The sequence below is a fragment of the Zalophus californianus genome, chromosome 10 (assembly GCF_009762305.2).
Source record: "Zalophus californianus isolate mZalCal1 chromosome 10, mZalCal1.pri.v2, whole genome shotgun sequence".
NCBI classification, from domain to species: Eukaryota; Metazoa; Chordata; class Mammalia; order Carnivora; family Otariidae; genus Zalophus; species Zalophus californianus.
This window is the reverse complement of record NC_045604.1, coordinates 112,983,253-113,052,280: the sequence shown is the minus strand read 5'-3', so window position 1 is coordinate 113,052,280 and position 69,028 is coordinate 112,983,253. Positions and strand designations below refer to the sequence as shown.

Here is a 69,028-nt window from a genome sequence, read left to right as displayed (position 1 = left end):
CTCTGTCCCCAGTAAATGGCAGCCATGCACCCCGTCCCCTATATTACACCTGCTCTCGCTATGTGACAGGAAGAGGTCTGTGTTATTTATCATACATCTTTTGTATGTTCTGTGATGCCGTGGGACAAGGTCCCCAGCCTGCAGGCCTGAGACATCACCAGAGAGTCCCAAGACCCCGGCTTGCACAAGCCTCTGAGAGAAGCGGGGGCCAGTCAGCACCCAGGACCCCGACTCTGAGGGTACAGGACAGGAGACCCCAGCAGGTACCCCGAGGGCACAGACAAGGAGCACGGGTGCCCCGTGGGGAGTCAGGGACCGGACAGGGTGGGGTTGGCCAGAGCCAAGTCTGCACCTAATACCCCGTCCCCAAGAAGCACTGGGGGGAAGGGGGCAGAACCTTCTCCTGGGCATGACCGCGACCACACACCGCCCACAGGCTGGACCCCTGAGTGGGGCGGGACCGCACCGGTGCCGAGCAGCTGGTGTGCGTGCCACGGCGTGAACAGTGAAGGAGGCAGCCGTGGAGGCCGGCGGGGGGGAGGCCTGGCAGTGGGGACCGAGACGTGGGACTGGTCTGGGCTCCTTCCCCTGGTGGTGGGAAGGGGGCGGTCACAGGGTCATTGAAAAAGAACAGCGAGAGGGGACTCAGCGGTGAACGTCTTGCTGCTGCAGCTGACTTCTCTCCTTCCCCTGGAGAGTCAGGAACGCTGGGGTGAACCTCACGGGCGGGTCCCAAGGAAGAGGGAAAGGCTCCTGCCTGAGCTCCGAGGTTTACACTGGACTCCGGGGTCCCTGGAGGGAGTGACGATGGGGGCCTCAGTTTCTACATCTGTAAGGTGGCCCCCCAGGGAGGTGGCACCTCCCCCCCGGCCTGCCGTCAGGTCTCCCTACCAGCTCCACGGCCGCCACCTGGGGTCTCTGCGGCAGGGAGAGGGTTCTCACTTATTGCCTTGCTGGACGGGCCGTCCACAGGGGCCTGGGCAGCGCATACCAATAAGGGTGGCTGTGGGTAGGCGGGAGGCGTCGGCCTCCACCAGAACAAAATAATTAAAAGAGGATTCGGGGGGATCAGGCCTGCCTGTCGCCGGGGAGAGGCCAACATTTAACTCTTTCCCGGACTGGCCTGCTAGGGGCAAGCCTGTGGTCAGGGTGGGGTCAGGACAACAGAACCTGGGCCAAGGTGGCAGAACCCCAAGGAGGAGAGGTCTCGGGTGGGGCACCCACAGCTCTGGGGCTCAGGCTCCCCTGGGGGTGCCCCCACTCCCGTGTACTGCTCCCTTGGTCTTGTCTCTGTGTCTCCCCTGGGAGCCCCACTCTCCACTCTCTGCTTGCTGCCCCTCCCACCCAGGGCTCTCCCTTCCTAGAGTGTCCACCAGCCTGCCCAGGCTCCAGGCCTTCCCTGGAGCTCCCCATCCCCAGGGGAACCACCGGTGCCAGGGTTGGGCCCCTTCCCAGCCAGGCCACTGGCCACTGGCCACTGGTCCACTGGCCTTTACATCTTGAGCCAAAAGCAGGGGGAGGGAGACGGACCGGCCCCGATTCCGGAGCAGTGTTGTCCCGCCGCATGCCTCTGCCAGGCTCGGGCGGCCAGGCTCGGGCTACCCCGTCCCGCCGCTCCACACCAGGGTCTTCAACCTTCCATGGGCCCTCTGAACCCCCCACCCCACCCCATACCGTCTCAGAAATTACTCTCGGCTCTGATTAGCCAGAGCCGGCTTTTGTGACAGCAAACCAGGAAATGTAAAATACACAACTCATGGACCTTCTGCAGCTGGGCCGTGGGCTAGCTTCATGTCAAAAGAGAATGTATTGAGCACCCACACTGTATACCAGCACAGTGTAGGTACTGGGAAGACAGCAAAGCACAAGGCTGACACGGCGGCAGGGCCCTAGAGGCTCGCCAGAGGCCTGGCTGGGAGCTGGGGGGTAGACACTGAGGCCCAGAGAGATGACCCAAGCTGCCCGGGCCACGCAGTGAGATGTGGCTGGCTAGAAATCGGAACCCAGAGCCACGTCCCAAACCTTCATCTGCCACCCTGGAGCTCACCCCAGGGGTTTGGAATCCGTGGTTAAACAGGTCCCCTGGCAGGGGTTGTGGCAAAGTCCCAAATAACTGAGTGACCCCAAGCCTGGCCCCACAGAGGACACTGGCCAGGGACACGTGGGACACTGGTGTCTCTGGACTCCAGGCCCGGTCTGGCAGAGGAGGAGAGGACTCCAAGGTCCCCGCTTCACACCCAGAGACACGGAGGCACAGGGAGGGACAGCGGCGGTCCAGAAGCAGAGTGGAGTTTGAGCCCAGGACATCAGGCTGCCCGTCCTGCCTGGGGGAGGGGTGTGGGGGCAGAAGCCCTGGGCCTAGGTGCCCCCAGCCCGGACCCCACCCACTCAGCCAGGAAGCCCCTCCTACCGGCCTGGGCAGGCAGGTCCCTAACCCCAGCGCTGCCATCAGCCAGCTTAGAGAAGCCTGCGAGCTTAGGGGGAAGGGCATCCCCAGGGGCCAATGGAGCGAAAACAAGCAGGTCCCACAGGAGCGGAGCCATCCCAGGGCGTCCTGCCCGCCCTCCTGGCCCAGGTCCCCGTCCTCACTCGCCCACCCGGGTCCTCCTGGACTGCGGCCAGGACACATTGCCCCTTCTGTCCCCTGTGCCAGGGTTTCTGGGGGGCTGATGCAGCCCCGAGAAGCCTGGGACGCCATCCCTGCGGGCCAGGACCCTGCTCCCCGAGCCCCTCATTCCAGCCTCCTTCCACCTCTGCAGCAGGACCATCATCCCTTTGTCTTGGATCCCACCATGTGTGTTGTGTGGGAGCAAGACGGACACCCAGGAGGCCCAGCTTAGGACCCCAGCCATGCCAGCTGCAGATTCTGCCCTCAACCCCTGCCAAGGCCTGTGCAGACCCTCCCAAACACACATGGTGGGTTTTTATTAAACTTCCTTGTTAATTGCACAAGTAATGCATGAATACATCTGGAGTGAGTTTTAAAACAAATCCCAGACACCATATCATTTCACTCATAAATACTTCAGTATACAAATGGGGCTTTAAATAATTTGCTGTTGAAATGATGTTGGTTTCTTCTATGATCAACACGGTACACACTAATAGTGTGGGGAAACCCCACCCCAGCCAGACTCAGTGACTGCGATGTCATCCCGCGCTTCCGGTCCTCTGCCTGGGCCTCTCCTGGCCCCACTCTGCAGCTGCGGCGGTGGATTGTGCGTGGGCTTTTCCGTGGCGCTGAGCGCACTGTGCTGATTCGCTTGCACACCTTGCTCTTCTCCCTTAGAGATGAATTTGCATTTCCCTGGGGCCGTTCCCCGCTCTCGAAGCATCGATCCCAAAGGCCTCCTGTTGGGTGCAATTCTCTGCGGTTATAAACACCGCGCTGAACATCTTTGTGCCTGAGACGATGTATGGTTTTTGGATCATTCTCCAAGGAGAGGTTCCCAGACGCCGGATCCCACCATCAAAGCTCCCGTCCCCAAATTGCTTTCCAAGAAGACACAAACACTATTGAAACCCTCATAAATCACGGCAGGGGCAGGGGCGCCCTGGTTCGGCAGGGTCACTGGAGCAGCAGGGCCCTTCTTGTTCCTCGCTTGTGACGGTGTGTGGGAAGGCGGCCTGGAGGGCCAGGGTCTGGTCCTCAGCCGTCCACCGCCTTGCCCACGGTGGTAGCTGGGCATGCACCCGAGGCCTTGTCTGGTCCTTGCACGCCCCACGACCCCCATCCCGGCCTCATGGAGACTGAGCCCAGCACCCAGAGGGACAGAGGGCCCTGTCCATTTTCCAGCAGCTGCATCCGCTCTGTAGGCATTCAGGAGAAGGAAGAACCTGGGGAGGGGAGGAGCCACCTCTGGGTGTGGATTCGAGTATGTTTGTTTTCATCTTCTACTCTCCCCTGGGCCACAGTCTGGCCCCCCGGGGAAGGAAGGTAGCTTTGCCAACCCCGCAGGGAAGCTGGGGCCCCCAGACCCCATCTCTCCCCACCTGCTCCTTCCTGGGGCCCAGAGAGGGCGGGCAACTTGCTCAGACCTCTGCTGGTTTCCCCTAAGCTCCGACCCTGCAGCAGGAGGCCCATTTCTGGGTAGCCTCCAAGTGCCAACACCTAGCCAAGCCCGCACCCTTGTGAGCCTCCCCAAGGCAGGTGGCTCCCCTGCTTCACAGGCGAGGAAACTGAGGCTAGGCCTGGCAAGGCTCCAGCAAAAGTGCCCAGCCAGCAGAATCCGGCCTGGCAGAGGGCTGTGGCCACCGGTGCTCCCCCTGCCTGCTCCCCTGCCCCTTCCCCTCTGGCCCCGTTTGAGCGTGGATTTCTGTTAATTTGCTGATGCCCCGCCTGCCCTGTGGGTTCCATAGGGGAGCTCCAGAAGAAATCAGATCAAGCTAGGTGAGAAATCCAAGCAGAGGGGAGTTGGGAGCGAGGTGGCAGATGGAATTGTACCGCTCCTGGAGCGGGGGGGGGGGGGGGGGGGGGGGGGGGGGAGGCGGTACCCCAGGAGACAGGAGGCCGGGTGGGGTGGGGAAGGGCCAGTCCAGGGCGCACCCCGCGCACCCTCTGTCCCTGGGGCAAATCCCCACAGCGCTGCCCCCGCCAGGAAGCCCCCAAACCCCCTGCCTGCAGCCCCGCCAGGAGGGAGCCCCGCCCCACGCGTCCCCCCCCCCGCCCCCAGCCCCACCAGGAGCCTCTCCCCCCGCAGCCCCATTGCCCCTTCCCCACCAGGATGCCCCCCCTGCACCTCCGCCCGCAACCCCCTGCCCCTTGAGGAGCTTCCGCACCCCCGTAGGGCCCCCTGTAGGGCCCCTGCCCCACACAGGCCTCCCAGGCCCTCCCCCTGCCCCCACGGACCCCCTCCCCAGACTCCCCGCAGGCCCCTCCCCGCAGGTCCCCCTCCCCCGTCCCCCAGCGTAGGCCCAGCCCCAGGTGCGCGGCGGCCTGGCCGGAGGGGCGGCTCCAGCTGTCAGTCGGCGGTGCATTACACGCTGTAAGAAGGTGTTGACAGGAGCCTCTGGACGTGGGCGGGTGATGAAAAGAAGCAAATTCTCTGCAAGTCCTCGCGGGGCCTCCTGGCGGCGGGGGGCGCCCCCTGCCGGCGGCGCGCGGGACGGTCCCGACCCCGGGTGCGCGGCCCCATTGCACAGGCGGGACACTGAGGCCGCCCTCCAGACGCGGGGCCCGCCGAGTGCTTGGGCCCTGCCAGGGGGGTGACGGGCCAGGGGGGACCGAGCCCTCGCAGGCTTCCCCTCTCTGAGCTGCAGTCTGGTCATTCGTGCACCAGCGGGCCTGGTGCAGGGGTCACCCCAGGAGGAACGCGGAGGTGGAGACCCCAAGGGGGTTCATGAGCCCCCAGGTCAGGTGCAAACACTGCCTGGTTCCCTGGACCCGCCCTGTTGCACCTTCTCCCGGAGGGGGGAAGAGGGGTCCTGGGGGGCTCCTGACCACCCTCATGGCCCAGGCCCTTCCCACATAGACACGGATTCAGAGATGGGAAATAGGGGACACCCCAGCTGTTAGCTCACTGCCCCCCCACATGCCCTTCCCTCCGCCTCCTCCCCAGGGACAGAGACAGAGGGAGAGGTAAAGAGACACCACAGACCGGGTCTCAGAAACAGACCGAGAGGCACAGGGACAGAGGGGTGGACGGAGAAGCGATGGAAGGAATCAGCAGACAGAGGTGTTTCCGGGCAATGTCCAAAGAGTCTCCCCTGAGGAATCTGCAAAAAGGATTTCCACGGTCTTTGTGTGAGCCTGCCTATGCTGCCCACTGCAGCCAGGGGTGACCCCCATGGACCCAGACGGGTCAGCAGGCCCAACCCTGCCTCTCAGTCCCCGTATGGGTGTGGGAGCACAGGTATGGATATTTCTGTCCCATGCAGGGCTCACTCAGCTCAGGCCCATTCATGGGGGTCCAACCTCTGACACCTGATCTGGGCCAGAGCTCCCTGAACTCACCCTGCACAGCTGTGGAGATGCAGAGACATAGAGTTATAGAAAGGATCCTGGAGGGGAGATTGGCCTCTGCTTGAATGCTCCCACTGATGGGGAGCTCACTACCCCCAGAAGCAGCCCACCTTGTCTCTGGGCCTCTGAAAGAGTTAGAAAATTCTTATTCTGAGTGGATCCTTTCTTCCAATCAGCCCCTGCCCTGCAGTCTCCAGCACTAACCTCTGGAATTACACAAACCACAGACATTGATCTGACAACCATGTGCCGAGTACCTACTATGTGTAAGGGACTGTTGTTGGTGCTGGAGCCATTCTTTAGGACCTAGGAGGCATTGAGGGACAAAGTACACCCCAGGCCCGTGCCAGCCCCACAAGGCCAAACCAGGGAAGATAGGAAACAAGCATTGATTCCGTTATCTCCTGTGTGCCAGACCTCAGGCATCCCTACTTCACAGATAAGGAAACTGAGGTTCAGGGGAGTTTTAGGGCTCTATGCTGGGACCAGGCAGGTTGGGATGGGCCAGACGCTTCCTTGCCCATAATGGGTCTATGGATGCTCTGACCTGGTTCTGGCCTGGAACCATGGCAACCATCTTGCCATCAAGAGAGATGCCAACACAGAAAACATGAGAACCGAGAGATGGGCAGGGACTGGGTCTTAACGACTATGAACTTCTGGATCAAGCTGTGCCTGAAGCTAGAACCTTGAATTTTCACTTCAGTGAAATCACAGGTTCCTTCTTTGACTTAAGCCACTGTGAATTGAACTTTCTGTCACCAGCAACGTAAAGATCCCTAAGTTCAAAGAGTTTGTTGTCCATAAGAAGAGTGCCTAAGCATGCATGTGTGAGTGTTGGAGTGGGGTGGGGGGGTTGGGGAAAGAAGGAAAGGGCCACACACTGTTACAACAGCTAACATTTACCCAGCGCTGCGAATGTACTAAGTGAAGGGCTGTTTGTGGGTTAGCTCACTGAGCCTTTACAGCGACCCCATGAACTGGATTCCATCCCATCTTGGGTACTCGTTAGATAAATAACGCTGATTGCGACGACAGCCCCCGAGAAATGTCAATGACTTAAACTCAAAGTTTATAACTTGTTCACGTAAAGTCCCAGGACGTATTTGGCAGTTCGTGCACACGCGGCGACCCAGGGAGCTGGGTTCCTTCCATGTGGGGGCCCAGCCATCCCCCAAGGCCTCGGAATGCTCTGGATCTGACTGGTTGGCCCACGAGCAGAGACAGAGAGAAGAGGAGCACCCTCGGGAGAGTCCATGAGTCGGGCCCAGAGGCTCGCATCACTTCTGCCCACATCACGCCGGCCACAGCTCGGGCTTGTGGCCACATCTGGTCTCGCTGGGTGCCCAGGAGGGAAAGGGAAAGGTCCAGTTTTGCTTTGGGAGGTCAAGGAGCGATGTCCTAAGCCACACCAGACAGGATGAGACACACCCAGGACCCAAACCAGGTGTTCCTAATCAAAAAGGGGGCTATCCCGCCTCACACCCGTTAGGATGGCGGCTACCAAAGGCCCAGGAAGCGTCAGTGCTGGTGGGCGTGTGGAAGAAGCCACTGCTGTGGAGAACCGCCTGGCAGCTCCCCAGAAACTAAATGCACAGTCCCCATGTGATCCAGCAGCTCCACGCCTCAGAATGTACCTGCGCGAATTGAAAACAGGGTCTTGAAGAGATGTTTGCACACCCGTGTTCACTGCAGCACCATTCACGAGAGCTAAAACGTGGAAGCAGCCCAAGCCTCCACAAGCGGACAAAGAGTCAAGCAAAATGTGTTCCATCCACACCGCGGCATTCGAGGGAACCTGCCCCCATGGGGACGAGCCCCAAGGATGGGAGGTAGAGGGAAACGAGCCAGACACGGAAGGACACGCACGGGGACCCCACTCCCACGAGGTCCCGGAGTCGTCAGACTCACCGACACAGAGGGCAGACGGTGGGGCCGGGGCTGGGGGAACAGTGGGGGTCCGTGCATCATGGGGACAGGGTCTCCGTGTGCAGGATGGAACATTCCGGAGCCGGATGGGGGGGACGGCGGCACAGTAGCGTGGATGTGCTTGGTGCCCCTGAATTATACACTGAAGTTGGTTAAGATGGTCAATTTTTTGTTATGTATATTTTACCCCAAGAAAAGAAATTGGGGGTCGGGGGAAACAGGTGCTTTCGTGTAGCCTGCCCCGCCATCCTTGGGGTCTCCTAGTTGAACCCTGTTTGGGGTGGCAAGGCAGGCGCTGCCGACCTGTGCCGTCAGGAGAAGCCAGCCCCCTCCATCTCTGGGTGTGGCCATCACTGACCCTCTCTGGCTCTCCACCTGGTGCTCCTTTTCTGTAGGTGACTTTGTGGACCAGCACCATGTGCTGGTCCACATGCTTTTAATTTGGGCCAGAGGCGCTGGCATTAAGACGTGTAATGATAAGGTGGGATGTTGCCTTCTCTCTAGGAAAATCCGTTCTCCCATTGGGAGCGGCGGGGCTGATTTCCGAGTCGCCGCAGGGAGGGAGGGCGTTCGGCGGGTCTCCTGTGCACGCTGACCAGAGCAGCGGACCGGGTGCCGGAACCTGTTTACTTGGCTGTTGCATGCTCCCGACTGGACCTCGTGCTCTTCGAGGGCAGGAGTGGTGCCTGGCACCGGCCTGGCGCGCGGTGGGAACGCAGGTAATGCTTAGTAACTGCATGAAAAAGGACACGTTGTTGAAGAATGGGCCCCTGAATTCAGCGATGGTCTGTGCAGAGTCAGCCCCCGTGTTCACCTGGCACCGCTTGGGGCGGGGAGGGGGCAGCTCAGGCCCACCGCTCCTTGCCCCTCCCCTCAGGGGCCGCAGGGGTCTTCAGGAGACCCTGGCCCTCAGAGGAGGTGAGGCTGGTGTCTCTGGGCTGCTGCGTCAGAGACAGTGGGCTTCGGAACCCTGCAGCCCAGCCCCCCGTCCCCCTTCTCGGCCTGAAGTCGGCCAGGACACCTCCTGGATCCTGTCTCTCCAGTTTTCCTACACCCCCACCTCCTTATTCTTCAGGGCCCTGATTTTGGAGCAGGAAGCGTGCACAGAAGCACCAATTGCACACCAATGTTACCTGTCAGTTTAGCAATGGTTTAAAATGACAGATCACAGGGTGCCTGGGTGGCTCAGTCAGTTAAGCATGCGACTCTTGAATTCGGGTCAGGTGGTGGATGGAGCCCCACATCCGGCTCCGTGCTCAGTGGGGAGCCTGCTTGAGGATTCTCCCTCTGCCTTTCTACCCCCCTCTCTCTCAAATAAATAAAAATTTTTTAAACTAAAATAAAATGACAGATCGCATGTTGGGGAGATCACCCCACTGGCTGTTCTCGCGGCCCATGGGAGGCAAACGGGCATGGCCGTCCTGGAGGGCAGGCGTTCGGTGGACGTGTACCACGGGTTTGAAAGTGCCCAGGCCTTGGGCCCCCAAGACCGCCGTCGGGGGAGGCCTGGGGACGGGAGCTAATGTCGGATGGAGACAGAGTCTCCGTGTGGGGAGAAGGAAAGCCCAGAGACGGACGGTGGGGATGGTGGTTCAGCAGTGTGAGCGTGCTTAGTGCCCCTGAACTGTGCCCTTAAATCCGTACGTCTCTACAGGTGGTGGCCATAGGCAGGCGACCGGTTCCCCGCCAGTCCTGTGGCCATGGCAGAAATCGCGCCTGACCACGGCACCCTTCCCGGCCAAGCCTGTGTGGCGGCCCCCCCTGCTGCTGTAACAAATTACCCCAAAGTCAGTCAACTCCAAACCACTCAACCATTTGCTTACAGTTCTGGGGGTCAGAAGTCTAACAGGGAGCCTCAGGGCCGTGTTCCTTCTGGAGGCTGTCCTGGCCCCTTTTAGCCTCTGCAGGCCCCTGCCTTGTGTGGCTGGGGGCCGTCCCCCATCCCCAAGGCCAGCAGCCCAGGGTCCTCTTGCCTGTCTGCCTGCCTGTCCCCTTCTCATAGGGACCCTTCAGATGTGTCAGCACCCCCACCCCGGAGAAGCCAAACAGCCTTGATTCATGGCTGCTAAGTCCCCTTTGCCACATAAGGAACCCTAGTCACAGGTTCTGGGGCCTAAGACGTGGACATCTTTGGGGGCCATTATTCAGCCGCCACACCTGGATCTTGGAAACTTTCTTACCTCGGTGGTCTGGAAAACCACAGGCGGCCAGGGTTGGTGCTGAGACCACATCACTGCACAGCCATCCTCAATGTCCAGCCAGACACAACCAGGACCTAGCATCGGGGCACGGGTCTGCAGGTGAACCCTTGTTTTCTTCTGCGTACTTTAGTATTTTGGGTTTTTTTTTTTTTTTAAAGATTTATTTATTTGAGAGACAAAGCCTGAGTAGGGAGAACAGAGGGAGAGAGAGAATCTCAAGCAGACTCTGCGCTGAGCGCGGAGCCCGACACGGGGATTGACCCCACGACCCCGAGATCATGACCTGAGCCGAAACCAAGAGTCGGACACTGAACGGACGGAGCCGCCCAGGCGCCTGCGTACTTTGGTGTTTTGTAATTGTTGCAATGAGCACGTGCTTCGTCCCTCAGCAAGAGGGACGATCGAGTGACAGCTGATCGAGGGCAGACGACACATCGGTCAACGCTCGGCAGGTCGGTCGGGAGAGCCGGTGGGTTTCCTCCCGGCCACGCTGAGGCACCATGCTGAGGACCAGGCTATGGCTCCTGGTCCACACGTTCGGATGACCAGTGCTGGACGGTGAGCGTGGAATCCGTGCTGTGCTCCCAGTGGACCCCCGGACAGCAGTGGACAGAGAGCAGCCAGGTCCGAGCCGCGGAAGCACGGACCGGGCCAGGGCGGGGCCTGAGCGGAGCGGGGGGCTCCAACCGCAGACCCGGGTGGGGTCTTCATCATCCCTGCTGTCTTAATTCCTGCACCATCTGCAGGAGCCCTTGGTGTGGCCTTCCCTAGAGGCCCGGAGCGGTGCTGAGAGCTGCTCACGTCCGCACAGCCCGAAGGGGGCCCAGCAGACAGCACGAGCTCGCACAAGTCAGGGGCCCCGGGGGCCAGGGGTGACAGGTCACTCCCGAGCTGCGGCACGGGGTGGAGGCAGACACGTTTCAAACAGGGCCAGACGTATTTCAGGGGCAGCCCGATGGGGTGAGCGCCCCCTCCCTGTGGGGGGAGCACACGGGGTCCAGGACCAGCCCCAGAATCCCAGAATCCCAGAATGCCCTGAGCCGGCGGCAGCAGGATTCCCCATTTGTCAGGAATTCAATTAGGTGGGAGAGTCCTTATTAATTTTATAGGCTTTGCTGGTCTGGAGGCTGCGCCGGGGGCGAAATCGGGGGGCTGCCTCTTCCCTCGGAGCTTGGGGTCAGCCCACAGAGGCGGCGCGAAGGCACTAGTCGAGGTATTAATGAGATGCCTCTAGGTGCAAATAATAGTTTAATAGGTGTGACTTACCGGGAGGCGCCCTCCCCTCGCCGCCACGCACCTCCCGCACACCCAGACAGCCCGCCGCGCCGGCCTCCCCGCCTCGTTAGAATAAGTAATTAGAGTGTACGAACACTCACTTTGACACTTTAATAAAGTGTCAGCCATCACCAATTTGGTATTTAATAAAATAAAATTAAATATTTATTACATTTTTGTATGCATTGTATTTAAAACACATTCGACCCCCCACTCACCACCCCTTCCCAGCCCCCCAAGATTTTTAATCCCAAGGACACCCCCTTCCCACCTCTCAGGAACCAGAACGTGGCAGGGGACTAGGCTGGTAACGGGATGTGTGAGGCCGTGGGGGGACCGGGAGACCCCGGGGAGAGGCGCAGAGGGAAGACAGGAGCACCCCCAGGTGACGGGAGGCCACAGACAGTCCCCAGAGATGCCCCCAAAGGTTTGAAGACTTTTGTCTTTCCTGCTTTGCTGTCATTCTGGGCCAGGACTTGCTTCAAAGCACATCGGTCCTGCCCCACCTTACCCCCAAAACGGCCATCGAGGCCCCTGCCGAGCCAGCGGGGCCGGTGGGGCCCAGGACGGCAGTCCCCAGGGGCTCCTTCTGGAGGAACGGGCAGGTGCGCTGGGGGTGGGGCGAGGGCCGTGGAGGGGTCGGCGGCATAGGCCCCAGGCTGGGAGCATCCCAAAGACCCCAAAACCACTACGACAGCCCCAAAGTAGGTGCATCCTGAGGATTTGGCAGGGTCTGAGAAGTCGGGGTCACACTGCATGTGCCGTGAGTGATGGAAAGGTCAACCCAGCACCCCAGCTTCTGTCCTGAGCTGAAGCCTGGTTCCCCCCTCTTCCCGCCCCTGCACCCCACATCCCCTCCACAACTGCTGTAAAAATATTCTTTCTGATCAAAGCAGTAACAGGGGGGTTGAAATGAGGGGGAGGGAAATGTGTACCAGGTGGACAGCCGCATCGGGAAAGCCTCTGTTGCCCAGGCCCGGGGGTCGCGGGAGACCTGGGCTGGTCCCCAGGACCTGCTGCGGGGAGTCCCGGATCTGTGCCCGCAGCTAGGATGCTTCGGACCCCAGGGCCCCAGCACCTCCCCCGGCGCTATCCTGGGAGCCTGGCCTGGGGCTCTCCATGGAACACGGGTTCGCGGGACAATGAACGTTCTCGGAAGGTGCGCACCAAGATGTGCTCAGGAGGGTGCTCAGCGGCGTGTCCGTGGGGGCCAGAAGCTGGAAAGGCCCAGATGCCCAGCGTCTGGAGTGGGGTACAACACAGCAAGGAAAATCTCCCTCCACAGACCTACTTAGCGGGGGCTGAAAGGAGCCCAACGCCACTGTAGGACCCGCTCTTAAGACGTTCTAGGTCAGGCACACTCGCTGCCGGTGGGAAGGCAGGTGTGAGTCCTTCCAGGCTCTTCTGATGAGCTGACAGCAAGGGCTTGGCTTGAAGCCCCTCCTCAGAAAGGCACGCAGGAGGCGTCCCCCAGCTCCCTCTGCAGGTGCCGGACACACCTGCCTCCCCCTGCAGGGCTGGCCTGGAGAGCAGGGGGCCCCAACTCGGGACGCCCCTGCAGAGAAGCGTCCTCAGCTCTGCTCATCTCCCCACTCCTGCCCCACCCCCACCCCCAGCAGGACACTCGTCCCATCACCCACCACCCCGATGCCCCATTACCGCCCCCTTCCCGGCTGGCTGGAGCCTGCTGCTGACCGGGTGCCCCACCTGGGGCCTCGGCCGCACCCCGGCCTGCTGAGCTGGGGAGCCTCTTGCTGCCTCCAGTGCTGGACCCCAAACGCCCACAGGCTAGAGGCTAACCCAGTGCTTGCTGGGCCACGCTGCCGCCTTCGGCCCAAAGAACTGGTAACACGCCCCCCTGACTTGATGTAGCATCTTGACATTTTGTTCATCCTGGAGTTCATGTGTTCATTTGGAGTATCTCGAATACTGGACGTGGCATCACACCCCGGAGCCCCCAAGCCCCGTGGAGGGCGTCTGTCAGTGGCTCTGCCCCCAGGGTCCAAGCGGACCTCAGCCCAGCGAGGCCGGGCGTGTCAGGACTGGTTATGTGACAAATACGCAAGGTTCTGAGGGGCACCTGACGCCCAGCGGGACAGTGGGAAACTGCCAGTTCCTTTTCCGTCTCTTTGTCTCCCCCTCCCCCACCCATGTTTATAGCTGAGCCCCCATGGATTAAATGCGCAGCAGATGGGGTTCCCCTGGATTCACGGACTCCCCCGCTCTGTCTGTAACCAGGGCCCCAGCTTGCAGGACCTAGCAGTACCTCCGTCCCCTTTGCAGACAGGGAAACTGAAGCTCCCCCAGGAGACTCCACGTGTCAGACCACCCAGGAGCGGGTGGGAGGCGGGTGATTCCTACCCAGACCCACCTTTAGGGCCACGGCACCCCTGGTCTTGTTGCCCCTGCTCCGTGAGCTCACTCGTGGACACTCGCTCACAGGGAGGTTAAGGTGCGGGTGGCTTGAGCGCAGGGAGGTCACACCCAGGCAGGCGAGGCAGAGGGAGTCAGGGCACTGATGACGTGGAGGACGAGGGAGGGCCAGTCCCAGGCCCCGCATTGCAGACCTGATTCCATGGCCACGGGGCCTGGCCGCCAGCTGCAGGCCCCACAGACAGGAGAGCCGGCCAGGCAGGGTGACCCCGGCTGTCCCTCTGCCCACCGCCCCGGGAGCCAGGCCAGGCCAGGGGGCTCCTTCCTCTCCCTCTGCCCCCTCACAGCTGAATTTGCAACACCAACCAGGCAGCGCTGGAGCTGCCTGGTTGGTGTTGCAAATTCAGCTGTGAGGCCTTGTTTGTGGGGTGCGTGGGCTTGTTCCTGGCCTGACGTGCGAGGGGTCTGGCTGGGACCTGCAGCACCAGGACCTGCACAGACCCCTCCTCACAGGGGATGAGAACCCAGGATGCAAACCCAGCTGGAGAGTTCCCCACGAGGCCTCCCCGCAGCCCCGCCTGCCGCCGGTCACCGTAGAGCCCCGGGTTCTGCCCAGCTCTCCCCTCCTCCTGACCCTGCTGCTCGGGGTGCGGCCAAGGCAGAAGTGAGTGTGTGACACCACCAGAGACACAGGACCCTTGGAGACCCCACCCATGCCAGAGAGGGACTGCCCAGCGGTCCAGCCAAGGCCCAGCAGCCTTGCCTCAATGACCTGAAGGCCCCAGAATTGCATTCCCACCTCCAACCTCCTACTCGAGGCCCCGTCCCCGCAGCCTGTGCTCAGACCCTCCAGGGCCCCCTCACACCCGCTCCCTGCACGCCACGCGGGGCGGGGGCACAGTGACAGCCCCTCCTCCAGGTTGATGGTGCCGTGCTGGCTCATGTGCTGAGACCTCGGGCACCGGCCAGGAGCTGGGCGGCCCCGGGGGCCTGTGGCCACCCCGGGCATGACCCCACCCCGCCGGCCCTGCGGAGGCTTCTCTCCTCCTCCAGCCTTCGCGGATGGCACTTGGGTACCCGGGGAGCCGGTCCCCAGAGCAGCCCTCTCACTGCAGGGACGGCCCTGGGCCCCGTTGCTGGGCAACCGCCTGGCGCAACCCTGGGCAACCGCCTCCGCTGGGTATCGGAAAAGACCCGTGTTTCCACTGCATCAGCCCCCCTCGGTCCCGGGAGCCAGGACGGAGCGGTCCAGGGCAGCGCCAGCCTCCTGCCCCGTCACACGCTCCCCCCAGGCTGTGGCGCGAATGTCCGGCCCCGGTGCCTGAGCCACCCCAGCCAGTGGGCCCGTGGCACCCGTGGCACCCACATCGTTGGTGTGGGACGGGGGATGGGACTTTGCAAACTGTCAGTTGTCCCCGTCTGGTGCCCCCTGGGTCCCAGTCATGGCCAGCCACGGTGGAAGTCCGTGGTAAATCCCAATCTGCAAAACTGTACAAACAGCCCCAGCTGCATTTGCATCAAAATTGGTTGCAAAGAGCAATTAGCACTTCATTAATAATCAATGAGGTGCCAATTTACACATCGTCCAAGAACAAATTGCAGATTCGGCTTGGCCTGTGACAGGCAGGGCTGTAGTGCCAACCCTGGCAGAGAGTTCCAGAAGTGACGGGGAGGGGCAGCTGGGGCCCCTTCCCCACTCGCCTCTGCCCCCACAGAGGCAGGAAGGTGCCGAAGCAGGCGACCACCACCAGCATGGGTGGAAAGCGAGTGGTGTGGCTGCCCGTGGGCCACAGCGGGGTGTGTGGAGCTGCCGCCCTCACAGTCCAGCTCGGGTGACTTCACTGAGTACCTGCTGTGTACATGCCATGCCTCACTTTTCAGTCCATTTTGTAGGCAAGGACACCAGACAAGGAGAGGGCAGCAGGGCCTGAGCTTGGCCCCCAGGCTCCGCGCAGAGTTCCAGAGGTCCCGCGTGCACCATGATAGCCCTCACTTTTTGTCCCCACAGCCCTGTGAGCATCTCTGCTTAAGAACCCCTTTCCTGTGGTCTAGGTCAGTCAAGGAGGGCTCCCTGGAGAAGGAGGGAGCCAATTCAAAGGACTGATTTTACCTTCTTCCTCCCCCCAGACCAGGCTTTTCACACTGCTGTCCCTGCCAGCCGGGGTGCCCCCATCTCGCTGCCTCCTCACCCATCGTCATGTATCTGGTGTGCAAAGTGCTTGCTCTCCCTGGCTGGGGAGCACCCCAGAGGCGGCCTCCGAGCTGACATGCTGTGGGTGCTCTGGAAATGGGGACAGAGTCCAAGAACAGACCTGCAGGTGAACACTGGCAGAGGGGATAGCCCGTGCAAAGGCCCTGGGGTGGGACCGGAGCCGACATAAGGGCCCATTGGCTCCGGGATCAAAGTGGAGGGTTCCTCGTGGGGAGGGGAGGTTGAGGAGGCCGGCTGAGACGCAGGTCTGGATTTTATTCTGGGGTCTCCAGCAAGGGACAGAGGATGTGGCGTCCACCGGCTGCCATGTGATGCTGCTTTGGGAGGGGACACAGGCAGGGACGGGGAGTGGGTCTGAGGGCCACGGCGGGAGTCTGAGAGCAGCTCCAGCACAGGTGAGCCCCGGGCCGTGGGCGGGACAGGGAGCGGCCCCTGCTTGTCGCTAGCAGGCGTAAGGAGATTCCCAGCGGGGGCCACGCAGAACTTCTCTGATTCCGCCCAGGGCCCGGCCTCCTCACTGCCTCCCGCCTGCACCCGCCACCCTCACGACGAGATTGAATTTACAACGGACTCCAACACATTTAAATCCATTTATTGCAAAATTACTTTTCAATAATTACATCACCGTGCCGACTGTGTTGCATAATGAAATTAGCATGAGGGATATTAGAGAGAATATAAAATTATAAGAAATATTGAAATACCTCTTCCCCGTCTGTCTTCATGAGGCCCCATAGCTTAACTGGGGAGCGGGCATACCTCATGGACAGGATTGGAATGCACAGAGTGTAATTTTATAATGTCTTTTGTATAAATTAATTATAACAGTTATTGCAGGTTTCTATTATTGGATTGAAATTTCCCTCTACTCAAGGCTATATTAGGGGAGAGTAGGACCCTGGCTAGTGGCCCTGAGTCCCCTGGGGCCACAGAGTGGAGCGGGTGAGGGCCTGGGCTGTCGGGCCAGACAGATCAGAGTTTAAATCTTGGCCCTGCTGTGTGTCTTCAGTAAAGCGACGTAGCTTCTCTGGGCCCAGGTTTCCCTCGACTCTTAACAGTCCTGCCAGAAACCCAGCAGTGTGGCTGGAAGCCAAAGAGAGCCCGTGTCAGCCTCTCGGTGAGGGTTGGCATGGCGGGGACCTGTCACCACACAGCAGACAGCTCCCAAACTCATACCTGTCGGTTAGCCCTCGCAGTTTCTGTGGGTCAGAGCTTGGGAGAGGCTCCGTTAGAGGTTCTGGCTCGGGGTCTCTTGGGGGCCTGCCTCTCTGAAGGCTCGTCTGGGGTGGAGGAACCCCCCCCACCCCGGTGCCCTGTGGGTCAGGACTCACAGGCCAGCCCTAATCCATGCCGGGAGGGGCTTCACCAAGGGGTAAAGACCCAGAGGCAGGGGTCACTGGAAGCTGTCCTCTCTCTTCTTTGGATTCCACCGGGCGGGTCCCCGAAGGGCCAGGGTGTGTAATCCCGAGAGTGAGCTTGGGTGGTGAGCTCCCACACCTTGTCTGCAGAGCCCAGGATCAGGGAGCCCCGGGGCGGGGGAGGGCATGGACAAAACCCGCGCCTTCTTTCTGTTCCCGTGTTGTCAGAGCGATCAGCTGTGTGCGTCTCTCCCGAGCACGGCCATTATAACCGCGCCCCTTGCACACTCCGTAGGGTCAGCATCCCCGGAAAGACCAAGTGTGCCTTCCTTGTGGGGAGGGCGCCAGGCTGCCCCGTGCAAGCCAGGACCTGGGGGGCAGAGCAGTGGGTGCCAAGGGGCAGGCCGCTGGGCTGGCTGGGGTCTGGGTCCCACGCAGGGGCCACCCAGCCAGTCCCATGGCCACAGGCCACTCCAGAACCGGTGGAGATGCCCAGCAGGCCCAGGGACCAGGGGCCTCTCTGGAGGTCTCTGTGATTTCCCAAGATCATGAGGAATGGAGGGGGGCCCAAGAAGTGGTAAAAGGAACCTGAAGACCAAATGTGCCGTCAGCCCCTCCTGAGCATCAGTCCCTGGCCTTGGTGATATTCTTGCTGGTGGGGGCTCGGGGGCGTCCAGCGAGAGCGGATCACGTGAGCGAGCCTCGAAGTCTGGGGCCAGGTGGGTGTGCCCCGCTTTGGTCATCGGGGGCAGGTGCAGGAACCCACGAGGGTGGAGCTGGGACCAACGGGGTGGGGGCAGGTGCAGGAAACCACGAGGGTGGAGCCAGGACCAACGGGGAGGGTCCTGCTGGTTTCGTAGCCATGCTAACACACGCCACCAGCCATGCTCTCCACCGTCCAGATGTCACATGCCCCCGTGCAGACGTGCGCCGCTCTGCAGCGTGGAGGGGAACTCAGCCGTCTCCACAGGACTTGGTCGTGCAAAGGAAAGCCAGGGGCACCTGGCGGCGAGGAAGGACAGCCCCCATCCGATGGCATCGAAGAGAGAGCTCCTCCGAGCTATTGTCAGCGTCTGGACCACGGCGGGGGGAGCTGGTAGCCTTCTCACAGAGGCCGTAAAGGGTCAGGGCCCAAATTCTGGGTAGGGGTCTGGTCCCTGCAACAAGGTGGCGGTGGGGGGTGCTGAGGAGAAGCTGCCTGAGTGGGCAGGGCGACAGGCTGGCCTTGCCCCGTGTGGGAGCAGGCCCCCGGAGCCCAGAGCGAGTTCTCAGCATGACCGTTCCCTCCTGGACCTCCTGGGCCAGGCGCCTGGGCCGGCCAGGTTTTGGGGTCTTCCAGGAGGGCCCGACCTCTGTCTCTGAGCCAAGCGTTCTTCTGGTGGGACACCGTCAGAGGAGGGCGGAGTGGAGGGAGGAGCAGCTGAGGAGCCCCCCAACACAGGAGGGTCGGAGGCAGCAGCAGATGGGCTGGGGCCCCCACCCCCTTCCCTGTGGCCCCCAGGACCACCTGAGGCTCGAGGCCCATGCCGGGTTTGGACTCCCTGCAGCTGGTCGCAGGGAAGGGTCTCCCAGGCTGCCGGCAGGTGGGGCCTGCAGGGAGCCCCACCTGCCCGTGCCCTGCGCTCCCTACTGCCGGTTTGCCGGCCAGGAGCCGGGGCTCCAGGGAAGGCCCTTCAGACCCAAGGCCCCCCAACATTTGCTCCCCAAACCCACTGTGTGCCAAGCACTGGGGTGGGCCAGGCCTGGCCCCGCCCTCAAGGAACCCGACTGTCCCGAAGACTGGGGCAGCCCAGGAAGCCTTCCTCCAGGAGGTGCCGTGCGAACCGGCTCTGGGGAGAGAGGACTGGTGACAGGTGCGCACATTCTCAGAGTCCATTTGCCTACTGCTGCCGCCGAGCTTGACAGGCGCACACGCATGGCCTCACAGTTCTGGTGGACCCGGGGTCGGCCACGGCTCACCTGGGTGTCCTGCTCAGGGTCACAGGGCTGCAGCTCCATCAGCAGACTCGACCAGCGCAGACTGCTTCCGGCCTGCTCGGGTGATGGGAAGCACACACGGTCTCGCAGGTGCAGGGGTGAGGGCCCCGCGGTTTTGCCGACGCTGTGCTCAAGCCCCAAGGGCCGCCCGCGGTTCCCAGTGACACAGCAGCGCCACAGCCTGCTTCTTCGAAGCCAGCAAGAGAGGGAGTCTGTACGGCCTGTCCATTAGCATGGCTGGCTTTTAGGGGACAGAAACTAACCTGGGGATGCTGCCTTCACGTCGCCAAATTCTGCCGTTTAGGGTCAAGTCACAGGCCCTACCCATGCTCAATGGGAGGGGATCATGGGGGTCCTTGCCACACGGGGTTGGCCCCAGGTCACACGGCAAGCGAGAGAAGGAGCCCTCCAGCCCCCTCTGTCCACCCCGGGCTCTCCACTTTCCTCCCCCGGTGGGGCGTCTGGTCGGGCAAGCAGGGAAGGCACCTCAGGCCTGAAAGCAGAGATGCTCGAAGGGTAGGAATGGGTGGAGGGAGAGGCCAGGGAGGGCCTGGGAGAACAGGGGGCCCTCAGAAGCCCCCGTCACAGGGACAGAGGCAGAGTGGGAGGGACCAGGACCCCAGCCCCGGCGTCCAGCAGAGCGCCATCGTTCACACGTCCTCGAGACCAGCTGTAAGCATAGCCTAATTTATTAATGAGGACGGGAAGGCTGTTTGTGGTGGGCAGCGCCGGCCAGTCCCGATCGATGGGGGCTCCAATAAGCAGGTGATCAACCTTGCTGTGTTTGGAGTCTAATTGCAGGATGCACACTCGCGCACTCGTGAGGGGCTCTGCCTCCCAAGTGCACCCCAGAGAACCAGGGTTAATTGATGCAGCTGTTTGCTCCCCGCCCACACGGCTTTGTGGGAATCCCCTGAGGTTGTTATTAAACTAAAGTGTTTAATGAAGTGCTAAGGAGCCCGTTTCCAACCAGCGCTCCCAGAATCTGATTAACGGAAGGAGAGCCCTCCTCCCCAAGCTGTGGGACACCCCCAAATCCCGGGAAGAAGGTGAAGGAGCCCAGGGCTCTGACCGGTCACCCCTGCTGACCAGCACCAACCTGCTGAGGGCCCGGCCCCCAGAGCGGTCCCCACCCCCGGCCTCCACTCCCCAGGTCTGGGTCCCAGGCGTGGTCCTGCTCAGGGGCACGGGGGGGCCACCAGAGGATGCCAAGGACCCCGCCCTAGGTGGGTGGGAGGGGAGGGGAACGTGCCCTTTTGCACTTGGCTGCCTCTGGCCCGCGTCCTCACAGGGATGGGCCTCCAGCACCCGCTTCCCAGACTGATCACCGTGGAAGCCTATCCCGGGGTCCATCCTCCAGACCTGAGCAATCTGAGCCTCCAGGCCCAGGGGCCTGGCCTCCACAGTCACATCTCTCCGTCCATCTATTTGTTGCACAGCTAATGTGTTCGCAAAGTCTAAGATTTGGGAACTGGAAACAACCAAGCGTCCCTCGGCAGGAGAATGGGTAAATAAATCATGGCATATTCACGCCGTGGAATACTACACGGTGGTGGAAAAGAGAGAGCAGCCCGGGGCTGCTGGCGCCCGACAGACAGAGCTGGTGGACATGCTGTTGAGTCACGCGGGAGAGGACGGGGCGCGTGGGTCTGTGCAGGAAGTCCAGGGACTGGCCATGCTACTGTGGGTCCCCTGACCTCACACCAGGGACACGGGCACTTTCTGGAAAGTATGCTCTGCTCCCATGGATACATTCTCTTGACATTTCCAAGTAGACAAGGGTTTACAGCCACAAGCAGCCATGTCAACCTCGGAATCTGAATCCTTCCAGAAACATCCGGTCCCTATCAAAGTGTGTGTAACCATGCAGGCGTAACAAGCACCCCAAGTGATTCTGATGAGGAACTCAGGCAACGTAGCATTGGAGGGCAACTGAGGCCCCTCAGTGACTCGGGCTGTCTTCGTTACGGGCCTTTGCACAGCAAGGAGGACTTGCGAAAATATGGGCAAATGCGTATGTGCACGATTTGCTTCTGGAACAAAAGCATCAAGTTGAGCAGACATTTGCATGTTGTCAGATTCAGCCAACACCAGTTTGGCATGGCCCCACACGGAGACAGCCACCAACAGTTAGAGGACCTGAAGCCGCAACTGAAAACCACACCGAGATACCACTTCCCCCAACACGAAGATGGCGAAAATAGAAAAGGTCCTACCAGGCGTTGACAAGGACGCCGAGGCACTGGAGCCCTCCCCCGCTGCTGGTGGGCATGTGAAATGGCACAGCCACGGGGGACACAGCCTGGCCACTCCTCAAAACGGCAAACGTACTGTACTGTTACTCCGCGACCCGGCGCTTCCAAGGCTAGACATGGAAGGCAGACGTCGTATGGCTCCGTTGATAGGAGACGCAAACCCACAGAAAGGGAGCAGATGGGGTGGGGGGGTTGCCCGGGGCTGGGGTGGTGGTTGGGGGTGGTTGGGATGGTTGCACAACTCTGTGAACCTACTTAAAAGCGCTGAGTTGCACACTTTCAAGGGCGAGTGGCACGGTATGTGAATTACCTCTCAACAAGTGTGGAAAGAAGAGGAGGAAGGATTGGCAGGTCGGCGATCGGCGGTGCAGGGACAGCCGCAGGAGCCGCTCAGTGCTCGAGTCCCTGCAATGAACACGCCAGGGCGGCAGGTCCTCATGGGGGACGGGGAGGGGGACAGATGCCGCCACAGAGGGGTCTGAGGCCACACGAGCCGGGCCAGCCCGGAACAGCCGCCAATGCCCCGAGCTCCCCGCTCCTCTGCCCAACTCAAGACGGCCAAACCCTGAGCGTACGGAAGGAAAACTCATGAGAGGGAGTCAGACGGTAAACTGAGTCAAGTGAGATTTATAAGCGAGGCAGGACAGAAGGGAGTTGGCCAACGAAACATGATGTTTCACGACTCGTGGACTTTCCAGAAAGCCTTGAAAGTTCCACTGTGGCTCACACCTGACAGGCCGTGTCCAGAAACGCCTGCCGGGACCCAGGGCTGACCGTGTCACCTGCGAAATGAAACCGCGGGGCCCTCGTCCGGAAGGCAGTAAAAGCTGCGACTGCAGACGCTAAAATAGAAACTTCTCCGTTCCTTCCATGGCCTCCCTCTTAGCTGGTTGGAAACTCTCACTACATCAGGAAGAGATTTTAAATGTTTTATTGTGGGAAAATATACATAACATAAAAGCTATAATTTTAACCATTTTTAATCGTCCAGTTCAGGGGCACCGAGCACATCCACGCTGCCGTGCAGCCGTCCCCCCGTCCGGCTCCAGAACATTCCATCCCGCACAGTGAGACCTTGTTCCCGCGACGCACGGACCCCCACCCGCTCCCCCAGCCCCGGCCCCGCCGTCTGCACTCTGTGACCGTGAGTCTCACGACTCCGGGACCTCGTGGGAGTGGGGTCCCCGTGCGTGTCCTTCTGTGTCTGGCTGGTGTCCTCGGGGCTCGTCCCCGTGGGGGCAGGGGGTGGGGCTCCTTTCTCAGGCCGAGTGATGCCCGTCGCGTGGATGGACCACATAGTGTCCATCCATTCACTCATCACCAGACCTGTTGGTTGTTGTGAATTGTGCAAACGTGGGTACAAGCATCTCTTCAAGTCCTTGCTTCCAGTTCTTTTGGGGGATACGCCAGCAGTAGGACTGCTGACCACATGCTGATTGCACGTTTGACTTTTTGAGGAGCCACCATGCTGTTTTCCACACGGCTGCCCCAGCTTGCAGCTTCACCAACAAGGGTCCCCGGTCCTCCGTTCTTTTCGGTTTTGTTCGTTATATGAGCTGTTGTAATGGACGAGAGGAGGTAGGAACCCCCCTGTGGTTGTGGTCTGCTTTTCCCTGATGATTGGTGATGTTGAGCATCTTTCCAAGCGCTCGCTGGACCTTCGGTTTTCCCCTAGAGAAACGTCCAGTCGGGTCCTTGCTCACGTTTGAATTAGGCTGGTGTTTGCTGTTGCATGGTGGCCCTTGACGTCTCCTGGATGTTAGCCTCTTACCGGATACATGACTTCCACATGCTCCTGGGCCGCCTTCCACTCTGGTGATCGTGTCCTTTTGATGCACAGAAGCTTTTCATTTTGATCAGGACCAGTGTATCTATTTTTTCCTTTATTGCCTGTGCTTTTGGGGGTCATAGCCAAGAAATCACTGCCAAATCCAATGTCACGAAATTTTGCCCCTATATTTTCTTCTAGGAGCTTTATAGCTTCCCCGTTACATATATGTCTTTGATCCATTTCGAGTTAGTTTTTGTGTATGGTGTGAGGTGAGGGTCCAGCTTTATTCATTTGCATGAGGATTCCCCGTTGTCCCAGCATCACGGTTGAAAAGGCTGTCCTTTCCCTGTTGAATGGTCTTGGCACCCTAGTGGTTTTTAGTTGCTATTTAACGCCATTCTCAGTGAAAAAACGATTTTTAAATTCAAAATACAAGCACGAATTTCTCTGTTCCCCTTGATATTGTGCAATGTCAGTATTCAATACCAGTATACGGACATTTAGCTCAAACCAGAACCACCAAATGACACAATTCATATTTCCTTGCTGGCACCTCAGGTGTGTTTCCTTCTTGCTGGAGTAGTGGGTTGCATTTCCCGTGGATGGCTGCCATCCCACATGATCTTCCAGAACCTTCCTCATCAAGAAGTAGCTCGCATGTCCCTCCCCTTGAACCTGGGCGGACATCAGTGCCTGCCTTGACCAGGAGCAGAAGCAACTTCCAAGGCTAGGTGATAAATATGCCAGCCACACCCACCTTGTTCTCTTGGGACACTTGCTCTTGGAACCCAGTCGCCATGCTGTGAGGAGGCCCCAACATGGAGAGGAAGCCCAACCCAGCTCATGTCCAGCTGCCTCCCAACCACAGCCATGTGGCCGAGCTGACCTGAAAGTGGGCCCTCCTGCCGAGCTCCACCCACATTGCACGTTCCAGGGCAGGGTAAGTGTCCGGTGTTGTTGTTGGAAGCCGTACGTTCGGGGGAGACGTTGTTACCCAGCAGTTGATAACTGGTGCGTGGAAGGCTGGACCCTGGTGTCCTCCAGCATTGCAGCCATAGCTGTGGCCACCGTCCACACGGGGTCAGTGGGGCCAGGAAGAAGTGGGCAGACTCGGGACGTGCTCCGGGGAGGGGGGTTTTGCCAGAACGGATGGGATTGGACACGAGGGGGCAGGCAGCAGACCGTGTCGTGGGGACGGCAGGGCTGCTGGCTGAGCTGTCGCGTTCTGGGAAAGGACCAGGCAGGGGAAGGGGTGTCTGGGATTCACTTTGGGGCACCCTGGGGGAGCAGCGAGTTGGGTTCTGGGTCTAGAGTTTGTGGCCAGGTGGTCAAGTTGCAAGTAGGGAAACAAGCCATGTGTGTGGGCAAGATCTGTGCCTCCCAGTCAGTTATAGGCTGAATTGTGTCCCCCCCCCCGCCCAGAACTTCAGACCCTGTTTGTAAAGAGCATCATTGCAGATGTCATTAGTTATGATGAGCCCGTCCTAGAGTAGGGTGGGCTCCCAGTGCAATATGACCTTATAAAAGGGAGACCTCTGGACATGGACACACAGGAGGACGCCACGGGAGGATGATGGCAGAGATTGGGGGATGCTTCTACCAGCCGAGGAGCCCCAAGACTGCTGGCGACCCCAGTCGCGGCTCACGCGCTGCCTGTGGCGGGGTCTCCCCAGAGCCTCCAGGAGGAGCCAGCCCCACCACACCTCTGTCTCGGACGTCCGGCCTCCAGAGCAGGGACACTGTTGGAGTCACCCAGTTTATGGCTCTTTGTTAACACAGCCCCCAGGAAACTGACCTGGGCCTCAGTCTCCAGCTGCCAGTCGGGGTCACGGGGAGGAAGCGGCCGGGTGGCCGAGTTCTGCCCCCAGTGCAGGCAGGTGGGGTGGGGAGGCCTGCCTCAATGCTTTAGACGTGGGGCACAGCTGTCTGTCCAAGCAGGATCCTCACCCCCCACCCAGGGGGTGGCATATGGGCCAGGGTTCATGTCTGCGCCACAGAGAGCCAACAGTTTCCGGGGACAGACAAACATTGATTGAGCACCTGCTGTGTGCTTCACCCACGTTTCAAACATGACAACAGACAAACTTCTGTTTGTCCTTCAAAGCCCAGTTCAGGAGTCACCTCCTCCTTGAAGGCTTCCCTTTAGCAACATCCAAAGAGAAGGGGAAGATCCAGATCAACACCCTGTGTGACCTGGGTTCCTTAGCAGCCTCTTAATTTCCACCGTGGGGCCCTAAACAGAAGGGACAGAACTGTGAGCACCTGAGAATCTGTGCCCTAGCACTCAACACCGGCTCTAACACACAGTAGGTTCTTTTTTTCCCTTTAAATTTTTTATTGTTATGTTAATCACCATACATTACATCATTAGTTTTTGATGTAGTGTTCCATGATTCACTGTTTGTGCATAACACCCAGTGCTCCATGCAGAACGTGCCCTCCTCAATACCCATCACCAGGCTAACGCATCCCCCTACCCCCCTCCCCTCTAGAACCCTCAGTTTGTTTCTCAGAGTCCATCATCTCTCATGGTTCGTCTCCCCCTCTGACTTACTCCCCTTCATTCTTCCCCTCCTGCTGTCTTCTTCTTCTTTTTTTTTTCTTAAAATATATATTGCATTATTTGTTTCAGAAGTACAGATCTGTGATTCAACAGTCTTGCACAATTCACAGCGCTCACCATAGCACATCCCCTCCCCAATGTCTATCACCCAGCCACCCCATCCCTCCCACCCCCGACCACTCCAGCAACCCTCAGTTTGTTTCTCAGATTAAGAATTCCTCATATCAGTGAGGTCATATGATACATGTCTTTCTCTGATTGACTTATTTCACTCAGCATAACACCCTCCAGTTCCATCCACGTCGTTGCAAATGGCAAGATCTCATTCCTTTTGATGGCTGCATAATATTCCATTGTGTATATACCACATCTTCTTTATCCATTCATCACACAGTAGGTTCTTAATAAATGTTTGTTAAGTGAATCAACAAACCAAAGTTTGGTCTAGTGGACTTGGTCTAGTGGAACTGAGTCTCTGGGTTTGCTCTTAAGGAGACAAACAAGACCTCATTTTGCTAAATACAAGGAGAACGTGGGCTGTTGGTGCCCTGCCATGGGTGCCAGTTGGACACCAGAGTTGAAGGGGAAATCTAGGAGGTCCTCATGGAGGAGGGGACATCCGAGAACACTCTTTGAAGCACAAATTGGTTCATCCTGGGGATGAGGAAAAGAAGGACTCTGGAAGCAAGTGAGGTGGTGGCGTACAAGACTGGTTGGGAGACGAGAGGGGCTGCCCAGTGCCCCCAGGAGGCCCCACCCCACATTGCAGTCCCTGCCTCCCACAGGCCCCCATCCTCACTGCCCTGGACGGTTAATGGGCCACTGCTCTCATGTGCACCTAAAGGGGGACCTCTGGGAAACAGAAGGTATGAGTGTGGGTGGTGGAGACCCTCTAGGCCCCCACCGGCACCCTGGATATGGCTGCTCCCCAGCGTGCACTGGGCTGCCCCTGCTTTCCAATGGATGTCCCCAAACTCCCCCGTGACCTTGGGTGACCCTGTGCCCTGCTCTGGGCTTCAGCTCCCCATCTGTTCAGTAAGGGGTCACACCTATCTATGCCCTGGGGACTCCCCTCCAGTTCAAGCCCACCGTGGCTGGTTTGCCCTTCACCGTGCTCCGCGGCCCTCCGTCACACTGACCCTGACACTGGCCTGGCCACTGCCTTCGTCCAGGGTCCCCGCCAGGGAACAAGGGACCCTGCGGGGCGGGGCAGGCGGGGGGGGGGGGGCAGCCTTGCTCAGCGCGCATTCGTGCCCCACCGCAGGTTGTTTGTTTTCATAACCAATTCAATATTTAAGACGCGGCCAGCCGCCGAGGAGCTCTCGGGCTCCCCCTTCCTTTGTCTCTACCGCTCCCCTCCGCCCCCCCCCCCTCCTCCGACAAACCCTGCGATTCTGATGGAAAATTCATTAGTCTCTCCCTCCCCTTCCCGCGTTCCCAGGCAGCTCTGCGCCTGATGTGTCTGCCTCTCCATCCTGATTATCTGGAGACGCCAATTTCAAAGAGACATCTTAATAGTGATGTCAACGAATTAATTAGATGTGTTAATGAGCTAAAAGCAACCCAAATTAAATTAATGCGGCAATAAGCACAGACAGCAAAATTAGCTCCGATTTCTCTGAATGACTCTGAACTGTACACAACACCTCATCTCGCTAGAACATCACCATCCCCCAAAGCTAATCAAGAACCCGGCGCAATTAACTGCTTAATTACAAACAGGCACGCGCACACACGTGTGCGCGCACACATGTGAACACGCCTTCAAGAAATTCAGCCAACGGGGACGGTCCAGCCTGGGCCAGCGTGGGGGGGTTGGGGTCATGAATGCCCCCCAAGATAGCACCCAGCACCCGCACATGGCCATCCACCACCGGGCCCTGATCTGAACCCCACAGAGAGCAGGCAGAGGGGCCTGGCTCCGAGGCTCCGGCGTTCCGTTGCGGGATATGCGTGCTGCGGGCCTCGTCAGGAGGCTGGACCGGGCCGGGGGTTGGAGGGGCAGCTGGAGTGCTCCTCCAGGGCCCCTGGGCCTCTACCTGGGGGCGCAGGATGGCCAATGGGGAGGGCCACGGGAAGAGGGAGCAGGGAGGAAGGGGAGCAGGGGGAGGGAGGAGCCCAGTGCTGACTTGTTTATTGCTTGCATCAGAATCTGAGTTGCAACTAAAAAGCTAATTGTCCATCCGGCTGATTTCCCACCGGGCAGGGAGAGCTGCTAATAGCTTCGCAAGCGGCTCAGGTATCTGATTAGCTGTAATTGCAGCTAGAGACAGGAGAGGGGTAAGGACAGAAGTGGAGAGGCAGGGGGGGACCTGGGGCCAGATGGATGGCGGGGTCCCAGGCGTGGACAGCACCAGGCAGGTGCAGGGGAGGAGGGACCAGTGACCAGAGGAGGTGAGGAAGGAAACAGAGGTGATATGGTGGGGGGGGGGGCTCCCCCAGCAGCCTCTCCGAGGACCAGACCCCCATGTGTGGATCTGGGATCCATGATCCAGGAGTGGCAGGATCCCCAGCCTGGATCCCAAGGACATCTCGTCCCAAGGGAGGCCTGCAGAGGTGCCTGCATCTATAACAGGGGGCACAGGGGTCCGAGCCGGGCCCTGCGTGATGGCTGGGCCCATGACTCAGAGTCCCAGGGCAAGGAGAAGGCCCAGAGCTGTACACAGTCAGGGCCAGCAGGCAGAGGGCCTGGACCCCCGCCCGGCTCCTACCCTCCCACCTTTGAGAGCGATGAGTTTAGTCTCCTAAGTCAAAGATGCTTTTTGTTCATTTCAGATCAGGGTGATTGATTCGGGGAGAGAAGGAAGGAGCTGATCGATCTGGCCCCTCCAGGCCAGCCCCCCGGGGTGCCCAGCCCCCATGGAGAATGGCTCTTCCCAGAGCAGGGCATGGGGTGGGAGTCCCTGGGAGAACCACAGATGGGGATTGGGGTCAGGGGGCACAGGCCTCCTCTCCCTCTGTCTTTCCCTCTTCATTCACCCACTGGTCTATTTTTCAACAGATTAATTCATTTAAAATATATCCATTTCCATCCTTGCTCCACACTGGAAACAAGGCGGCACGGCCTCATTAACCCATGGCTCTAAGCTGCGCCCCTCGTGGTGGGCACCAAGCCCCCAGGACCCCCAGATGGCCATCCCTGGCCTTGCAGAGCTCCTGGGCACTGGGTCGGGAAGGAGAAGTCACAACCCCATGACAAGTGTGCTAATGGTGTAAGCACAGGGCGCTGGGGCCCCACAGCACCCCACTGGGGCACAGGAGAGTCCCAGGGCCGTGGCTTTTGGGGGGAGTGGGGTATAGATTAACAGGCGGGGTGGGGGAGGGCAGTTGGGGGCATGTTCTCTGGCCAGAAACCTAGGGGCTGCTGCTTAAGGAGACATCAGGGGCTGGGGGAACCTAAAGAGCTTGGCTTCCACATGCCTGTGAGCACGTGCAACCACATAATCCTGCAGGGAGGTGGTGGGCTGTTGATCAGAACCTCAGCCTGAAGTTATAGGGAACCCGCCCCCAAATCTACTCCTGAATGCCAGTCAGTCCTCAACCCCCTGGGCCTGTAATTTCAAACACACAGAACGAGAATCACAAGCATGCTTTTAAGGAAGGAAAAGGCTCAGGGTCTTTAGGGCCACCCAAGCCACAGCCCCACAGATGTGGCACCATGAAGTTCTCAGGAGGGCGGGCAGGGTCGTGCCCACCCCAGGTCCCAATCCCAGGCTGGGCGCCTGCTCCAACGTTATAGGTGGGGAGAGTGAGGCTGAGGGTCATTGGTCAGGGTCACGGAGGCACTCTGCTTGCTCTCCTCAATGCCCGGCCATCACCTTTGGATGTTGTTACAGGAGTTTTACCTCCCAGCAGGAGAAAAGGATTGTTTTGCTCAGGCAAGTGCTCCAATGAGTTTTCCAGTCCCTGAGCAGGGATGAGTCCCAGAGGCCCGCTGGGGGCAGGGACAACAGGGTGGGAAGGGCGTGCTTGACCCGCTCTCCCCTCGGTCTCCATCCTCTGACTCAGGGTGGGGCCGGCATGTGGGCTGGGGGCTTCTGTGCGCGCCTGCGTGCTCACACACAGGTGCGTGTGCGCGGCACGGCCGGGGGAGCAGGCTGGTGCCATGTCAGGCACACACCTGGAGGCTGCCCAGGCCCCACAGCCCACACCAATTAGGAACTCACTTTACATTATTTTAATTTGTCTCTGGGGCCCTGGAAGCAAAGTCATGCGATTATTATTATTTTTTTGGCTGGAGTTTCCAGCAGCCATTATATAAATTACATATAATTGAATCCATCAGAGGCAGTTTCTCTTAAACAATCATGTTTTCCCTTTCCCAACAACTGGGCCACCCAGTCCTCAGAACTCGCCTCAGGGCCCCTGGGAGGAGGAGGGTCCCCTCCACCCCGTACCACCCAGAGCACCTCCCCTGTGGGGGATGGGGGCCTTGGAATCCATCCCTCATGGGGTCCACCTGCGGCTGCACCACTGGCTTGCTGTGTGACCCGGTACAAGTGGCCTAACGTCTCTGAGCCTCCATTTTCTCACTGTCAGCCTGCTGGTGTGAGGTTTAAAGAACAAGGCCTGGAAGGTTCTCAGCGTGCTGCCCATGCAGAGTTTTGTGCTCAGAGAACTCGGGTGTCCAGACACCCTGGAGTGTCCTCTGGGCCCAAAGCATGGGCACCTAGTATGTGGAGGGTTGGCTTTCATCAGGTACAGAAAGACACACGGACACAGAAAGGAGTGTCATGAAGGAAGAGTCTGTGTTATCCTCACGGTCCCTGGAAACGGCAGGCCACACACACACACACACAGGGCAGGAGGTAGGGGTGGGTAACATGGGGCAGGGTGGGCAGGCCTCGGACTGGCTAGTGTGAATGACCTCAGTGGGCTCTGGGGCACGGGGCCCATCCCTGGTGTCTGGGGTGATTAGAGCAGGCACATAGGGCCTGAGAGGTGAGGGCTCCACAGAGGAGTGCTCCATGGGCTGGTTTGCATTTGGAAAGTGTGCTCTCGTCTCTGGGACTCTGCTAATCAGGGGGGCAGTCCCTCCAGGGTCAGCAAAGCCCAGGTGTCAGAACATCAAACATGCAGGCGATAAGAAAGCACAGTTAATACAAAGGGAATCAAACGGATGCCAGCAACCCATGGGACGGACGCATCCTGCTGGAGGGTGCTCAGCCCTCTCCCCCCAGCTTCGTGGATAGCATAGTCGGAGCCTGGATGGGAGAGCTGACCCCAGCATATAGCTGAGGACATTGAGGCCCAGCGATGGAAGCCACTTGCTTGAGGTTACCCAGGGAATATGTTGGGCCAGCGTGACCTCAGCATCCTTGGGGTTGGCAGAGAGAGGAAGGAGCTCACTGGTTGGTTGCATATGGAGGTGGATGCCAGGCTCCTGGTCTGTGTCAGGGTCCAGGGAGGCCCTATCTGTGGTGCATTGGCACCTAGCAGGTACCCGGTAAGCACTCACTCTCTGGGTGAGCTTGGACAAGACCCAGCCCCTCCCCAGGCCTCCGTTCCCCCGTCTGTCCCTTGAGGGATGCAGTGGTCAGGCCAGGGGCTCAGGCTGGAGGACAGCACACACCATCCGCCCGGGCACCCTTGCTCTGGGAACATACCCCATCCATACTCTCATGCATGCGAGCTGGTGGGTGCGGGCCCAAGCTGTTCCCCGCACCCCACGTAAGGCACCAAACACCTGACAACAAACCACACGAGGGCAGGTGGACAACACCATGGTCACGCCCTCTGTCAGCACACCTGGTGGCCAGCGAAAGGGACCATGCAGCTCTGCAGGGAAGGGGACATGGCTTAGACCAAAAGGACGCAGGATGCCTCACGACACGCTGTCACTGTGGGGAAGGTGGGAGGCTTCCTCGAGTCCTTGTACCACCGTAGAGGACTTCTGCACATGCAGGACATCAAGAACAACAGCCGAGGCACTTGCGGTCTGGGGTCTGAAGTGGAAAGGAAGCATTTGCAATTTATCCCTTTGTACTGCCTATGATCATTTTTACACCAGCTACTTGTATTACTTTATCTTCAGAGAAGCTTTAAGCACTTCTGGGTATATATTGAAGAAAATTGAAAATGCACATCCATGCAAAAATTCGTACACGGGTGTTCATGGCAGCATGACTCACCATAGCCGAAAACGTGGAACCCACCCAGATGTTCACCGACTGACGGTTGGATACACGTGGTGCAGTCTGTCCACACGAGGGGAACCACTCAGCCATAAAAGGAATGAAGCCCTGACCCCCACCCCAACACGGGTGACCCTTGAAGACCTTCTGCCCAGAGACGGAAGCCAGTCACAGAGGACACACCTCATACCACGAGTCCTTTACGTGAGCTGTACCGCACGGAGAAACGGCGGGCACAGGGTGGTGGCCTGGGAGCAAACAGGGGGTGGCTGCTAATAGGTTCGAGGTTTCTTCTGGGGTGATGAAAGTGCTCTCAAATCAGACAGCGGGGGGGGGTTGGGCAGCTCTGTGACCACACCAAAAACATGCAGGTGTGCTTTAGACGCGAGAACGGGATGCTGTGGTGCCTGGATGTCCGGGGGCTGCAGTGACAAAGCACCACAAACCAGGGGATGTGGAACAGCAGGAATGTACGGTCTCACAGCCCGGGGCGCCCCAAGTCTCAGATCCAGGTGGCGGCAGGGGGTGCTCCCCCCAAACACTGTAGGGAGGAGCCTTCTGGAATCACTCCCAGGGCCGTGACAACACTGGGTGATCCTCGGCTTGTGGCCACATCCCTCCTCCCTGCGCCGCCTGCACGTGCCCTTCCCCTCTTCTTAAAGGACACCGGTCATCCCGATGACCTCGTCTTAGTCTGATTACCTTCGCGCAGACCCTTTTCCCAAGGAGGCCACATTCACAGAGGTTAGCACCTCGGCGTCTCTCTTTGGAGGCACAGTTCAACCCATAGCTTATGTGACTTTTATCTCAATAAAGCCGTTATTTTTCTCAAAAGTTTTAAGCTATAAAATACAAAGAGAGAGAGAAGGAACAGAGGCAGGCCATGGTAGGGAGCGGGAGCCTGACCGGCTCTGGGCGGCACTCACCGGGTGCTCCTGAGAACGGCAGTGGTAACAATGACACCCCTGGCCTGTGCCCCCCCCCCCGCCCCTGCCCTGCCCTCCCTAGGGGTTCCCGCTCCTGGCCTGGCCCCCAGCCCCTTCTCCCTCCCCCCCACAGGCCTCTCACATGCCCACACCCCCAACTTGTGAAGTAACAACCTGTCACACGCACAACCTCTTTGCACCCAAAACGTTCTCTGATCTGTGTAAGCGGCTGGATGCTGTGCGGCTTGATATTAATATCTTTTGTTTGTGTGTCAGGGTTCTGCAGAATCTAATTAAGGCGTGTTCTCGGCGTATCCGGGGTGTTCAAACAACTCCGCGGAGCAGACCATGCAAGCTGTTGACCTGCACAGATAAACTGTGCTTATGGAGGATCCGGGGGCTGTGGGCGGGGGCTGCTCGGCTGTTCTTTTCTGCCGGGGCGCCAGGCCTTGCCGCCTGCCGCTCGTCGCTGTGTGCAGGCGCCCTGGCATCTTCTTTGGGGGTGCTGACCACAGCTGTTTTCTCTATGTATTTCTGTGTACACACATGTGCACACGCAAGCTAGGCCCCCCCAGGGCGAGCGACCTGTCTCAGGACTGTTGTGTCTCCTGTGAGTGCTCCGTGCACAGATGAGGGAGCTGAGGCCTTGGTGCTCCCTGAGGGCGCGTACCTTAAGGTGGGACCTCAGGGCTGCCTTCAAGTAGCCGTCAGGTACCAGAGAAACCCACTTTGGGAGGGCGGGACCTGGGCTCGGGCGGTCAGATGACACACAGGCCTGCCCTGCAGTCTCCGGGGCCGGCCCAGGTGAAACTCTCATCCTCCCTGGACAGATGGGAAAACTGGAGTCCAGAGAGGTCAGGGCCTTGTCCAAGACACACAGTGGGCTGGTGGCAGTGCTGGGCCTTCCTGACCCTGCAGGCCACAGCTGGGCTCCCTTTTAAGGAATTCACTTAAGCTCGGACATGACCAGGAGGCCAAGGCCGGGAATAAGTGTCCTTCAGTCCGAGGGTGGCTTTGGGACCCCCCGGACCTGGGGTCCTGGCCCCATCTGCCAGTGACCTTGGCAAGGTCTGCCCTTCTGCACCCTCAGTTACCCCCCTGGTAGATAACAGGGCCTAGCAGGCAGGCTGGTGAGAACCTTAGGGTAGTGAGATCTGTCCATCAGCTCCTGCCCTGTGCTCTGAGCTGCCACCATCAGTGCCCTATGGGTGGCTGGGCTCTGTGGGGTGCACACGGGACAATGCCCACTCCAGCCTCCATCCCAGCTCAGGGCCTGCCTGCCCCCCAGTGTGGCCAATTAGAGCTGCTCGCTCAGGTTGGAGGGATGTGCTCTGGGCTTTGCTCTGCCCATCTGCAAGTTAGGGAGAGGACTTTCCCCTGGCCTTGATGTCCCCCAGACTCTGACTGCCCTGAATAAAGAAAACTGGAGGCCGATGGAGCAGGCTTGCGGAGGGGCCGGAGGCTTGCAGACAGCCTGCACCAGTGATTCCGGGTGGAGCACGGGTTTGGGTAAGGGAAGCAGCGTGACCGGTGGGCAGCGAAGGTCTACCCCCGTGTGTGCATGTGTGTAATGGATGCGCAGGCACGTGGCTTACGTGTGCATGCAACCCGGTGCACCTGCAAATCTGTGCACAGGGGCACATCGCGTTCAGTACCTGCCCCGCGCCGCTTAGGAAACGCCGCAGCGCCACCTGCCGACCGCGCTCCGGGCCACAAGGAGGGCGTGAGGCTGGACGCGAGGCCCCGCCCCTCTGCCGGGCCCCGCCCCGAGGCTCCTCCAGGGCAGCCCATCTGCCCCAGGCCCCGCCCCTCCACCAGGTCTACCCGTTTGTCCCAGGCCCCGCCCCATAGACCCCAACCACGTCCTCGAGGCCCTGCCCCGCCCCTCCGCCAGGCCCGCCCCTCTGCCCCAGGCCGCGCCCCTCCACCAGGTCTACCCGTTTGTCCCAGGCCCCGCCCCATAGACCCCAACCACGTCCTCGAGGCCCTGCCCCGCCCCTCCGCCAGGCCCGCCCCTCTGCCCCCAGGCCCCGCCCCTCCACCAGGTCTACCCGTTTGTCCCAGGCCCCGCCCCATAGACCCCAACCACGTCCTCGAGGCCCTGCCCCGCCCCTCCGCCAGGCCCGCCCCTCTGACCCAGGCCCCGCCCCTCCCGTCCGAGGCCCGCCCACTGCCCGCGGCCCCGCCCCGTCCCCTTAGGGCGCGCCCCGGGAGCCCTGACCCTATGGTTCTCCCGAGAGGCAGGCAGCCTACTCTCCGCTTTAGGGTCCAGCCCGAAGTGTGCACAGACGCACCCCAGGAGTACAATCAGCGTGCTCACCGCGCCCCATCATCTTACAGATGAGACAAGGAGGAATGGGCTTTGAGCCCCCAGGCCTGGGAGCGCAGCGTGCACTCCACAAGGACCCGTAAACCGAGATGCGTTTGTTACCCGGTAATTAAGTTGTTTACAGCTGTGAACCGGTGCGACCCTCACACCGCTTGGCAATAGGCGCGTTGACACCCGTTTCACAAGTGAGGTGCACGATTGCACCTATACCTAGAGGTGTCCGGGCAGGATGCACCTCGGCCGCGGGAGCTGTCGCCAGCACCCCACACGAGCAGGAATTGGGGGCAGAGGCCGGGAATGGTCAGGACGTCCGAGAGTGGGGAGTGAGGAGCAGGGCAGGCTCAGGGTCACGTCCTGGGCCGGACTGGGAAGCAGGGCCCCTGGTTGCAGCTGCCCTTCCCTGAGTGGCCTCAGTCTCCCCGTCCGTGCAGTGGGGGGGGGGGGGCTGGTGTCCTTTTTCAGGGTCTGTCCCCGCCCCCTGCAAACAGTGCTATTCCAGGAATCCAGCAGGGACTGAGCTGGTGCAGAGATTCGGGGTTCACCTGCTTTCTCCCCCTCCAGCCCCCCACGGCCCCTCCCCACACCTGTGGCCGTCCCTGATGGGGAATTTGAGGGCCTCTGTCCACCACAGCTCCAGCCCCCGCCCCCACCCCCCTCTCTAGTGTCCCACCCCGAGAGGAGGCATTTCCGGGGATGAGGGGCTGCCGGGGGGCAGACGGTCCCAGCCTGGGTGCCACAGAGCCTGCTGCCGGGGAGAGCCTCTGCCAAGCACATGGCAGGCCCTGCGCTCAGCGGCACCTGGGGGTGGGGAAGGCTGTGCAGAGGGAGACCCTGAGGTGGGCAGGGAAGGACAGTAGCCGGCCTGGGGGCTCAGCAGTGCCCCTGAGAAGCATGAGCTTGGGCAAGTCCCTCTGCCCAGCCTCCTCCCACAGCCCCCAATCCTCCGCTGTCCCAACTCTCCCATCCACCCCCATGTCACTAGGGGCCCAGTCACACACAGCTCCATGAACACCCCAGCTGGGACGCTGGCTGGCTGTGCGGCCTTAGGGAAGTCACTTCGCTTCTCTGAGCCTTAATATCCTCATGGGGAAAATGGGCTGACGGGAGCCTGGAGCAGAAGAGGGCAGGTCTGCAGCCCCCGGCCAGACCACAGAAGATCTCAGGAGGCCGTCCTGTGTGCCGGTACGGCATCAGGCTCAATGTTGCCACTGGCCGCTGCGTCCAGCTAGCCTGCCAGCCAGGCTCGAGTGCCTTCATCAGCCCCATTTTACAGGTGGGAACATGGAGGCTCAGAGAGGCCATGTGATTTTCCCAAGGAGGTGAGGGGAACAGGTTTCCAACCCATGAGTCAGCTGTAAGCAGAGCCTACCATGGGCCACTGTACCCCAGCCTCAGGCCAGGGGTCCCCCAGCCTCCATCTGGCCTGGCCTGGATTCTGGGACCCTGGGAGGAAGGAAGTCCAGATACTTCACAAATCCTGGGAATTGGCTTCTCCTCCCAGAGACGCACAGCCGGGCCTTGAAGATCTGTTTTACAGACAGGCAGCCCAAGGCTGGGGCACAGGGGCCGGAAGCCAAGAGTGCGTTTGTCTCCAAAGACCAGCGGGCCGGTCACGCCGTGGCCCCTTTGCCCACAGCCACGCCCCCACAGGGATGCACACGCGTGCCCTCCGGGGTCCCGGCAAATAGCAAGAGCGGGGGTCAGGGACCTGCTTTCCGCCAGTTGGGTGGGGAGGAGAGTCAGAGCCTCCACAGTCCGAACCCGGCCCTGCTCGGGGCAAGAGGCCTGAGACCAAGATGGTTCAGACCCGACCATGTCTCTCCAGGCTGTAAGCACTTGTCGGTTCCCTCCCAACCCACGCGCACGCACACGCACACAGGTGTGCCTAGGCTCACACCCGCCCACCCACACACGACAGGTGTGTCTGCTACACTGCGCCAAATTGTGTGCCCGCTTTTGTACGTCCAGATGCTGGGCAGGCAGTACAACCTACCAATGTCCATTGCAGTTGTTGGATGTGTGGGGGCTGGATGGAGAGGGAGGGACAGATGGATGGCGGGTCTTGGGGGGCTGGTTAGAGGAATGAAGAGAAGAAATGCATGGTTAACGCCCCCACGGCTGGGTAGTGGAGGTGGGCTCCTCTAAGTCCTGCCACGAGCCCCATTTCACGGGGAAGAAACCGAGCAGGAGGCGGGAGGCACGGGCGGCCCGCAGGGCTCTCAGCAGCGCTCGGGACCTGTCCTCACAGGAGCACCTGCCCGATGTAGGTGGTACAGGTGGTGTCAGCCCAGCCTCACAGACCCTCCGAGACCCCCAGATGGGCACCTGCCCCTGCACGTCCTGCAGTCTGGTCCAGGGCCACACACCTTCTCCCCCGGGCCTTCATGCAGGCCTCCGTGGCCTGGGGACACCCCCCACCCCGTTCCACCAGCTCTCCTGAGACCCCTCACCACCTGGGCCGGACACGAGGTGCTCAGAAGCAAGGCGTGCCGGGATGAGCCCAGCAATTCCCCCCACCAGGGCTCTTCAAGCGCACTGTTACACGGAAGTTCGTAATTAAACACTTGAGCACCATCGGACTTCCCAGCACGGTGCCTGATGAATTAATCAGGAGGACGCCAGACCCCCAGGTTTGCGTCCTCACTGCTGAGTGTGCAGTGGTGGCCCTGAGCCTCCCTGTGGGGGGAGATGTTGTGGGGGGCAGGGTGTGACAGGAGCAGACCCAGCTCTCACCCCGTGGCCCTCTGCAGGCCCCCCTCCAGCGCTGTCAACAGCCCCCCAGCCACCCAAACACGCGGAACAGAAATGGGGGTCCTCCTGGCCCATGCCTCACCACCCCCACCTCCACGCGTTCCACACGTGAACCCCCGACTGTGCACTCATTGTTCTTGGCACCCCAGCCCCTCTCCCGCTGCCCTCCTGCCCCCGAGGCCTGCCCGTCCCACCCTAAAGTGCCCAGATTCGGCCACCGCCTCCCACCCCTGGTCTCCTGCTGCACCTCCCCAGGCAGCCAGGCTCACCCTCTCAAAACCCAGATCTGATGATGGGGCTCGTCCTCCCAAAACCCAGAGCCATGAGGAAAACCCCAGACAAACCCAGATCGAGGGGCATTCTGCAAAACACCCAACTGGTACGCCTCAAAACTGCCGACGTCATCAAAGCGAGGAAAGTCAGGAAACCAGAGCCCAAGGAGCCATGATGCCATGTCACGGGGGATCCTGCCTGGGGTCCTTGAACAGAAAAGGGGGCGAGGAAAACAGGAAATCTGAGTAATGCACGGGCTGCTTCGGGCATGCACCTGCCTTGCTGTCCCAGTGGTGACCCGCAGACCAGAGGGAAGGGGGACGCCGCGGGTTGCGCGGGTAACCTCCACGCTGTCTCTGCAACTTTTCCGTAAACCTACACTATCCTAAAATAAAAAGTTTATTTTAAAAAGAGAGCACGTACAAGAGATCTGCTTGAAATACGGAGAGACGTTGACATCTGTTTCATCGTGGTGGTGGGTTAATGGGGATCTGCCATATTGTTTTCTGCACTCCTCTGTGCGTAGGTAACATTTCATAACTAAACACATAAGAAAAAACAAACCCAGATCTAGCGCATCACCCTGGCATCACCCTGACGCCCTCCAAGTTCTCCATGGAGCCCTTAGCGTCAAGTCCCAAATCCTTAACGCAGCCCACGAGGTGGACGGGGACCCTCCCGCCCGCACGCTCCCCCCGGCACCACTCAGGGCTGGCGCCTTCCGGTCACCCTGCTCTGGACCCTGGACCAGATCCCAGCCTGCAGCTCTAGCTGGTCCAGCGCTGGGAGGAAGGGTGCCGGGTCCTGCCCCCACGGGGTCACCTCACCAGAGGTCACTGCGCCATTTCCGCTCGGCTGACTACTCCTGGGTGGGACCCACGGTCAGGGCTCGCTCCCACACCAGCAGGGAAACCAAGGCCGAGAATGGAAGGAGCCTCTCCCAGGGGTTCAGGGACAGCTCAACGGTCATTTGCTCTGTTTGTCTTGTAAAACTAACATTTCACAGAAACACCCACATGTGTGAACATGCGTGTGTTCACGTGCACATGGGTGTAATCACGAATGTGCACACACCAGGGCTGGAGGTCTGTGGTGGGCTGCTGACCAGGTCTGCATTATTTACAGCACACACGTGTGGTGTGCGGGGAGCCATAGCCTAACGCACGGTGGCGCACGTATGGGACATACTCCCCGCCAGGCAGCATGAGGATGGGCAAAGTGTTTTATTCCCATGTGGACGCACACGTGTGTGCGAAGGCAGGCTGGCTGCAGTGGGCGTGCCGCACTCAGGGTGTCGGGTGCAGCCGGCACTGGAGACAGCACGCGGACTGCAGGCGTGGCTGGTGCGCACAGTGTGTGACATGCGCCAGGTCTATGTTTCCAATGCGATCAATACATAGCATTAAGGACACCATAGTAATCAATAGATCGAGGGATCAGTCGGTTGATTCATTCAGCAAAATTATGTTGAGCCCTGTTATGTGCCGGGCCTTGGGGATACAGCAGTGAAGGGATCCAGTCCCGCCATCATGAGACTTTTATTCTGTGTGTTTGGGTGGGGGGGCTCTCACAATAAACAAGCAAACATATGACGTCCTGACTGGAGGTGGCCCTGTACGCATAGGAATGCAGGAGGGAGAGGGGTTGGGAAGTCCCGTGGGGAGTACGGGAGTCCTCTAGGAGCTGAGGGAGCCGAGCAAGTCCTCCAGGAAAGCAACATTCCAGGCAAGGAATAGCAGGTGCAAAGGCCCTGAGGCACGGGCATGTCTGCCCTGTTTGAAAACAGCAGAGAGGCTGGCATTGCTGGAGCAGAGTGAGGGGCACCAGGAGACTGGTGAGGGGGGCTACTAACCCCATGGCCTCCTGGATGACAAGCCCTCCAACGAGACAGCCGCAGTCCTAGGCCACAAAAGGCCAGGCTGCTGGAGTCTGATGGCTGACCGGGTGGGCAGGTCCTAGGTATCCTGAGCACCAGCTTCAGAGGTCCTTCTGGCTTGGTGAATGTCCTCCGCCTCCCTGTCACCACAGGACCGGCAGGGAAATGGTGGGCAGGCAAGGGGTAGGGCAGGAGGGGCAGCCAATTGTCTTCAGAGTCTATGCAGCTCAACTCCCATTGTACCAAAGGGAAACTGAGGCCCAGAGAGCACAAGTATCCCCCAGATCTTTCAGAACCTCGGGACAAACTGTTGGGACTACCTGTTGGGTCCCCTGCCTCCCTGGCCAGGTGTGCACAGGCGGGTAGGCGGGTGCAGGGCTCACCTGGTGGGCAGGTGCCCCGGGGCACAGAAGTGTATTTTGATGGGAAAACTTGGCCAAAGCGCCAGTTGGAGCTGAAGGCCCTGTGAGGCCCGCTGGGCTTCCAGAAAGGGAAACTGAGGCCCAAAGAGGGCCTCCCCCCCCAAGATGCTGTAGTGCGCCTGGGCCAGACTGGGTCCCCCACCTTCCCACACTGTCCCCCCAGTCTCGTGACAAAAAGAAATCTGGGCCGGGGGCTGCATCCCACCCTGGACTCACCCCGCGCCAACCCCCGAGGAACAATTTACCTTTCAGAGCCGGTCCAAGATATTAATTAAGATAAATCTATCTCAATTTTGAGATTCTCTTATCATGTAATTTATCAAAATTATGTTAATTATTTCTGTAGGGCAGCAAAATTATTACCTCTTTTGTGTCTGATTTGTATTAATATTCATAATTTAATAATTCAGCATCCTGGCCATCTGGTCCGGGAGCAGGCTCCCTTCTCTCCCTCGGTCCCACAGCCAGAGCGTCCCCACCACGCCGTCCGGGGTCCCCAGGGCCCGCCCCCCCCCCCCCCCCCCCCGCCTGCCCGCCGTCCAACCCGGCGGACGCGGCCCCTGCCCCGGGCCTGCCCGCCCTGGTGGCCCCACGCCGCCCGCGGCGCCCAGAGGTTCGAACACAGGTTCGCGCACACCATCACCACCCCCGCTTGGCAGGTGAGCCAAGCTGAATTGACATTTTCCACACTTTGTGAGTTTTACACTGTAATTTGACATAATTAATGCCTACATTACTGCTGATAATTTAGCTAGTTAATTAAACTCGGAGGAGATAATTAAGGAAAGGCTACTGCTTGGATTGCTAATTGTTTTTGTCATTATTTCAGGGGGCCGACAGCTGCCGGCTGAGTCATCCTGTTTTGTCAGCTGACGGGTCATGTGACACGGGGGTCCCCTGGGGTCCCCCACTTCCAGGGAGGGAGGTGTGCAGCCGGCTACCTGGCTGCCGTCTGGAGCCCCGCCAAGAGCCAGCCGCTACTGGCTGGCCCAGCCCCACAGGCTCTCCTCCCCCTCCTCTGCCCCCTCCTCCCCCTCCCCTCCCCCTCCCCTCCCCTCCCCCTCCCCTCCCCTCCTCCTCCCCTCCCCCTCCTCCCCTCCCCTCCTCCCTCTCTCCTCCTCCCCCTCCTCCCCTCCCCTCCCCCGCTCCTCCCTTCTCCTCCCCTCCCCCCTCCTACCCCTCCCCTCCTCCCCCTCCTCCTCCTTCCTCCCTCCCCCTCCTCCCCTCCCCTCCCCCTCCTCCCCTCCCCCTCCTCTCCTCCCCTCCCCCTCCTCCCCTCCCCTCCCCCTCCTCCCCTCCCCTCCTCCTCCTTCCTCTTCTCTCCTCCCCCTCCCTCCTCCCCCCTCCTCCCTTCTCCCTCTCCCTCCCCTACCCCTCCCTCCCCTCCCCCTCCCCCTCCTCCCCTCCCCCTCCTCCCCTCCCCTCCTCCTCCTTCCTCTTCTCTCCTCCCCCTCCCTCCTCCCTCTCCCTCCCCTCCCCTCTTCCTCCCCCTCCTCCCCTCCGCTCCCCCTCCTCCCTCCCTCCTCCTCCCCTCTCCTCCTCCCTCCTCCCCTCTCCCTCCTCCCCTCCCCTCCTCCTCCCTCTTCTCTCCTCCCCCTCCTCCTCCTCCTTCCTCCCTCCCCCTCCTCCCCCTCCCCTCCCCCTCCTCCCTCCCTCCTCCTCCCTCCCCTCCCCCTCCTCCCCTCTCCCTCCTCCCCTCCCCTCCTCCTCCTTCCTCTTCTCTCCTCCCCTCCCTCCCCTCCCCCCTCTCCTCCCCTCCCCCTCCTCTCCCTCCTCCGTCTCCTGTCTCCCCCCCTTTCCTCCTCCCCCCTCCCCCTCCTTCATCCCCTCTTCCCCCTCCAGCCCCTCAGCAGAGCCCCTGCCGGACAGTTCTGGCCCAGGGTCACATGAAGGTCAGCCTCCGTGAGCCACAGCAGGAGAGATTTCCCCAGGCTCCACATCCAGGGGTGAAGCGTCTCTGGCAAACCGCAGCCTTCTGCGATGGTCAGATGGGAGGGGGGACTTCCTGGGCCGGCTAGATTATCCCCCGTCACAGACAAGGCCCGGGAGGGCAGGGAGAGGGCGGAGTGGGGCGCAGACCCTGCTGCTGCAGACCTCTGGTCCGAGGAGCAGAAGCTGTGCTTGGACAGGCTCTCCGCGGTGTGCCCCCCGGCCAGCCCTCCCCAGGCCGCGTGCTGCAACCCCCCCCGCCGCCGCCTGGTGGCAGGCAGACCGGAGCCTGGAGGACGGGAAGCTGCTGAGCCCCCCACGCCAGCCCCTGTGACCAGCCATCTGCTGCCAACAGTGGCCCCTCCCGCATACCGCACAGCACCGTGTCCCCAGCTTCCTCCCAGGGCCCTGCTCACGGCCACATGACAGAGCCAATGGCTGGCCCCGTGGGAGGGCAGGGGAACGTCAGGACGGATGCCAAGCCCAGGGGCCACACCATCCTGGACAGGCCGGGAGGCGGGATGACATGGTCAGCGTCAGGTTCCTGCCTCCAAGGAGCTCCCTGTCGCAGGTGGGACTTGGGACTCACGGCGCCACAGCAGCCAGCTTGGGACCATGAGGGGAGATACGGCCGCCTTCAGAGGCTGGCAGAGCAGAAGCAGGGAAGGTGCGTGGGTCTCTGCTGATGTTCTGTTGATGTCAGTGAGGCCTGATTCAGCCAATCTAGAACGTTCTTACATGTAGACCTCTTGTTCTGGCAGCTAATAAGCCAGGTTGTTTGGGTTTCTTTGGCCTGAATGTTCTGAAAGCCAAGCTGAGCATCCTGACGGTTGTCCATCCACTGGTGCAGCCCTTTATCCTTACCCGTGGTGCCCCCAGCAAAACGGGGTGGTGTCTTGCACCCACCATCTTGTAATCATATTACTGTCTTCATGGGTGGTTTGTGGGGAGTCCTGGAAACTCAAGGTTTTCTCCTGCTAAGCCTTCTACCTCCTTTTCCACCCCTGGCAAGAGCTTCCACTTCGATCACGAGATTGGCTTGCCCACCACGGCAAGGCTCAGCTCGTGGAATGCTCCATCAGTCTGGCTTTGGACCAAGGTGGCCTCTTAGCAGATTCCAGAGTCCCTTCCTTGCAGCTTACCCACTGGCCACCTTCAACAAGACCCTCCCCTCCTCTCCTGTACGACACTGAGAGGCACAAAAAGTAGTCCACTAAGCCTGGTATTCTGTTTTCCTACCGTGTTCCCAACCTTGCTGAGTTGCGGTCTGGGACCCTGGGCCTCTCAGGGTCAGCTGGGTTTCCTTTGATAGGGGTGCCTCCCAGTGATCTGCTTCCCAGCCCGAAGGGTGCGGTCCCACTGCCTGGTGCCCGGCCATGGTTCCATAAATTATCAGACCCCCAGTCCTGGAACCAAATTCCATATCAGCTAGGACCCTTTCATCCACACATACCAGAAAACCTGAGAAAAAGTTTAAGCACAAAAGGGATTGTTACCCGCTATGTAGCAGATTGAATGCTGCCCCCCAAAACATCGAGTCCACTCAGAACCTCAGAGCGCCCAGAACCCTGTATTTGGAAATAGGGTCTTTGCAGATGATCAAGTTGAGATAAGGTCATTAGGGTGGGTCCTAACCCAGTGTGCCTGGTGTCCTTCTGAAAAGGGGTCATTTGGACACAGACATGCATGCAGGGGAAGGCCACATACGTGCCCACGGGGGCAGAGAGGGGAGTGATGTGGCCACAAGCCCACTATCACCCAGGATTGCCAGTGGCCACCAGAAGCCAGGAGAGAAGCTGAAACACTTGTCCTCACAGCCTCAGAAGCAACCAGGTTTGATGACACCTTGAATTCAGACTTCTAGCCTCTGGAACTGTGAGTAAATAAGTTTCTGTTGTGTTAAGCCCCCAAGTTTGTGGTACTTTGTTATGACAACCCTAGGAGACTCATATGCCTTGAGACAAGAAATCCAGAGATAAGGAGGTTTTAGGACTGGCTAATTCAGTGGGTCACTCACTGATGTCATCAAAGTCCCAGGTGTCTTCATGTTTCTGTCCTGCCTTCTTCAGCATGTCAGCCATATTCCCCCTCATGGTCACAAAGTGGCTGCTGCAGCACCATGCATCCCAGGCAGGCAGGATGGTCAGCAAAGAAGAGCGTATGCCTCCCTGGTGCCTCCTCTATTAGGGATGTGGTTGGCGGTGATTGGCTTGTACTAAGGATGATTCATTCTCTGGGCTCAGGGAGGGGGGCACCTCTGAACAAAATAGGGAAAAGCAGCAGTGTCTGTGGGGATGCACGCCCAGGGCCCTGTGAGTGAGTGAGTGAGTGAGTGGCAGATGTGAGTGCAACAAGAGGAGGGAGAAGGGAATATGGTGGGGGCCGGGAGTGGAGCATGGAGTAGAAACAGGTCTGTGGGGTGGCCAGACCGCTGATGCTCAGCCCTGCATGCTTCGGGTCCGGCCACCCTCATCCCGGGACAGCCCAGCCACTGGGCTCCCCACACCACCACCCACAGCTGCCCCGCATCACAAGGGTGTGCCTTCAACTCACCCCTCAAGGGCTCAGCCCAGGTGGGCCCCACACCTGACAGAGCGGGTGTTTGGCCTCAGCGAGTGTGCCGATTATGCCGTCCATTATGAGGTGCACTGTGCCCCCAGAGGCACATCCAAGTCCCAGCCCCGGTCCCCATGAACGTGAGCTTACTCGGAAGCAAGGACCCTGCAGGTGTGATGGGTAAGGGGAGGTCAGGCTGGAGCAGGGTGGCGTCCTCACAGAGGAGGGGAGCGTGGACATGCACGCAGGGAGGAGGCCACGCGGCCATGGAGGCAGAGGTTGGGGTGACGCAGTCACCAGCCCAGCATCGCCACCAGGAGCTGGACGAGGCAGGAGGGAGCCTCCCATGGAGCCCTCAGAGGGAGCGCGGCCCTGACCCCTGAACTCACGCTTCTGGCCCCGGGACGGGGAGACAATCAAGTGTGCTTGTTTGAAGCCCCCGGCCTGGCACTCTGTTCCGGCACCCCAGGACACTGGGAACCCCCAAACCCACTCTCCCTGCCTCCTGGATGCAGACACCAGGGCCGGCCCCCAGCGCCTGATGCCTCCATCCACAGATGCAATCACCCCTTCCAGAAAGTCCTCCCTCGTAAATAAATGAGGATAGAAATGGCCCATATGGAAATATAATGTTGTTAAAACCACTGATTAAGTTTTACACAACTGTGTGAAAGCAAACGAAAAGGTTTTAGCTTTTTAATTTAAGAAAAGAGGAATATGATATAATTTCAATTTGTGATAAGATAAGATGTTCTCGATATTGCGGCTTCAATTGGATTACATCCTAATGTACTTTGTAAAGTGTCAGGCCGGCTGCAGATTAAGGTGTGTGTGTGATATTCTTTATTAACAATGTAATGGGCCACGTTCGCTCTTATCCGTCTTCATCAGCATTTCTGGCCCACCTGGGAGACCTCGTTAGTGCAGAATCCGAACCCCGGGCCCGGCGGGGGAGGCTGGAAGGAGACCCCCAGGTGGACCAGCGTGCAGGCGGGGGTCCCGGGGGGCAGGGGAGGGAGGTCCCAGGCTGCACGAGGCAGCGCGGGGAGCAAGGTCTGTGGCAGGGTTGGGAGGAGGAGGGGCTGAGACCCCTGTCCTCTGGCCCCGGCCCTGCTGGTGGGTTAGGAGCCTACTGGGCCCCGGGGACATGACCTGAACTCGCATCCACGGCCCACAGAGTGTTCTGGGTACCTGGGGCTCCAGGATGCCCTGAAACCCCCTTTGGGGTCTTGATGAGCCCCCGACCCAGCGGCGTGCATAGTCCTAAGCGGGAAGCGAGGCGCCTGCCGGAGGGAGGGAGGCGCCGGCTCCAGCGAGGCGGGCTGCTGGGTGAGCAGACCCGGCCCCCAGCCCCAGTACCTTGTCCGCGGCCACGATGGAGGGGCAGCCGGCTCTGGGGTTGGGGGGAACAGGAGGGACGCAGGTGGGTGGGAAGAACCCAGCTCAGACCCAGGACGCGGCCCTTTCTTCCCGGGACCCCCGGAAACACGGGTGTGGAGGCAAGTCCACACAGAGATTTCATTTGCGGGGTGACCGTGGCTCCCGCCTGGGCCCAGCCACACAGGGTCCCTGCACCACCGGGGAGTCTGATCTGCTTCCTGCATCCTCCCAGGTCAAGGCCAAGGGCAGCCAAACCCAGGGCCCGCCACTCCTGACATGTGACCCTGGGCACTCCTCCGTGACTCGGTTTCCCCTCTTGACAAAGGGACAGAGTGCCGCCTAACACTCCCGTTTCTGTGGAGAAACTAGGTGCCCCCCCCCATGGCCCCCTCTGCTGGCTCTGGCCCAGGCCTGCCCTCTCTTCCCCCTGCCTCTGTCCCTGCTGTGTGACCCTAGGGAAGACCCTTCCCCTCTCTGGGCCTTTAGCCCCTCCTCTAGAACGGGAGGAGGTCGCAGGAGCTGAGGTGCCATCCATGGGAAGAGCCAAGCCGGCCTCACCTGTCACAGCCTGACACCCCGCATCCAGGGGGGTCCACCCAGGGCAGGGCCTGAGGGAGGGGGGTTGGGCCACGTCAGTGGAGGTTGCAGGGGTGAGGTGTGGCGGGGGCTGTGGGGGACGGGGTGGCCAGACGTCCTGGGCCCCCAGAGCATGGCGCAGACCCTCACACGGGCAGGGGGCTGAGACGCCCCAGAGACCTTGAACCCCTGCCTGCCTGGGTCCCTCCGTGTCCCAGGGGCCAGGCCCAGGCCCCACCTAACTCGCTGTGTAGCTTCAGGGGGTCCCGCGGCCCCTCTGAGCCCATTTCCTTGTCTGAACACCGCAGCGTCTCCAGCTCTCCGGCGCCCCGCCCCTGTTGGGTGGCCCTCTGCCTCCCCCTGGTGGTGAAGAGCCTACGCGGCTGCAGGCCCAGGACCGTGCCTGGGCAGACCTCGCGGGGCGCCCGGGTCTCCGCTGGACGGTGGGGCAGACCTGTCCAGGCCGCCCTCCACCACGCAGGTCTCACCCTGGGGCCTCTGCTGAGAAGCGCCCATGGCGCCCCGTGCCCAGGAACGACGCCAAGCCTGCGTGGCCCACTGTCCGCTGACCGCTCCAGGGCCCGACCCCTCCACCGCGGGGCAATCCAACCTCTCCAGTGGGGGTCCTGCCGCGATGGGCGGGGCCAGCAGGAGGCCTCGAGTTCCCCGCCCCCCCCCACCCCCGCCACCACCGCTGCTCTAGACACACTCCCATGCCCACACGCAGCCCCTCTGTCCGGCACCAGAGGCTCAGAGAGGGCGGGGCCCCGGCCCAAGGCCACAGAGCAGGCAGCAGAGGGGGGACTACAAACCCATCTCTGCACCAGGCAGCCGCCCTCCCTGTCCTACATCACACCCTGACCCTGAGTCCCGAGTCCCTGGCTGAGACCCTCCAGCACCCCGTAAATGCAGCAGGAGCTCCGTGGGGACCCCAACATTCTCAGCCAGGGACCCCACCCGCCACCAGGCCGGGGGGTGTTGGTGCTGTGCCGCTGGGGAGGGTCCACTAGGGCTGCCACAATGGGCCCCCACAGTGGCTGCAGACAGCACAGGGACAGAAACGGGGGGACCGAGGCCCACAGGAGAAGTTCCCCTCCCGGGGCACCCGAGTGAGGGCAGTGCGGGGCAGGGACTCAGGGTGAGCGCGGGGAAACCGCTCCCCTTTGGCCTTGGCTGCCCCCACTGTGCCCTCTCTCCACCAGACGGGGGGAAGGGCGGTGAGCCGCACGCCCTGCTGGCACCAGGCCTGGGGCTTGGAGTCCTCCTCCGTCCCAGGGCACAGCTCACCTCCGCCCCAAGGCCAAGGTCACAGATCTCAAGTTTGGAGAGCCCCACTTGGGGCCAGCTCCCGAGGGCAGTTGGCACGGACCTGCCCTGTCCCCAGCTCCCGTTGTGCAGCCCGCCCAGGAAGCAGCTCCAATGCCCATCTCAGAGGGTCCGGGCCAGTCCAGAGAGGGTCAGCGCCTGCTCAAGGCCACGGGCACATCCGCACTGGTGCATAACTGGAAGCTGGCCAAGCCCTCCGGGCCAGGCGCCAGGCCGCCCAGCAGCGCGTGGTGAACAGGAGAGGGAGCCCGGGCCATCACGTGGTCACTTTCTTTATTGTGGTGGCTCAGACCCCACGGGGAGAGGGGTGCAGGTCCCCACCCCCATGTTCCCACTCCCACGGCGCCCGCCCTGCCCGAGCCGAGGGCACGGGTCCTGCAACCGGCCAGGCGGCTCACTCGGGGGTCTTGCTTTTGCTCCTCAGGGACCAGACCCTGGACAAGCTGAACTTGGACTTCTTCTTCTGGTCCCCGCTGCTCTTCTGGAGGTCTGGGGGTGGGGGGTGGACACTGAGGACACTCGCCACCTCTCAGCCGCTGCCCCTGCCACGTATACCCCTCCTGCCCTCCCGTCGAAGCCCTCCCTGGGCCCCCAGAGCCCGGAAGAAGCCGGGTCCCGACAGCAGCCCTGACCCTCTGCCCTCCCTCGGGGGAACCGCCTCGGTGCCTGCCGTTAGGGCACCCGCCGGCCCGGGCACCCCCCTCACCCTGACCACAGGGTCAGGGGCTGCCTCTTGGCCCCACCAAATGACGGGAAGCTTGCTCCCTTGGCGTGAGCCTTCCTGTCTGTCCTCAGGCTGCGTCTGCCCTACGGGTCCTGGCCCCCACCCCTCCCACCTCTGCCCCGGCCCCCCATTACCCAGACTCTGGATCATGTTCTGCAGCATCTCGTCCTCCTCTTGCTCTCTGGAACAGGAGCCGGGCGGCAGTGAGCGGCCTGCCTGCGGGGACTCATACCCGAGCCCCCAGCCCACCTGACACCAAGGCAGTGCCTGCCCTTACTGGGCCCGGACCCTCCTCGGTGGCACGGGGACACGAGGGCCCTGGGAGGGCCTGGACCAGGGCTCCCTCAGCTCACTTAACCCATTCAACAAACTTGGCCACAGACTCTGTGGCCTTGACGGGTCCCTCATTTACACATGGGGACAGGGACGCCCCCGGGGATGGTCACAAAGCCGGCAGCCCAGTGCAGCTCCAGGAGACACAGGTGGCTGGGGGTATTTAAGGAAAAATAAAATCTAAAGTTCCGTTCCCCTGTTGCACGGCTCACAGTGCGCCACTTGCATTACAGAATGTTCCAGCAGCAGGTGCTGACCGCTGATGGGTCAGGGAACACGGGGTCGAGGGGCTTTGTTGGGGACACCCTCTAAGACAGGCTGCCTGGCTGGGTCGGCCCTCGGCCTCAGGGCCCCCCGCCCCCGCAGAATGCACTCGCGGCGGGGGCGGGGGTGGTTCTTGCTCCTCCGTGCTGATGGCAGGGAGAGGCTCTGCGCATTGGGTGGCCAGCCAAGGCCCGGCAGCGGGGAGCTGGGGTTCTGGCACGCCCCCACCTGGGCCCCAAGGCGCCGCCCTCACCTGAGCCGGTCCTCCTCCAGGACATCCACGATGTTGCTCCGGTCCTCCACCGTGCTGATGTACTGGCGCAGCAGATCCTCCTCGCGCTGCTGGTCCTGGAGGGACTTCAGACCCTCTGCGGGGACAGCCCGCCTTCAGCAGCAGCCCTGCTGCCCCACCCTGCTCAGGGACACGGTGTCCCCACCCCCCGGAGGTGGGGGAAGGGTCTGCCCATCTGCCAACGCTGGATGGACGGATGGACGGGTGGACGGGTGGACGGGTAGGTGAACGAACGAATGAATGAATGAATGAGTGGAAGAACGGCCAGATCAGACTCCGAGCGCCACTGCCCCATCGCACAGCAGGAAGGTAGAGCTGGGACTGCCAGGCCCTCAGCCCCACCATCCACAACACCCACAGGCTGTGCTGGTCAGGCCTGCACAGTCCCCACTCTGCAAGCACAGAGAGGCTGAGTGCCCTGGCCAAGGACACACAGCCTGGAGGGGAGACGCTGAGACTCGACCCTGGGCAACCGTCAGCCTCTCCTGAGGGTGGCCGCCCAGGCGGCTGCTGGGAGGAGAGCCCGCACCCACATCACCCCGGGGCTGAGCGCCCCCCTCCCCCAGCCATGGTTCCCCCGGGGTGGGCGGGACGCACTGGGCTTGGCCATCAGCTGACGCAGCTCCCCGTCCAGGTCCAACTGCTGCTCCACCAGGCGCTGGTCCCTGGCCCTGCCGAGGTGACGCAGGCGTGAGGCCCGGCTCGCCTGGCTGGCCGCCCCCATGCCTGAGCCCGGCGGGCGCCGAGAGGAGGCGGCCGTCCAGGAGAGGACCCTCCGGGCAGAGGTGGAGCGGCTGGACCCCTCACTTGTACATCAGCTCCAACTCCTGCCGCAGCAGTAGCTGCTTCTCGTGGATGAGCTGGAACCAATCCACCATGAGGGCGTCCTCGGAGGCATCTGCAGAGAGGGGGCGCCAGGATGGGTCAGGCCAGGGTGGCCCCAGGGGGAACCTGGCTGAGGCCGGGCCGGGGCACTGGGCAGGGCGTCGGCTCACCCCCCTCGGCGGCGCGAAGACGCTTCTCCAGCTCCACGCCCCTGAGCTCCAGGGCGTCCAGCTGGCTCTCGATGTTCTCCATGTGCCTCTGGATCTCTTCCGGGGGCATGTAGTCAGGGTGCAGCTGGGGACAAAGGGCCGGTGAGGGGCCGTGGGAGATGCCGGGCCATGCCCTGGAGGGCTGTGCTCCCGGCCCACCTGCGCCCTGGCCTACTCACCCTGGCACGGTTGGTCACTGCCTTGCCGGGTGGAGCGGGGACACCAGCCGAGGCCAAGGGCCTCCCTGCTGAGGGCAAGACAGGTCTCCTGGGCCTGGGGGCCCAAAGCTGCCAAAGCTGCGCCGACCCCACCCCGCCTCTCCGGCAGCCCTGTCCCCCCCAGCTGTGCCCCGCTGGTGCCCAAAGCCAAAGCTCACAGACAGATCCAGGCACCATCCCCACTGGCCTCCATGCCCCCCAGGTCAGCAACCCAGGCACCCCAAGAGCAAACGCTCCCCCATCACCAGGTAGATAGGAGCAGGGAACCCTGTCTGGTCCTCCCTTCCCTACTGGTGGGCAAGGGTTCTGGGACGGGGTCCTCCAGGCCCCCTGCCCCACCCCAAGCCAAGCCTGGCCGCCCGTGGGTGCTCCCCTGCATGGCCTCCCTCCGCTCTGAGCCCCGTAAGCTTCTCATCCCCCTGCAAACCCCACCAGACGCCCCCTCCTCAGATGAGCCCCTTCGTCTCCAGCCCAGCTAGAAATGGGGGCTGGGGTCTTGGGGCTGACCTGGTTTGTCCTGAGCAGACAGCTTCCCTTTCTCCTCTTCCTTCCAGCTCTGGGCTGGGACTTCCTGCCCCGAGGGCTCCGAACGAAGCCAGTTGGCAGAAACGTCCAGGCTGGCAGAGACGGCCAGCTTCCTGCGGTGGGATCGGGACGGGGAGGCGGCTGCCCGAGGGCAGGGGACAGGGCCACATGTCAAGCCGGCAGATCTGGTGTCCTCCCCTCAACTGCTTCCCTAAGCGGGGGCCACCAGCCAGCGCAGGGTCAGTCCTCACAGCCCCGTGCCCACGTCCGCCCAGGAAGGCCAGCGTCTGCATCCTCGACAACACAGGGGCAAACGAGTCCGGTGGGCCGGAGACCGGCTCAAGGCCACGCAGGAGGTGACGTGAGGGCTGGACATGGGTCCGGGGGTGGCAGAGTGTGCTGGAAACAGCCACACGCACGTGCAAGCATAAAGGCACACACATGCACACACACACTCACGCCCAGGCTGCCACCCCGGACTCCAGCCCCTCCAGCACCACTGGGCCGCGTTCCCGGGGCCGGGCATCTGGAGCCCCCGGGTGCCCACCCGGCATTACCTGAGGGGCTGGGCCCGGGGCTCGCTGTGCCCGCTGTCCTGTCAGGCTGAAGAGGGGTCGGGGGCACGCGGGCGGGCCCCTCGGAGCTCCTACGGACCCTCCCAGGCGCCTCACCCATCCGAGGCCCTGACCTAGACAGAGGGCAGGAGGTCAGCCGAGGGAAGGGTGGGCTGCCCCCACCCCCAGGTGCAGACAACCTGCAGCAGGGAAGGGGTGCATGGTGCCTGACCGGTGGTGACCCTCCTAGAGCACAGGTGTGTGTTCCCGCGAGTGCTCACCTCTGTGGGTGTGAGCAGCAGCTCAGGTCCTCACAGCTGGTGCAGGACCCGCGTCTGCTGCCCGCCCCAGGCCACGCACTGCTACGGTGCACACAGGGCGGCCGGTGTGACTGCCCCCCGTCACTCAGGCCGGTGTGACCGTCCCCCCCCAGTGACTCAGGTGGTGTGACTGCCCCCCGTCACTCAGGCCGGTGTGACTGTCCCCCCCAGTGACTCAGGTGGTGTGACTGCCCCCCGTCACTCAGGCCGGTGTGACTGTCCCCCCCAGTGACTCAGGCCGGTGTGACTGTCCCCCCCCAGTGACTCAGGTGGTGTGACTGTCTCCTGTCACTCAGGTGGTGTGACTGCCCCCCGTCACTCAGGTTGGTGCGAACTGGTTTCTGCCACTATTGCTGAAAGGTCCGAGCAGATGTGCACACATCCCTCCCGTGGGTGTGTCAGTCAGTCCATGTGTGTGCCATTATTTACCTGCAAGCATCTGGTGAGCACCTACTGTATGCCTGACCCTATGCCAACCCTCAGACTCCATGAGCACAAAGCCACAGACCCAGGTGCAGGTTCAGGGGAGCCCCCCCCAGAGCCCCATCTCCCCTCCCCTCACCTCTCAGCAGGGCTTTTCTTCTCCACGGGCTTCAGGCGGGCCCTCCATCCTGCTGGCCCGTCCTCCTGGCCTTCCTGGGGGCTGGCACTCGCACCTAGGTGGGGGCAGGGACACAGGTCATGGTGGGGTGTGTTCCGGGTGGAGGGGTCTGCTGGGAAAGACTGGATCTCACCCACCCCACCCCAACTTCCTGCAGCCAGCTCCTCTCAAATCCCCGCACGGCCAGCCCGGCCCGCAGGAAAGAGTCGGGCTGGGGGTCGGGCTGAGGACTTCAAGCCTGCGCTGTGTGTGCCCGGGGCAATTGCTCCCCTCTCTGGGCCTCAACTTCCCCTGCTGCCAAACGGGTGAGGGTGAGGCCAGGTGAGCCCCGTGGATGCTGAGTGCCTGTGCGTCTGTGGGGTGGGTGGCTAAGCCGGGACAGCCCGTCCGCAGGCCTCCTTGGCTCAGAACAGAGTGGCTTTCGTGTCAGGGGCTCAGCCAAGGGAAAGATCTTGGTAAAACACTCTGCATGGGGTATTCTCTGAGCCCAGCTCAGTAACGCCAGGGTACCCCTAAGAGACACCCGGGTGCCCAGAAAAAGCCTATTCCACAATTACCCCGAAAAGTGTACACAACAGTGCCTGGAACACGAGGCCACGAAACAGTAGCAAGCGGTCAGAGGGGACTCCGGGAGGGGCCCAGGCCCAGGGGGCTCCAGGACACAAGGGGCCCTGGGGTACCATCGTTAGGGCAGAGCAGGAAGGACAGACACACAGGAACCGTGGACGCAAAATGCCAGGGGAGAGGGGGTGAGGCCGCGACCAGGGCAAAGCAGGAGAGGAGTAACGGATGCCCTGGCATCGTCTCCACAGTGACACTGACGGCCGGGGTCACGGGGCCTCAGCAAGAAGGGCTGGCAGGGCAGGCGGGCGGCAAACAGTGCCCAGAAAGCTGCGCCACCCCAAGAGACATCCGCCACCCCAAAACTGAAGTCAGGCAGACCGGGGAGAGCGAGGACCAGGGGTGGTGTGACGCAGGTGACACAGGACGGGCACCCAGCGCCGGCGAGCCCGGGAGCCGGGCAGGAACTGGCCAATCACTGCAGAACCACAGGCCAGGGAGCAGAGCGGCCACCCCCTGCACCCTGAGCCCCACTCCCCACCCCACCCCTGCTCCAGGGGAGCTCTCACCCTTTGCCAGGGGGGCCTCCGGCTTCAGCCTGGAGCTGGCACCTGAGGATACGGGCGGGCTCTTCCTGCCTGCCTGGGGTGATGTGGATGCCCGTGAGGTGGTGCCCACTCTCAGGGGGGCTGGCAGCTCAGTCCTCGCAGGGGGGCTAAGGGCCTGGGGGGATGCCACCCGTGACAGCTTGGCTGATGGACTTGCTTGTGGCCCTTCGGTTCTGGTATGGGATTTCAGAGCAGGGGAGGGCCTATGGGTGAGAGCACAGGCATCAGGTGCAGGTGGACCCAGGAGCCCTTCCCGCCATGACCCCCAGGCAGAAGCCCCTCAGCCTCCCCTGGCAGCTGATTCCTAACTTCCACCCTCCTGAGGGAGACAGACAGCCCCTCCGGGGGACAGGCCACGGGCACCCACTTCCGGCACAGGTGTATATGGCACCTGACTTTACCTTCCCGTGTAACTCGGGCGTGGGCTGAGATTAAAATGCCCCCAAAACACACCATGCATGGGGTGTGGGGAGGGGCTACACCCACAGCCCCTCCCTCTTCCATCCACCTGCCCAGAAGCACCTGGGATTTACTGTGGAAGCCCCGCCCAGAGCCGGGGGCCCGCCTAGCCCCATCAAAGCAACATGCGAGAGGCCTCCACACAGGCAGCCCAACACCAGCCATCTGGCATCCTCTTGGGCGCACATGTGTGCAGGAAGCAGGGCCGCCGGCTCCTAGTAGGGCCCAGGGCAGGGGGCTGGGACCTCTCCAAGCCAGAGTAGCTCCTCCATGTGCCCCATGCTCCCTAGGAAACCAATCTCTCCCTCCTGCTTTTCCCGGCTGTCTGGGTGCACGGTGACCAGGAGGAGCAGCTCCCGGCCCCAGGGCAGACGCCCCGCTGGGCCCCCCCAGAGAGCCCTCACAGCCATGCAACCTCAGCCCCCGGTGCCCGGGACACCCCCAGGCCTGGAGTGGCAGGGCAGGCTCGCTCTCCCGGGGCACCATCAGCTGATCCAACCAGGCGGGGCAGCTCTAAGCCAGAATGCTCCCCCAAAATAAGGGGCTGCCTGAGGCAGTGGGCACAGCACTGTCAGCCAGCCTGGTGTGCTATCTCCTTACTCATGGGCCACTGTAGTATGGTGAATGGTGTCTCCCCCCCAAATTCACGTCCACTCGGAAGCCCAGAGCATGGCCTTATTTGGAAACAGGGTCTTTGCAGACGTAATCAAATACAGATGAAGTCATCCTGGATTAGGGTGGCCCTAAGTCCAGTGACGGGTGTCCTTATAAGAGACAGAAGAGTAGAGGACACAGACACAGAGAAATTCAGGTGACCCTGGAAGCTGAGATGGAGGGTGTGGCCCCAAGCAACGAACATGAGGCCACCAGGAGCTGGACGAGGCAGGAAGGACCCTCCACGAGCACCCTCCGAGGGAGTGCGGCCCTGCCCGCCTCGGGTTTGGCCTTCTGGCCTCCAGAACTGGGAGAGAACAATGTTCTGCCGGTGAAGCCCCCAGTGTGTGGTGCTCTGTCCCAGCAGCCTCAGCACACTGCTGCAGGGACCCTCCATCCCTCAGGGCCCGCTCCGAGTCCAGCGTGCCGAGGGCACCGCACTGGGTAGGCAGTGCCACATAGGACCGGGCGGGGGGGCGGCGATGAGCTCCGCCTGGGTCAAACAGGAGGACACTGGCACCTCTCACAGCCTCTGGTTCCCCGTCTATAAAACGGGTATCCTCTGTGTGTGCCACATAGCGGCTCCAGGGAGCAGCATCTGTGCCCCCGAGAGTGTGTCCACCACAGCTTTATGTGACACCGGCGTCCCCTCCTGCTGACCACCGGGCACTCTGGGTCCCGTCTCATTCCCAATTCCCAGATGAGGAAGCTGAGGCTGGGGAGCCTCCTCAGCTGCCCCCGACCCCACCCACACCCCCACCCACCTGTCAGGCGCCTGGGCACCAGTGTCCCCGAGCCTGGGAAGGGCCTTCAGGAGGCAGCTCAGCGCCTGCTCCCTGCTGCTGTCCCCAGAAGGTGCATCCGCAGGAGCTGGGGCCCTGCCAGCTGGGCCAGGGCTGGGGGCAGCTCCAGGAGTCTGGAAGAACCTCTCCCGGGCCTGCTGTATCTTGGAGGCTGACGGGGTCCAGTCTGGGGTGTCTGCTGGGCCTGGAGACGCTGGGCCCACACTGACCTTGGTCTGGGGGGCTGCTGCTTGGGGGGTCGCCCGGCCTTGCAGGGTGGCCGGGCGAGAGTCCGGGGCACTCGGTTTCAGGGCAGGACGGGGGCTGACTGCTGCCGTGTCCCGGGCCAGTGATGACCAGCCTGCTGGGGAGCTGTTGTCCACACGCATGCTGGCTTTGCCACCCTGGAGGCCTGCCAAGAACCTGGGCCCGGGTGGGGTCCCCGCGTGGACATGGGAGGAGGCAGGGGCCAGAGGATGAGCTGGAGTGGGGACACCTTTGGCAGCTGAGCTGCTCACCACCAGCTCCCGGGCCTCTGGCCTGGCTTTTGGCCCTGTGTCTCGGAGCCCATTTGCCTCCTGGGCCTTCCATGGGGCACTGGGCAGCTTGGAGTCTGAGGGCACGGTCCCTGGTTGTCGGGGGGCCGGGTCCCGCCACGTGGGGCTTGCAGAGGCGGCCTCGGGGTGGTGGCTGGAACATACGAAGACGCCGGGCTCGCCGGTGGGCCTATAGGCCCCAGAGTGCAGCGTGCTGGAGCATTGTTTACACCTGGCACAGAGCAGAGGCAGACCGGTGAGGGCGCTCCAGGCTGGTGTGCGCTCCCCATTCACTCACACTCCCAGGCACACACACCCGTGCAGCCCTGTGTCTGCACGTGTGGCGGTCGACTCACTCAACAAACACCTCTCCTCACGCTCATCAGTCATTTTGAGTAACAGACTCCACAAGGACCTTATTAGGGGCACAGACACCCAGTGTCTGTACCTGTCAGCACATGCACACAGGTGCACACTCACGCACGGGCATGTGCACATGCATGCACACACACAGGCACACGCACACATGGGCACACACACACACACGCCCCACCTGAAGCAGCTCCGGTGGTAGAGCTCCCCGTCAGCCAAGTGTCGCTGCACGAGGTGCACGTGCTTGCCACAGACCCCACAGGTGCTGCTGACGGAGCTGTTCACGGAGGCCTGGCCCTTGGGAAGGGTACCGGCTGACATTTCTGAGCCCCGCCCCCCCCCAGGCCTCCCTCCTGACAGCTGCCCCATCAGCGGGCGAGACGATCCCACTTTACATAAAGACCAGGAAACCGAGGTCCCGAGGGGAGCAGCCTGCCAGGCGCAGCCAGGAGGGCCCGTGCCCAGGCTGGCTGGACTCCGAGTTCAGGGTCTGCAGCCCAGCCCCAGGAGAGGGCCCAGGGGCCTGACCTCGGGGGCCTGGGGGCACCGGGGACAGATTCCCGCACTCCTGGGGCCACCTGAGGGGCCGCAGTCCTAAGACCAGGCCAAGGTTAGCTCCCAACGCTCGAGCAGCAGGGGCGCCCGACCCCAGCATATCACCCGTCTCCACCCCCCTACCCCAACGCCCCCGGCAGGCGGCAGGCGGGAAGGACACCCTCAGAATTCTTTCCTGGCCCACCCAGAAGGGAGGGGCAGGAGGCCAGGAAGGTCTGGGTTCAGGGTCCCAGCTCTGCGCGGCCTGCACCACCTCCCTGGGCTTCCCTTATCTATCTGCACAATGGGGATCCTATCCGAACCGTGCAGAATTGAAGGAGCCTGTGGAGCCAATCCTCATGAACGGCGGCTGAGGCCGTGCCCAGGAGCCAAGGGAAGCCCCATCCCAGGGGGTGCAGAGGTCACCGTCGGTCCCAAGGCTGGGGGGAAGGCGGGGCTAGGGTGCTTACGGTCTTCAGCAGGAGACCCCCTGAGCTCCTGTCCTTCCGCTGGACGGCGGGGTTTGTGCTGGTGGGAGACAGTGGCTGCCGCTTGGCTGGAGTGGGTGAGGGCCTGGCCGGCTGGGATGGGGCCTTCTTCCCGGACGGTTCCTCGTCGGAGTCTGACGGGGGTCTCTTGATACCAGCCATGCCCCCAACTGGCATGAGACAAAGTGGGGTCAGGCTCTGAAAGCATCTGGGGCCACCCCTGGCTGGGGTCCCCCGCAGGAGGGAGGGGCGGCTCCCGCTGTCTGGGGACACGGGAGGGGCCGCCGGGAGCGACCACAGGCGCACATTCCCAGCAGGGGCCTGACCTCACACAGACCCCTCCCCTCCGGCTCTGAGAGCCCCGATGTGGGGTCAGGGAAGTGGAACTTTTCTGTTTCTCCACAAAGTGGAAATATCAAGGCGGGGCTGGTCCTGTGCCCAGAGTGATTCCGGGGATTTCTAAGGCCTGGATGAGGAATGTGGCGGGGAGGGGAAGTGGCTGAGCTTCGGGGTGCACAAAGCAGCCAGAAAAAAGCCCCTTGGGCCTGTCCTCCACCCACCTGCCCTGCCTGGAGGCCCCACCCTGCTAGGGCCAGCCTGGTGTCTATAAGGCCAAAGGTCAGGACCAAACGGGGGGGGCCCCCCCCCCGGAGCCAGGCCAGGGAGCCCACACGGGGTCTGCAAAACTGCCTGAGGCAAGAGTTGTGGGCACAGGCTCGAGGGGTGCAGATGGGCAAACTGAGGCCAAGAGTGCAAGGAGAGGCAAAATCTGGGGGCATCCGTTCAGTGGACAGGTGGTGTGGGGACCTACGGGGTCTGGACCCGTGCTCATCACGTGCAGCAGCATGGGGGGCGGGGTCTGCTACCCCGGGGAGGAGGCCACGGCTCAGGGAGCCCCGCACATGTGGCACCAGAAGGGCCTTCCTGCCTGCTTCCTGCCCTGCCGGGCAAGCGCTAAAAACTGCTGTTGAGCTGGTGGGGGGCGTCGCGGAGGCCCGAGAGGGCAGGCCGTGCAAAGGCCAAGCAGAGACTCACTGGGGGAGCGTCCGTGGAAGTAGTTATAGTACTGAGACACATAGGTCAGAATGCTCAGCCGGTCTGGCACCTTCAGGGCCACCATGTCCTCGGCGTCCAGCAGGGCTGGGATGCCCAGCTTCTCCTCAGCCACATGGAAGGCCTGGGGGAACGCTCAGCATGGGTGGGCTGGGGGACACCCCCTCCTCCTTCTCTGCCGGGAAGGAGGCCAGACACCCGCTCGGGCCCACAAAGGTCTGGGTTCAAGGTTTGCGCTCGGCTCAGGCTGCATGACCTCCCTGAGCCTCAGTTTCCCAATCTAAAACAGGGACCATATCCTTACCCCGCAGGGTTGAAGGAGCTGGGGAGCCAGCCCCTGCCGTGGCCAGCCTGGCGTCGCCTGCCTGCCAGTGCCCGTCCGTCACCTGACGATCCTCAAGCCCCCATCTGCACCCTTCCCCTAAACTGCTGAGATGCCCACACCACGTCTGAGGTAGACACCTCAGTCTTCATGTATCCAGAACGGGGAGCCAGGAGTGACCTTCCCGCCATGCTCAGGCCAAAGGCCTCAAATCTCCTCGGACTCGCCTTCAAAACAAATCCAGAATCTGACTTCCTGCTGCCACCATCACCCCCTAGCCCCCCACTCCGCTGCCAACACAGAGCCTGTGGACCTGGAGCCCTCCCAGCAAAGCAACGCTCCGAGAGGAGGCCAAGCGCTTCCCACGCCCGGCCTGCCCTCACTCTGCTCCGGCCGCCCCCCCTCTGCTCCGCCGCGCCCTCACTCTGCTCCCGCTGCACCCCCACTGTTCCCCCCGGGCCCCCCCTCTGCTGCGCCGCCCCCACTCTGCTCCGCTGCGCCCTCACTCTGCTCCCGCCGCCCCCACTCTGCTCCAGCCATGCCCCTACTCCGTTCCTGGTTCCCGCCGCCCCCATTCTGTTCCACCGTGCCCCCACTCTGCTCCCGCCGCCCCCACTCTGCTCCACCGCACCCCCACTTTCCCGCTGGCGCCCCCACTCTGCTCCAGCCACGCCCCTACTCTGTTCCCTCCATGCCCCCACTCTGCTCTGGCCGCACCCCTACTTTGCTCCAGCTGCGACCTCCTCGCTGTTTCTCCTACCAGCCAGGTGCCCTCCAGCCCGGCGCCCTTGCCCTGGCAGCCCCCCCAACAGTCTCGCCCCTCCCAGAAGTGCCCAGGGGGCTCCATGGGCTCCATGAGACTTTCCTGGGCGAGGCCTGCCCTGTCCCCTCAGGATGACCGCACACAGCTCTGCTGCACTGTCCCCATGTGTTCACCCCGCCCGCAGGCTACAGGACTTCCTGTCACTTGGGACGGGGTCCCCTCAGGGTGGGAAAGGGCCACGGCCCCGCCAGGACCCACCCCAGGGCTGGTCCTCCCAGAGCCACCTCTGGTCCCCGCTCTGCCTTGGATGGGAACCGAGGCCCAGCCACTCCCGACCCCGTCCTTCCCCAACAGGAAGAAGGGGCCCAGGAGGGCGCCGGCGCCAGACCAGAGGCTATTTCTGGCCTTGGGTCACCGGGCTCAGGACAGGCTGCGGAGCTCAGCAGCGCGGGGCCGGCCGCCAGGGGCTCACCTGCAGGGCCGGCCCCTCCCGCAACTGCCCTGGTGGTGCCCGAGGGGACCTGGGACCTGGGTGATGGCTCGGGGCAGACTGGCCACGCCGGCGTGGAGGCAGGAGCAGGGGCACTCACCAGTTTGTTGTTCTCATAAATGTTTTCCTTCCTGAGAGCATCAAAGTCTCTGGAAGAGAAAAATGCAGGTGTCCAAAGCAGCAGAGGGAGGGAGACCGAGGCCGGGAGTGGCGGCTGTGAAGGCACTAGGTCACACGGCAACCACGGGTGGGTGGAGCCGGCCCTGTTCCGGGCTCAGCAGTGCCCGCCAGCACCCCGGAGACCATCAGCCCCCACAGCCACGGCCCTCACCTCTGATGCTCTGCAGAGGCTGAGCCCTCACCCCTGCTGCCAGGCTCACGGGCGGGCTCTGGGCGGTGGGTCCCCACAGGGTGGGGAAGGGCCACGGCCAAGCCAGGACCCACTGCAGGGCCCTGTCCTCCCAGAGCCACCTCTGGTCAAGACAAAGACACCGGCCTGGGCAGTGCAGCCGGGCACATGTCCAAGTGGGCTGCTTCCAAACTCCCAGAGGCTCATGGCCTCGTGGGTCACGGGAGGCCCACGTCCCAGGAGTGAGACCAGGGCGTGGACATAAAAGGCAGTGGGGGTCGTAGCCCCACGCTGCCCACTGGTCAGGGCCCCCCCCACCTTTGACCCTGGGGGTGCCGGATGTCCAAGGTGCCAGGCCCAGCCTGGAAGGGACTCGGTTGCCCCCACCCAACACGGGCACACCTCAGGCCGTTGGCTAGGAGCAGAAAACACAACCAAGGCCAGCAGGCGCCTGTCCCGACACAGGCCACTCAAATACCCATCGGTGGGGCCTCCACAGCAGCTCGGCCCCTTCCGTGTGCGCTGGATGGTTCTGGAAGCCCTGCAGCATGGGAAAGGGCTTAGGCTGGAGCCGTGTCCCGACCCAGCCGGGCTATGCTGTGGGACCCTGGGGGAGCCCCCCGCCCCCCGCGGGCCTCAGCATCCCCATCTGGGAGGAGGACAGCAGCTTCCAGTGTGAACTGGGGGGCCTGGCTGCAGCGCGGCGTGGCGGCCTTGGCCTGAGGCCACACGGTGGGGAGGGGATGGGGCTGCCGTGTGCCCACCTCCCTCTGAGGAGGCCTCCGCCGGCCTCCAGCCCCGCGTCCGTCACCCTGCCCAGCTTCAGGGAGACCTCACCGTCTGCTCAGACCACCTCCCAGGTAACACGTTCCAGATGCTAAGACCACCCCATGAGCACAGACGGTGCTTTTGTGCACAGGACAAGATGGCGGCAGCTCTGTCTGCAGGTGGACAAACGGCCAGAGGGGCATCGGGGGGGGGGGGGGGGGCGTGGCACCCTCCTGCTTCCTCAGCGTGGCCACACGCAGGTCACCCTGGGTCTGTCCCACCAGCGTCCAGGGCACGCAGAGTGGCCCAGCTCCATCCGTGGCCCAGGGGGCTCTCGGCAGGTGGGGCCTCCGTCTGCAGGGGTCCTCTCCCTCCCCCAGCCCATCCTTTTGAAAGTTCAATCTCTTTTCCAGACCTGCCCTAGGTCACTGACCCACACCGCCGCATCCTCAGCACGATGCCCCGGTGGAGGGAGGGCAGGGTAACAAGTTCTGTTTTGTCTGCAAACACGCGGGCGAAGGAGGCCCCTGGCCGCCTGCCTCTGCTGCGGGGACGGAGTGCACGGCGCGCCCGGTGGATTCGCTGGGGAGGGGGGGCGGGCGCTTGCTTTGCCCAGATCCTGAGGGAGCACCTCACCGCGGCGGTGCCAGCCCCCACTGAGCAGCGCCAGGGCGGGCAGGTCAGAGCTGCTGAGGTGCCCTTCCACCCAAGGTCAAGGACCACCACCGCCCCAGGACCCTGGGCCCTGAAGGCCTCCACAGCGGGGCCGGGCCCCCCCGGCCAGTCTCACGGCCGCCGCACCCCTCCTGAAGCAAGCTCTCCGCCCAGGGTCCTGCCCTCCCAGCCTCTCGAGCTCAGCCCACGCTGTTCCCTCCGTGCGGAACACACTTGCCCCGCCTGGCACACCCGCCCCGGCCGCTCCCCAGAGGCACCCTACAGGGCCCCGAGCGAACGCTTGTCTGCTTCTCCGCCTCTCAGCTTGGGGCTCGGCCGGCGTCGCCTCTGTCCCTAAGGGCTGCTTGGCCTGGCGCTCTGGGGCCGGTGCTGGCAGAAATCTCTGGACTGAGCTGCCCCGCAAACCCTTCAGAGTGCCAAGGAGACTGCGCCCGTCCCCATCAGGAAGTCCAACGCGACCGCCACTGGGGACTCTTGTGGGGGTAGGCTAACCTGGGACCCCCACAATGATCTGTTGGAGTCCTAGCCCCCAGGACCTCAAAACGTGACCTTTGGAAACAGGATCTTCTTTACAGACAGAATCCCATTCAGATGAGGTCATGACAGTGGGCCCTAATCCAAAACGACTGGCGTCCTTATAAAAGGGGAAATCAGGACCTGGAAGCACACAGAGGAACACCGGCCCTCCACCAACCAAGGGGAGAGGCCCAGAGCCTCTGGAGGGGCCCACCTGCTGGCACCTGACTCAGATGACGCACGTCTGTTGTTCCAGTCGCCCCAGACTGACAGCCCGGCTCTGGCCAACCCTCTGGGAGGCGGCCTGGTGGCACGTAAGGCCTTGCTGGACCAAAATGCATGAGCTGCACCTCACGGGCCATTTCGTGGCTGCCCCTCGGCGAGGAAGCTGCAGCCCAAGAGCCTGCACACCGGGTGGGCTGCAGCTCAGGGCACCCTCACCCCCTCCCACCCCGGTTAGATCATGCTTTAGTCGAATTCCTGTCATTCAAGTTCAGTTCCGTTCTGGTACGGCTCCAAGGTACCTGCACACAGCTGGTACTCTGCAAATGCTGGCTGATGGACTCGTTCCCAGGCTCGCCAAGCGAGGGGACTTCTGTGGCGTCCGTCTGTTCTTTCGACACCGGCCTGTGAACATGCTCATTGGGTCTACATGTGTGTCCTGTGGCCGCTGACTTGTCTGCCATCGGCCGGGCGCCAGTGTGTGCCTAGCCCCGGCCCGGCCTGGCCACGAGAGCCTGAGGCACGGCCCCTCCTGCTGGCCACAGCTGACCAAGACTTGACCTCACGCTGTTGCGCCAGCCAGCCCCCCGCCCCCAGGCTTTCGGGGCTCTTGGGAATGTGTACCCCCTTCCAAATTCCTGGAAAGCTGACCTCACACTGTTTATTTCCCAGAAAAAAAAATGCAGCCATGTGGGGGGTGGGCGCTGGGCTGGGAGGAGCTGACCAAAGGGAAGGCGTCTTTTCCAGGCACCCCCAGCACATCTGGAGTTAATCCCACCGGAAAGGGGAGCGGAGAGGAAGACACAGGCAGACACACAGAGATGGAGAGGGACAGAGACAAGACCGAAGCCCCACGGCAGAAGGGCAGGAAGAGGCTGGGCACATGCTAGCACAGACCTCGGGCCAGGTGGAGGGCACAGGAAGGAATGGGGCACCACGAGGTGCCCGAGGCCCGAGGCAGGGAGAAGGGTCCTGGTGGGTGCAGGGCCCAGGACTCAGGGCCCCACCTCCTTGCACCTGGTGGACAAGTGAGACCCCTCAGCCTTGGCTGCCCAGCTGCAGGCCTCCCCCAGGCCGGAGCAGACCCTGACCCCCAACCCTGGCCCGGGGTACGGTCCAGCCAGGAGTCAGCCCTGGGGCTCCTGCGGTGACCTGAGTGGGGGCATCACAGGGCACTGGCCCCGGGCGACCCTGAGGAGGTGGGCTGGCAGCGCTCCCCATGTCCATCCTGGAGAGTCTTACTGGAAGGCGGCCGCGGGGGCCTGGGCAGCAGGCCCTCAGGCTGGGGAACAGAAGGCCTCTGTCCCCAGGCAGCTTCCTGCTGGCCAAGATGCCGGTGTGGGAGGCAAGGCCAGCCCAGCCCACCCTCTGCTCTGGCCCAGGAAGGGAAGCAGTGCTGTCTCCAAGCATCTGGGTGGGGGCCTCTCCTGACTCCGGACTACGTGCGAGTCTCAGGGCACGTCTCAGGGAGACCCGCCGTGGCCAGGGAGACACCCAAAACCACTGGCTCTGCCCCAGCCCTGACATCGGCCTCCCGAGCTGGAGGGACCTGAGAAAGATCAGGTCCCCCCACCATGGGACTGAAGGGTTGGGAGGCCCAGTGAGTCTGCAGCAGAACCCCCACTTGGGGACACCGTCCACAACCCCTACAAACGGCCCAAGGAAGCTCGGGTGCTTCTGTCAGCTGCCGGGAAAGCCTCCTGCCCCCTCCTTCCTGGTGGCAGCCGCCACCCCTACCTCCTGCGTCTCCCCTGAAAACCTCAGCCACCCCTGGTCAGTCCAGAAGGGGAAGGAGCCCAGCCATGCGCTCCAGCCCTGACAGGTCTACTGCCCGAGGCAGGCAGGCACTGTTTGTTCTTGGAGGCTCCCGCGCTCACCTGGCTGCTTGGCAGAGGAGGCGTCACTGGGGAAACAGACCTGGGGCGGGCACCCTGGAGGCCCATCCGAGAAAGCCTACAACTTGGGGGCAGGCTGACCAGAGAGGGGCCCGTGCTGGTGCTGCCCGGCCAGCTCTAGTGGGGCGTCTCGGGTGCGCCCGCCTCCCGACCCACGCATACCTCCCAGGGCCCCCGCGGGGCCACCAGCGCATCACACGCGCCTCCGGGAGCAGGGCCGCACGACCTGGGGGGCAGGGGCAGGAGCAGAGCTATAGGATGGGAGCAGCCGACCGCCCCCCCCGCACCCCCTCCCCGCCCGCCCCGTCTGGCTCAGCGCCTGGCGCGTTGCAGCTGCTCCCAAGGAGGCCGTGGGGAGGAAGCAGCTCTGGTGCAGCAGGAAGGCTGGAGATGGGGCGCAGGGAAGGCCTTCCTGGTGGCAAAGTCAAAAGACACAGAGCCGGATGTCCACTCTCCTGCGGCCAGAGGGTTTCTGAAGGACGGGGAGCATGGGGGGGGGGCTTGCCCCAGTCTGGCCTCGGAAGCGTCCCCAGGACGGCGGCATCCTGCACTACGCCTTACTGCGTATTTCCTCCCCTCCCTGCACCCCTGGGGGTGGGTGTGCAGCACAGGGACTGGGGGCAGGGGAGGGTGTGTAAGGCACAACAAAGGACACGCATGTGCCCCACTCAGCATGTATACAGCACCGACTACATGCACGGTATTCCACCAGCCCCTTCAGCACCTGCCACGTATCAAAAGGTGTGTACTAATGTTCTGCTGACCACAAACAGAAACGCACTCTCTTCCAGTTCCAGAGTCCAGAAGTCCAAGATCAAGGCGTCGGCAGGGCCATGCTCCTTCTGGAGGCTCTCGGGGACATCGGTTCCTTGTATGTCCCCGCGGGCTCCAGGCGTTCCTTGGCTTGTGGCCCCATCACTCCAATCTCGGCCTCCATGGTCGTGTGGCCTCCTCTCCCTTCCCCCCCTGCAAACAGGTACCTGCAGAGCCCAAACTCGTACTATCCCTACAGAGCCCTAAGTGCATGCCCTTATCTGTAGCTCTCCGACTATGTGCTCCTATCTACCAAGCACCTGGCATGTGCCAGGCACAGTTCCAGGCACTGAGGACAGGCAGTACCAACAAAGACATCTCTACCTTTTTTGGAGCTAAAGGCCAGTGGGAGCAGATGGACAAAAACCAAGTCAGCAGTAAATGAGATAACTGATGCCCTCAATGTCACTCCTGAGGCAGGGCCAAGTCCATGTTCTTCAGTTTGCAGTGCTGAGTACACAGCAGGCACTCATTGACGGTTAAAGGAACGGTTATATGACACCTGCTTGTGCCAGCATCCAGCATGGTACACACCCATATGTGCACACCTGTGCTCACGCTTGGGCAATGCATGCTGGGACAGGCTCATGTGCCACACACACACACACACACACACACACACACACACACACAGGCCTCTAATCCAGTGCAGCAAGGAGCAGATAGAAGCCCCCAGGGCTCGGAAAAGCCCCAAATCTCCAGTGACACCCATGGTGTCGTCCTCAGGCTGCTGACCAGCAGACGGCCGTACCCTATCTGCCTGTAACTGCAGGCTTCTCATGCTGCCCTGTCCAGGCCCAGCCAGCCTCACCTGGGACCCTGCGTGCTCCCAGCTGGGCTCAGCCTGTCCACCTCCACTCCAGGTCCCACCCTTAGACCACCTACCCATCAAAGCCCATTCTGCCCAACATTTCTGCCTCCAGGGGTAACTGACGTGCATCCCTGGGCAGGGGGCAGAAGCTGCTGCCCAGATGCCACATGGGGCCCCCCCAGGAGGCTCCATAAATGCATTTCACAACTTTGGGCAGGAGGAGGAAGTACGTGTAGGCCTTTGTCAAGACTAGCTTCCTCGGAGAGTGCCTGGGAGTACAGAGTACATCTGAGTGCAGGGGAGGAGCCCCGAGGGCCAGCCCTGGCTCTGCGGACATGCTCTGTGCTCTGAACAAGGGTGTCTGGTCTCTGGGCCTCAGTTTCCCCATCCATACAGAAAGGGCCTCAGTTCCCCCATCTCACTGAGGTGCTGTTTCTGGCCTCTCCCAGCCCCAAGACCTCCCCGGCAAACACACACCCCACCCTACCCTTGGATCCAGCCCCAGCTTCTCAGAATGCTTTTGAACATCATGCTTTTTCCAGAAGGCAGGTGGCCTTCTGAGGACAGTCTTCCTGAGCCCCAGTCCCCCCCACCCCCCGCCCCAGTCCTGGCACCCTCCCTTGGAGCTTTACCCATCTCCAGTTCACATGAGTCAGGGGCCAGGCCCTCATCACACAGACCTCTGCCCCAGCAAGCCCGGTCCCAGCCACTCAGCCAAAGAGCGTTTGCTGAGTGAATAACCGATGGAGTGGGTGGAGCGTGGGGACAAGATCCAGCGACCACTCCAAGACCCTCCTGGGGGAGTCGCCCTAGTCCACTCCCTTGCCCAGGTCTCTTGGCTCCCAGGGATAGGGGCTGAGCCTCCACCTCACACCTGTCGCTCTAGGGTGCCCAGGCAGGCCTGCGCCCGCCCCTCCCCCACAGTGTCCCTGGGCTGCATTCCTAAAGGTGCCGTGGCCGGCTGGGGCAGGGGCGCAGCACCCCCGATGTGGGTGGCGGTCCCTGGGCAGCAGGGCGCTCAGGGGGGCGCAGAAGGGCTGCCCTGCCGGCCCTCTCCCAGGGAGGCGGCGGGTGGGGAGGAGTGGCTGTGGCCGCAGTCCGGAGGCCGGCCTGACTCACGGACTGACTAAGCCAGCGGGGGCGGCCGGCCGGCCTGGCTCCGGCCCAGCTCCACTTAGTGGACGGGCAAACTGAGGCCACCGGGCGGGTGGTAGCTGCAGGGACCCCTCTCCGCGCCGCCCCACCGCGCGGCTCCCCACACAGCCCCCGCCGGGCGGCGCCAGCAGACCCGGCCTCAGTTTCCCCGCCTGCGGCGCACTCACAGGAGGTCGGGCCGGTGGCGGTGCAGGATGGCGCAGAAGGCCAGGCCGTCGCGGAACGACGTGGTCATGTTGGTGATGCTCACGTCCCGGTAGCCCTCGCACTGCTGTCGGCACCACTGCTGCAGCGCCTTGATGGCCGCCATGCGGGCAGCGGCGCGCGCCCCGGCGGCCGCGGGGCTCCGACTGCGCCTCCCGGAGCCGCGGACCGACGCCCGCGCCGCGACCGGCGGACCCGCCGACCCCCGGCGCCGATCCCCGCCGCAGCCCCGCCGGAGCCCCGCCGGAGCCCGCGGACTACCGGGAGCCTCAGCCGCGCGGCCGGCGGGAGCGCGGCCCGAGCCCGCCCCCCCGAGAGGCCCCGCCCCCAGGGGAGGCCACGGCCCCGCCCCTAGGGCCAGCTCCCGCCAGGCTCCGCTTCAGGCCGGCCACGCCCCTTCCAGGACCCGCCCCTCGAGCCCCCCCCCCCTCTCGGAGCCACGCCCACCCCACCTCCCCTCGGAGCCCCTCCGCCCTCCACTACTCCTGGGCTGCTTTGGGACTTTCTTTTCAACGCCCTCCCACCAACCATCGTGGAGAAGTGAGGGGCAAAGCCACTCTACAGACGGGGAAACTGAGGCTAGGAAGTGGTGGAGCGCCCCGGCCTGCCTTTGGCCCTGGGCACCCTTGACCCCGGGAGGCCGCCCCCGACACCCCGCCACCCCCGCCCCCGTGCGGGAACGCCCCTCGCGTTTCTGGGCTTTCAGGGGACTTTTCCTCCTGGGTGCTCACGCTGGCGGGGGGCCGGGTGAGGCCGCGGTCCCGCTTCTCGGGTTACAG

The 69,028-nt window shown here is 62.0% G+C and overlaps 1 protein-coding gene across 5 annotated transcripts; it reads right to left on the bottom strand.

Annotated features, from left to right (window-relative positions):
* Positions 1 to 48,617: 48,617 nt before the first annotated feature.
* MICALL2 (MICAL like 2) lies at positions 48,618 to 68,502 on the bottom strand. 5 transcript variants are annotated; one of them, XM_027613718.1, is made up of 17 exons: positions 68,213 to 68,502; positions 60,942 to 60,990; positions 59,249 to 59,390; positions 58,196 to 58,383; positions 57,373 to 57,488; positions 56,266 to 57,051; positions 54,350 to 54,591; positions 53,181 to 53,274; positions 52,302 to 52,432; positions 51,727 to 51,885; positions 51,181 to 51,248; positions 50,963 to 51,086; positions 50,775 to 50,865; positions 50,565 to 50,638; positions 49,929 to 50,043; positions 49,213 to 49,259; positions 48,618 to 48,843 (listed from the first exon to the last, which is right to left on the bottom strand). In XM_027613718.1, exons 1-17 carry the CDS (start codon positions 68,353 to 68,355, stop codon positions 48,749 to 48,751), a joined length of 2,664 nt encoding a protein of 887 aa, XP_027469519.1. In that variant the 5' UTR covers positions 68,356 to 68,502; the 3' UTR covers positions 48,618 to 48,748. The 5 variants fall into 5 exon arrangements, with proteins under 5 accessions (XP_027469519.1, XP_027469520.1, XP_027469522.1 ...); XM_027613719.2 differs by having other exon boundaries at positions 51,181 to 51,245; positions 68,213 to 68,501; XM_027613721.2 differs by lacking the exon at positions 68,213 to 68,502 and adding an exon at positions 66,048 to 67,356.
* Between the last annotated feature and the right edge of the window lie 526 nt (positions 68,503 to 69,028).

Bases quoted from the DNA above. Each gene is read 5' to 3' on its own strand.
- MICALL2 (XM_027613718.1), bottom strand. From the start codon at position 68,355: ATGGCGGCCATCAAGGCGCTGCAGCAGTGGTGCCGACAGCAGTGCGAG. The intron at 60,991-68,212 runs GTGAGTGCGCCG...TTTCTCTTCCAG, and splicing joins CGCCACCGGCCCGACCTCCT to AGACTTTGATGCTCTCAGGA. The intron at 52,433-53,180 runs GTGAGGGGAGGG...CCCTCTGTCTAG, and splicing joins AAGAAAAGCCCTGCTGAGAG to GTCAGGGCCTCGGATGGGTG.